The sequence below is a fragment of the Clarias gariepinus genome, chromosome 24 (genome assembly GCF_024256425.1).
Source record: "Clarias gariepinus isolate MV-2021 ecotype Netherlands chromosome 24, CGAR_prim_01v2, whole genome shotgun sequence".
NCBI lineage: Eukaryota > Metazoa > Chordata > Actinopteri > Siluriformes > Clariidae > Clarias > Clarias gariepinus.
Genome location: NC_071123.1, coordinates 23697419 through 23769507, shown reverse-complemented (window position 1 = coordinate 23769507; position 72089 = coordinate 23697419). Strand labels below are relative to the sequence as shown.

General features: G+C 40.2%; 3 protein-coding genes across 5 annotated transcripts in view; all 3 read left to right on the top strand.

The window, feature by feature from the left end:
- Positions 1–6452: 6452 nt before the first annotated feature.
- micu2 (mitochondrial calcium uptake 2) lies at positions 6453–17968 on the top strand. Its single transcript, XM_053485773.1, is given in 13 exon segments — positions 6453–6479; positions 6481–6717; positions 9697–9832; positions 11170–11201; positions 11583–11658; positions 11742–11789; positions 12541–12623; positions 13693–13740; positions 14754–14848; positions 15326–15497; positions 15586–15694; positions 16003–16160; positions 16259–17968. Coding segments are annotated over 13 exon segments (1323 nt in total). The 3' UTR covers positions 16361–17968.
- A 1420-nt stretch (positions 17969–19388) lies between these two features.
- nova1 (NOVA alternative splicing regulator 1) lies at positions 19389–55334 on the top strand. Of its 2 annotated transcripts, none has more exons than XM_053485795.1 (4): positions 19389–19617; positions 40255–40398; positions 53345–53511; positions 54315–55334. In XM_053485795.1, exons 1-4 carry the CDS (start codon positions 19389–19391, stop codon positions 55332–55334), a joined length of 1560 nt encoding a protein of 519 aa, XP_053341770.1. The 2 variants fall into 2 exon arrangements, with proteins under 2 accessions (XP_053341770.1, XP_053341771.1); XM_053485796.1 differs by lacking the exon at positions 19389–19617 and adding an exon at positions 30368–30579.
- A 16375-nt stretch (positions 55335–71709) lies between these two features.
- Positions 71710–72089, top strand: part of alkbh6 (alkB homolog 6) — a 5735-nt gene continuing 5355 nt past the window's right edge. For both annotated transcript variants that reach the window (XR_008356203.1, XM_053484745.1), the window contains exon 1: positions 71710–72089. This exon is cut by the window's right edge and continues 3 nt beyond it. Coding sequence is in view for 1 of the 2 variants with exons in the window: in XM_053484745.1 (XP_053340720.1) it covers positions 72039–72089 (51 nt within the window). In the remaining variant the exon portion in view is untranslated.

The window sequence follows — 72089 nt, the reverse complement described above, 5'->3', positions numbered from 1 at the left end:
CGTGTGACCCGATTCTGAATACAAGGAACTTTCCCGACTCATGAATTCTTACCACTTAATGCGTGAAAACTTTCTTACTTGTTAGCTATGTTAGCCTCATAAAACGTAAAGTGTGACACTAAAGAAGCAAACGTCAATTCTTGCTTACAAGAATTGTCAAAAGGATTAAAAGGCGGAAGTTTGTTTAAACATCAACCAGCATGGCGTAAAAGCCTCAATCGTCACGTCACCTCAACAGAGCATGACGGCAATTCCAGATTTATTCCTCTAAACATGTTCAGCAGGACTAAATTCCCAGCGTTTGTTACAGAAGTATAAACCATAGTGTGATAGACAATGTGATCTGTACACCTTTAGGCTAGGACGTGAAAAACAAATCGATAGGATTCGACTCGAAATGTCGAGGGAACACTAAGAGATAGGTCCTCATGTCATCTCATGTCATCTTCATCCGTTTGATCGTAAAACCGACAGAAAGTAGGGAGTTTATGTGTGACGATGTTATGCTATCTGAGATCTTGTATATATCTATACATATCTATAAATATATTTGTATATACCTATAACAGTAAACACGACGTCTACAAAGCTACGCCGAATTAAGCCAAACTTTCGTCGAGTTTTTATTAATCGGCAGAAATATAATGAGCTAAATACGACGTATTACTCGCCTAAAGTGGTTTCTGACTTTATGACGTGCATTTACGTAGACTCACAGCATAAACAAACACACACACACACACACACACTCACACACACACACCACAGCAGCACTGTTTTATATGCATATATGCTATTGGTCTGAATGTGCGCTTGTCACTCTTTCTGTGTGTTCGGAGGTCAAGCTCGGCCATTTTTTAAAAATATACATATATATTTCCGTCCTCACTTAGCGTTTTTTTCCCCCCGTCTTCCAGGTTTTTAGTAATTGTGGAAAAAATTTTGTACTTTTAAACATAATATTCGTAAAACTCTGATCATGTCAGCGATATTACAAACAACAAAACTCCCAAACCACTTTTACACACTGGTAGACGTCTCGTTGTGGTTCCATTGTTTTTTCTTTTTGTTATCATCATAATTTTTTACAATTATTTAGTGATAGCCTCACATGCCATAACAGTAGCCAATTTTATATTGAACGATTCGCTGTACTACCGAGCGACATGTCAAAGTCCCTGCGTCTGAGACGCGCACAAACATGCACATCGGATTTAATAGTTTTTTTTATGCTTTCCCCACCATACTGTACTGTGTGCCAAGTTTCTTGTCAGATTGTTTTTCCTGTATCAGTAACATCCTCACTGAGAAATCAACTGAATGTGGAATTCCCTGACCCTACATCCATGCTAGCTAGCGGCAAGATGTGGAGATTTTCTACTTAAATTTGAAATTATTCTAAGAAAAGCAACTAATCATGTCGTATACAATGTTAAATATATATTATAAAGAGAAATAAAGCTTGAAACAAAGTAGCAGTAGCTTACTGCCTCTAGTGGGTGCACTTAGCAACTGCGGCTAGCTTGTTTCGCCAATTTACGGACCGTGTTCGATGCGTGTAACGTAAAATCTGACATACAATCTTTACACCAATTTGTGTGATATTGAATATTATTTCAACTGGTTCTCACTGGAGTTTTTATGACGTGTAAAAGTAAGAGCAGTAGAGTTTTCTACACATCAACAGGAAAGAAACTGAACAATTGCTAGCATGGATGTAGGGTTAAACACACTGTTATCTCATTAAGACCTGATCTGGGGTCAGTCTTCCTTCACCACTTCAAGCGAACTTGAAGATGAAATTGTATGTGTGTGTGTGTGTGTGTGTGTGTGAGAGAGAGAGTGTGAGATGTACTTGTATATGAAACTTGCATCAGTATGTTACTGATCCAGGCTCTAGAGAACTTCTCTGTTTCTTCTTCAGAGAAATAGAGCATGTAAGAGAGAAACTGTGGCAGAAACAAAAAAAAGAGAGAGAGAGAGAGAGAGAGAGAGAGAGCACAAGATCTCAAATCCTGGCAGAGATTTCAGTGTGAAATGTAGGACACCTGCTTCTTTACCCATCACCGCACATTCACAAGCTTCCCTCAGTAGTCAGTCCCTCTGAGTGCCCTTGATGGAGGCTGTATCATTAAGTGCACTCTGAGAGCACGGATACACAGAATGCATCAAATCTTCTCGATGCGTTTCGCAGGTTCATCATGAGTTTATTTCCATGTTATTTCACATCATGTCTGTTTCACAGCCAGACCTGGACCATCCTGTTTTCGCTTGATGTTGGGGTGATTGTCTAAATAAAAAAAAAAGGAAAAAGGAAGCACAATATCATGCCACCTACAGCATCTCTGACCCGAAAAAAAAGGAAAGATTTATAGTTCCACCACAAGAGGGCGGCAGTACTCACTGCTCAATACTCCCAGGCTTCAGAACATTCTGGAAGAACCTTATTAGAACGTTCTCTCTGACAACGATAAGAAGGTCTTGGGTTTGCCCCGTATCATCACCGCCGAGCTTGACCTCGCCGCACTTACATGTTTGTATTTTTTTTCCTGTTCGCTGCTGTACAATTAGACATGGCCACCACGGGTTCGTTTTTAACGTGGCCGAGATACGCGCGTGCCCCCCTGGACAACATGGACAGAAACGGAGATTGCGGGCACGCGCGTCTTTATCTAATGATCGAAATAAACCATTTCTCACAAAGGAACGTAGAAGACAACCACTAATACGTTGCATGAATGAGAACATAGTGGAGATTCCTATGCAACAGCTGTGCATGTTTATCCAAAGGGGCTCGACCCCCAGCAAAAAGGACTGATGATGATGATGACGATGAAGATGATAATGAGGAAGGGTAATGCAGATAATGTGTATTAACTGAGATGTGTCATTAAAACATTATGTACCGGTAGTCTCCTGGACTCATTACAGAGTTGTACGTATATATATAAACAGTCTTTATTTGGGTCGTATAATAAGGATAAAACTGTTAGATCATAATTATAACACACACTTATACGGCTTATATTGATGATTCATTCATTGAAAATGTAATAGACAGAGACGATTCGCTCGAGAAAAAAAATAACAACCTAAATTCAACTTTAAGCTGATCTAGAGCCAGATTCTTTCCACCCTTTTTTTTTTTTTAGCTCATGATAGACACAATTGTCTCATGGCATTAGATGTGTGACATGAAACAGAAAAATATGAATTAAAGCACAATAAGTAAGACATAGGTCTATTTGGATGGGATTAGATGCAATTCCATCCCAAAGTCGTGGATTTTTTGTCGTCTGTAAGGAACGTTTCAGAAATATAAAGAACATGATTCCCAGATTGTTTTAACTGACTGCTACAGCTACAGCCGGGTATGTGTTACACTACACTAGCATATGCCACATGATGGTGGTTGTATTCTTCTATAAATAAATCCAATAAATAAACACACAAATATATGCATACGGCGTATGGATAAGTTTGATTATAATAAACATCACACTGAGGTCAGTCGTCCTGTTGGAATGCGTCACCGGGATAAACGTCTCTGATACGACTGGTGAAACAGGTCGGTGCTGATTTTGCCTCGTCGAACTTGTCAGACGCGTGTCTGGCCTTGGTTCAGGTATTGTTCTTTGTTCCACTCGAATAGAGGAAACGCATGGCACCCGGAGTGGAGCAGTGAAGAGGTGAACGCTGTGTGATTGGGAGGGTTTCGTTAGGTGGGCGGGACATGTGCATTTGTCACAATGAAGAAAACAACTACACCTAAAAGTCAGGTACTATATAAGACCTGTAGTAGGAAAGACCTCTACGGTAAAGACTTTCCCTATGGGCTATTTTTAGAGTCACCAGCCTCAGAAATCACCAATTAACAAACAGCACCGAGCCGTTCTGAAGCTTTACAGAGCAGAAGTAGCAGATATACATCTCAATATCAACTGTTCAAAGCAGATTATTGTGTATTTTTGGATGAACGCCTTCAATATTGTTTTATAGTGTAGAAAGAATAAAAATCAGGAACGACCATGGAGTTAGAAAGTGTGTCCAAACTTTTGAGCGATAGTGCATATAACTTACCACACTGCATGTCAAAAGTATTTGAACTTTTCCAGTGACTTTAATTATCTCAAAGCCATGTGAGATGTTGCAGAGCAAAGACCTGCGAGTGTACAATCTACAGGTATGAAACTAAACCCGCCAGCTGCTCTGACAGCTTAAAGTTGGAGCGGTTCTGAAAACCTCATCGGTTTATTAAATTAAATTTATTCCCTAACAATAAAATCAATAAAGAAAAGTAAAGAATAAAAGTCACACTGCAGTGTCCCTAGTGGTTAGTTATATTGTCTGGATGTTCCATTTATTCCACAGTGATGTTACGAGTTATGATTTGTGTGCATTAACAAAAATAAAACGCTCATCTTTTTATCCATTTGTTAGTAACATTTTGTTATAATTACAATAATTATGATTGAATATTATTTGTTCCAATTAAAATGAGTCCTATATTTTAATAACAGTTTGAACAGTTTTTGTAAATAACACAATGACATTGCTTTTATCTCTGTCTTCCAGACAGGTGTCTTCCATTTATTATTATTATTATTATTATTATTATTATTATTATTATTATTATGGGGTTCCAGTAGCTATGACAAGTCAAGTCAGCCTTTATTGTCATTTCTACCATATACAGTTCAGTACACAGTGAAACCTAACAACGTTCCTCCAGGACCAAGGTGCTACACACGTACAACATAAATTATACATAAATTAACAAAACTAGCTAATACAAAACCTAATTAGCTGACTAGCTAAGACACATCCATTTTGTCCATAGATTATGCTTCCTACTGTTACAGCCGGTGAGGAAGGCCTAAGACACGCCTGTAAGGGAACTACCTGCGCAAACACACAATGACACAAAGGCACAAACAGAATTTCTGTTTTATATATATATATATATATGCACTTTTTTGCGGTACCATATCATACAACCTTTTTGTATACAATAAATTAATTTTTAAATATTCTTTAAACATTCAGCTATTAAACATGAGTCTACAATTACTGTGAAACTTCGAGGTGAAATCTATGTAAATAAAAGAAAGGTTTTGTCTGTACATTGGTCAGAACTCATATTGTCTGGATGTCTTTCCGTCCAGACGATTTTGTCTCAGCATCACGCAAAACTGGCTGAACAGAATTGTTGACTGGAGGGACTTTATGAGCAGTTATATGACACATCTAGCACTTTTATTATTTATTTTTCAACTCATTCACTGCTTTTTTTCACGCTTGATTTGGCCGTGGTTATACACGTCACTCAACAGAGCTAATCAATGCAAGAGTTTAGTGTGTCTATACAGAGTATGTGGAAGACACAGTAATGCACCTCCAAGCCGACACAACCTATATAAGTAAAAGTAATGTTTTGTCTGTAGGCAGAAGTCGCTCTTCCAATTATATCTTTATGTTTCATACAGTGGAGGACCAGAAACCGGTCTCAGGAAGACAGACAGGCGTGTGTGTGGGCTTCAACCTGGGACAATAATAATAACGCTGATCACCTTATTTTTAACTTTATCGGTTTTAAAACTATTTCTACAAACACTTTTCCCATTAATGACGGGTCATACTGCACGTAACGCTGGCACTGAATGAGGCATGGCTCAAAAACCATTTTCATGTTAAATGTTTTAATATCATTTGGTAAATTCTACATAGATAAATGTAAATGGTCAGAAGGAATGCAAAAAAATCAGTTATTTAAAAGTTGATTTCAGAATTTATTTTGACACAATACTTTTTAAACCATTACAAGGACATTTAAACCGGTGTCACGCGCTAAAATGCCCCCCCCCACACACACACACATAATCTGTATCAAATATTATATTAGAACATAAATTCATAGGTTTATGATTTACAAATTACACCAAACGAATTTTGTTGTATAGGGGAAATATATATATATATATATATATATATATATATATATATATATATATATATATATATATATTTTTTTTTTTTTTTTTTTTCCTATACAACATGTCTATTTTTATATTGCTTATTTTATAATCAAATTCGTTCGGTGTAATTTGTAAATCATAAACCTATGAATGTATGTTCTAATATAATATTTGATACATTTTAGCACGTGACACTGGAAAGCAATTAAACCTTTGGCTGCATTTAAAGGACTAAACTCCTCCTCTCTATTATAACTATAGAAATATAACCCACGTGTTGTCTCCCTGTAACCTTAATTTGTATTTTATTTTCCCTTCAGATGTGAGTGTAATGTATATAATGCTTCATATATGATTGTTAGACGTTAAGGAGATAAAAAAAAAAAAGAAAATATATTTTTTTTTAAGTACGGATTGAAAATTCTGACCAATCAGAAACAAGACGTTTGGCCGGACCGTTCTCTGAATCTCCGGCAGATGGCGCCAGATCCCCTTATTTCACCTCACCAGCCGCAGCAGCGCTAAACTTCCTGTTAGTGAAATGGCGACGTGGGGCTGGAGGCTCGGGGCGAGTCTGCGGAACTTTCTCCGGACATCGTGGACCCTGGGCGGTAAAGTCCCGCTGAGGCCGGCGGTGGGGGGCGCGGTGGTGGGCTGCCTGTCCGCCGCTGGGATCCTCCGGTATCATCACGAGCTGCGGGGGAAATACTTCCACCCGACCGTGTACGCCAAGGAGACCAGGGTAGGGCTTTAAAAGTTTACACTCGCAACACAAAGTGAGACAAACACTGAAGAGACGCAGAAACTACACACTGGTGTGTCCTACATTAGTGCGGTGTGTGATCTGAAGCTCTACTAATGATCCAGAGTGATGTTTACTGTTACGGTGGAGCGGTTTGGCCACTGATCACACGCATGACGTCACGGTTCAACACTGCCGTTTCGCGGCACTCGGTTACATTGTTGCGTTTTTAAACGGTTAAAATTCCTAAAATAATCTGTTCAGATATAATGACATTAAATTAAAGGTAATTGAGGGGGGGGAAAAAACAAGTTTTTCTTTTCAATAGAAGCAGAAACTATTTCAAACTGATAAAGAATATTTACATTGTTTACTGGAGTCACAAATGTGTTAAATAAAAGCACAAATGGCAAAAAAAAAAGTCACAGTTGTTTTAGTAAGTAGGTGTGAATTTTGCATAATTTTTTTTTTTTTTACAAACCGCTATAAATCCACTACATTTCATTTTGCCGCCGTTTTGCACAGTCAGTCGTTTTGTGTCAGCGATCGCAGCGTCACAGAGAGAAGGGACGGGTTTGGCCTAAACAAACAAACAAACATGTAAACTTCTAAATAAAGGATATGAACTGGTGGCGGTTTTCAAACTAAGCCGTACTACTTTTGTTTCAGGCAAAGATCCAACTAAGTGTCTTGTTAACTAGCGGTTACCCGCGAACATGAGGTTTACCTGCAGCTCCAACCGCATACAGACTTTCAGTAGTTTTGAGCTCAGCATGATGAACCCGCTTTCGCCATGAGGTTTACCCGCGTGCAGATCCTGACGCCTGTGCTACTGGTTCCTGCGTTGCCGCTCATCCTGCTGAGAAAAGCTTGTGACTGAAATACTGGTGCGAACAAACAAACTGAATTTCTGTGTTATATTCAGGTGAAATAGTTGAAACCGGTCCAGACCCTTCCAGGTTGCCAGTACCTCATTCGAACAATAATGATCCTTACATCGAGACTCACTTTCATTTCATCTGACCGTTAAAAAGAAATTTTTAAAAATAATATTCAGATAGATAGATAGATAGATAGATAGAGTGGAACTTCAGTTCACAAACTTTCAATTTGTTTCTAAATTCTGCTCGTAACCCGATTTTGTCGTAGACAGATTACGTTTTTTTAAATAGAATCCGTTCTATGTCACTATGAACTATATTTAACTTTTGATTTATTTTGTTTATATCACAAAGTACAAAGTATAAAGAAGTCCTAATTATACAAAAATAATACAGCAACTGAGCTGCTAAACACTAGACACCGCGTTATCATTCATAATGTGCATCACTCTGTTCGTCACAGTGTTGTTCGGATGATGCTGCTCTGCAAAGGCTTGGACGTCACTCCGCTTTACACAAAACTCTTTTATCATGTGCGCGTTCCACGACCGCGGACCGAGCAAAACTGATGCTACGCGAAACAATCTTGCCTTTGCCAAGCTGCCGCTATCAGCTGAACATAGCGGGTTCTGAGTCGCGTTCCAATGAACAGTTTGTGAACAGAGACAAAGTTTAGGCGGAGTTTTTGGTTGTGGACAGATTTGCCCGTACTCAAGGGCGTTTGTGATCTGTGGTTCCACCTTCATCAACTTCATTGATCCTGAAGGAAATTACAAAAGGTATCAGTTTTAAAATACAGGTGCACTAGAGGCTAAAGTGTTCCTTTTAACATTTTGTTCTATTCCACTTTATACTACAGTTAATGTGTCCTTTTCTTCTCCATGACCCTGCGTGTTCGTAGCAAAGTTCAGTGGTCACGCCTGAACCGTTTCGCAATCTCAGTGTGCTGCATTCCTCTGCAAGGCGTTTTACGTTTTATCTTTGACTTGATTAAATCTCTTTTGATTAAATTTTCTAAAGGATGCTGTCTAGTAATAATTCTGCACACTCGCCAGGGACAGGAATCATCGGTCACCTCCCGATACCATATTATTACGACACCACTTTGCCAATTAAATCAAATTTTGCAATTCTGTAAGTATCACGGTTTTATAAATATCCCAATTTAATATAATTTTCCCCCTGATATTGTTACAATTTTAACACCTTAAACCATTTTTATATATAATTTAATTTAAATTATAAATATAAATAAAAATAAATAAATAAATATAATTTGTTTATTTTATATTTCCATAACTATTATTTCTAAACAAACTTGGCAAGTAATTCACTTCTACCACACGGGATGAAAATGTGTAAATAGTTCAGAGTGCGCCACCTGTAGGATTATAAAGAAACTGCAACGTTTTACCGTCTCAAATGTCTTTAATGTTATTAGTGTTGAACAGTTGTGAGTGTCTAACACAGACGTGTACATAAGGCTTCCAGACTCCGCACGTGTCCAGACTAATTTGCACTCGTGGTGTTTTGAGACCGGTGTAAGTGTAAATGAGCAGGTTTGGAGAGAAATGCTGAGCGGAGATTTTTTTAACGTGCGCAAATTCTGATGGAAACGCATTTCTGTCGCACCATTCAGACGTGTGTGTCCTTGGCTCATGAACCAGCCAATTCTGGTCACCAGCTGATCGATTTCGGTGTCAGTGTGGCGTTACATGAATCAGCACAGAAAGCAGGTGTGATTCATAACTGAATCGATGTTGTCTTCCCCCCCATTCTTAACACTTTTTAAATATATATATTTTAAATAGCTCTAAGCCACACCCTTCCTCGTTTAACGATTAAACTTTCACCTCGCTCGTATCAAATCGCGTTTATATGGTTAACATGCATTATTGCAGAAACCAATACATGCTTTTTGATTCCTGTTTAGTGCAGAACTGTGAATCTGGACCAGGGCTGCATGATATATAAGTGACATTGCAATATCCTTATTTATTTGTCCCCCCCCCCTCCCCCTGCAAAATATGTATATATTGAGATACATGTGGTATAATATAGTGTGTGTGTGTGTGTGTGTGTGTATTTGTAATTAAAGGATGATGACACCCCCGTCCCTGCAGTCTCGATGCGGCGTTTGCGCTTCAACCAGTTTGCGTCTGTGATTTATGACCAGGAGCTGTACATGACTCCCAGAGACTTCCTGTACTCTGTCATGTTGGAGCAAGTGGAACGTAAGACGCACACACACACACGCACACATTCATTACTGTTTTCTCCCAGCTAGTTGGCGAGTCTGATTATTTGAATGCTAATTACCTGCCTAGCCAAAAAAGGTGCAGGTGCTAGTGTATCCAGTGCAAAGGTTATAAAGCATACAAATGTGACCTGTTGTTTTTATTAAAAATTAAGATAAGCAAGTACCTACACACTCAATACAAGTAATAAACATTTACAGTGTGCATCTGTCTGCAGTAATTATCCTACAGGGCTGTAATACTGAATCAGCCTCTGACGGTTGTAAAGGTGAATGAGGCACTCGCTTATCTTACTGTGTTTTTAATGAATAAAAAATGTAAACAATGTTACTGTAAATAAACTTTAAACATTTGAACATCATCTCTCAGGTTCTCCTTACTCTACTGGATCAAGTGCTTTTTTGGGGGGGAGGAGGGGGGGTTAAATCAGCTGATGTGTAATCATGCTGGATGCCGTGTTGTTGTCACCCCCAGCCGCCGCTTCATTTAAGAGTGTGTTGTAATGACACCTAGTGGACACATTTAATGTAGCACTTACATCATGCATACATCCAGAGGAACCTTGGATTGCGAGTAACTTGTGATCTGCGAGTGTTGTTGCAAGACAAGCTAAATTTTTTTCGGAATGTGTTTAATAAGATGTCACTCTGGAGGACGGTGAGCAGGTCGTCGGCTCTATTTTTAAAAATTTACTAAATCGCTAAATTTCACTTTCCCTTCGTTGAAGAAATGTTTTTTCACCTATCTTGTCATTTATTTGCACTACCTCAACTCATCACTGTATATTGCATTGTGTCGTGTTGGTGCTCTTGTTTGTCTCTTAGTTAGCTAGTTAGTTTGTGTTAATTTATGTTGTGTGTATGCACAGCCTGGTCCTGTAGGAGTGTTGTGTTTCAATTGGTACAGGACTGTATGTGGCTGAAGTGACAATAAAAGCAGAACCGACTTGAACTGACTTGAATACTTTCTCTGCCGCTGCCGACTGATGACCCACAGCGAGCGCCTTGCATATGCACAGGGACCAAAAAGTCTCATGAATCCCAATCTGCCCGTTCTCATTCAAGTCACATGATCACGTATCTGATTCAGGTCCGATCTGGGACCGAATACGAAAGTGACTCGGTGCTACACCTGTAAGACATCAGATTTGTGCGTTTGAGTCACTTCAGACTGGTAATGTGAATGTAGTGTTTGTTGGAGAGTGTATGTTAATGTCCAATATCCCTAAAAGCGCGTCACATTCCACCACACACTGTCTCTGAGCTTTTCACCTGCTCGTTTCAGTTCTTCTCGTTGTTCTTGTTTCCCTTCAGATAAACTGCACAAGAGGCCCCTGAGCAAAGCGGTGAGTATGAAGCTGATTCACACCACACCAGACGGTCTGTTTAGAAGGAAAAATAAATGCCTCGCTTTGTTGTACGTCAGCTTAGACAGGTTTTTCACCACGGCCACAGCCATCTCGTCCAGTCTAGTTTAGTTTTTGTCCTGTTAGTCCCTCAGTACGCTACAGAATATCCGTCATGAGCTTGAGATTTACATAACCAGCCGGTGGTTTACTACCGAGCAAGACGGAGCGGTGAAGTGAATGTGTTATAATTAGAATGCTCGAAAATAGACCTTAACTAATCGTTATGTAAGATGTGCTTATTAAACTATGCAGATGTGCTTATTAAACGAACGTTCTGGCGACGCTGAATAACCGTGACTGTCTGTTCCTGTTCCACAGGAAGTAGAGAAGATGCTGACGGTGGCTTCTAAAGCCAAAGCAGGAAGCAACCTGTTCAGAGGAATTGGAGATAATGGTACACACACACGTATATTTTTGTATATATAGATACACACATTCTTTTTTTTCCTGTTTTAACGCCCTCTGGTGTGTGTGCAGGGCTGATCTCCTACACCGAGTACCTTTTCCTCCTCACCATCCTCACCAGTAAGTTATTAAAGTATGTAATGGTAACAAAAACAACTAATAATGGAGTGTTCAAGTCAAACCGGGACTTGTGATAAAACTTCTGATAGAAGAGATTGACGTTTACAGAAGACCTCAATCACAGTATGATGATGAGACTCTTAGCCGCAGTAAAACATCTAAACGGTGCAAGCATGTTAAAGAAGGCGTCCATGAGTGACAATCACGACCGAGGTGGTTCGGAACCCACTGCAGTCGTTCCCAAGAACAAGGAGTGGCCACCATCTGTGTGTGAACTGTACACACAATCATTCACCAACACCACTTGCACATTACAGGAACTCAGCTGGGAATTATTACCACATCCTACTTATAGTCCAGACCTCGGTCCAAGTCATTTCCACATGTTTGGGCTAATAAAGGAGTTCCCAGGAGGCCAGCGTTTCAGATGTACTTTGAAACACTGGGAGAAGTGCATTAGTGTCGCAGGGGATTATATAAAGAAATAAAGGGAGTATTTACTTTCATAACTGTGTTCTGTTATTCTGCACAATCAAAAGTCCCGCTTTGACTCGAACACTTGCATTTTTTGTAAACTTGATCGCCTGAATTTTGAGATACCTTTGCATTGATATTGCACCTCAAGTTTTCTTTGACTGAGATTATTTTTTTTTTTCGTAGCATTTGAGCTTAACCCGAGTCAGTGAACTTGATTTAGTAGCGGCTAGCGATCCGAAGCATGCTAACAGTAGGGAACATGCTGTCATTTCAGAGCCATGTACAGGATTCAACATCGCCTTCAAGATGCTCGACATCGACGGCAACGAGCAGGTGGACAAAAAGGAGTTCGAGAAGGTGAAGCAGTGACGTTAATCTTTTTTAAGCGTGTTTTAAGCTCACCTCGTCATTAATAAAAACAAACTACAGTATTGCCACCTTTTAAGAGGACTAACAAGTTTGCAGTTCTTGTATTTCAAATTTGACAAACTGTTTGTGTTGGGTGTAACCGTTAGTCCCGTGTTGGCTCAGGTGGTCGCAAATGGACATAATCCCCACAGTCTCCATGACGACGGTTAAAGCCAAACCTCCCCTCATCCGCTCTTCCCGTCCCATGCACAGTGTGACTCCTCTAAGCTTCTTGTCCCTTTAAGAGCCTGATTTAGGGATCAAGGTCGGCATACGGGGCCATGTCAGTGCAGTAAGTGAAGCAGTGGTGGCTCAAACGGTTAAGGCTCTGGATTGCTAACCCTAAGGTTGGGGGTTCCAGCCCCTGTCCTGCCGAGCTGCCACTGTTAAATCCTTGATCAACTCCATCTGCTCCAGGGATCGCTGTATCCTGTCCAACCCTGCACTCCAGCCCCAGTTTCCACATTCAGCTTGGAAATATTAAATCAATAACTGAGTTTATAACTAAAGTAAAAATCGGCAAATCTAACATGACCGCTGAAGAACGCTAGCACACACTTTCCTGCGCAGTTCCTTGTCTGTAAAATATGCTAACCATGCTTGGAAATGCAGAACTGTGGGTGCTGTAGATAACTGACTGCCTTGTCTTTGTTAATGCTGTTCGAGGAATGCTTCTGGTGAACGAGAGGTATGTGCTCCGGCATGATTACTGGAATTCGGATCGATCCGAGGAGCGTTGTGTTTATTAGTCTGCAGCAGGAAGTGGGCTGCCTCGGTCCTGGAGAGCCACAACACAGCGAAACCTGATCATTAACTAATGAGCTGATTAATGATAGTGTTCTTGCTCTAACGAGGGCTGATAGAACAGGAAAAACGCAAACAGTGCAGCAGCGTGGCCGCCGGGCTTCCCCTTTCCTGATCTGCAGACGGGAAAATATATATTTATATATATATTTTTTCTTAATTACGGATCGTCTTTGTGAATGTATAAACTAATTGAGGGTTTTTTGTTCCAAAGCTAACGAAAATCATCAGACAAAGGAAGATTGCTAAAGAGGTCCCAGAGGTGAGTTCACCTTATTGTTTGCTTGTTGTTCTTGTTGTATTGGCCTACATTTTCCAAATAAATGTCTGTATGTAAGTCGTAATCAAGTGACGGTAGAATTAATGGTTACGTGATGTTTGTATAATGTCAATAAATTTTGAATATTGAAGCATAAAATAATAATTGTCGCTGTGTATAGCGGTAAAGTATATTGCTTAAATTGGAATATTGGTTAAAGTATCATACTGCTTGGCAATGGGGTGATGGGGGTGTAAAGGAAACACAAACGCCAATATTTAAAAGGACCAAATTAAGCTTTGATTATGGCGCACATTAATCATGTAACGTCCCTACATTTTTTTAAGTGCAGACCTGCATTATTTGGAACAATGGGTCAAAATCCTTGTGTCCTAAAGACTTGTCGAGGTCGGTGTCCAGTTGATTTCTTATGTTCCCAGATCCACTCTTTTATAATCCGAGTCCTGGAATATGGCCTTTTTCATACAGTAGATGTGATAATCTGGTGATTCAGTACAGTCAGGTGGTCAGCTGACTTCATTTTATTGCCCCATAACGTTACTGAGTCTAGACCTGAGTAACTGATTAACCCCAGATCAGCAACTATGCATGATGGAGCATCGCTTTATGTCCTTCCCTTCTTACCTTTACACACTCTGGAATAGACTCAATCTGGACTTATCAGGTCACATGACCTTTGTCCATCGCTCCAAAGTCCAGTCTTTATGATCCCTAACAAACTGAAGCCTATTTTTTCTGATGAGTCTCAATAACAAGTGGTTTTCTTTTGGACACACAGCTGCTTAGTCCTAATCCTGTGAGCTCTCGTCACACTCTGTGTGTGTGTGTGTGTGTGTGTGTGTGTGTAAAATGTTCTTCCTTTCACTGTTAAGAAAGATCATCTCCATGTCTTGACCGTATGTCATATGTCTTTCGACAGAACACACCCAGTTTGTTATCTCTACAACAGAGACTCTGTAAGTTGTTTTTGTTTATCAGATCCATTATGTCTTTAGGCCTTCGAGGAAAGCAATGAGCCGAGCACCACGCTGCAGGCCTTCTTCTTCGGCCGCAAAGGACAAAACAAACTGCAGTACAAAGAGTTTCACAGGTCTGTCTTCAGGAGTGTGCTGCTGTCTTGCATTTTAAATATTCCTTGTCTGATGAACTTATTTTAAATTTCATTGCATTTTCTTAATTATGGATTTTAATTAATAGGCTTTATAGGTAGAAGTAGGTAGGTTTATGCACCTGGGAGCACCTATACTCACACAACATGCAAATGGGTTATCATGTTGTTTTTCATTCACCTCAACTTAATCTTCCGGTCTAACTAGATTCAGTTATGGCTAGCTGTTTTTTCTCTCTTTCTTTCCACTTTGAATTTCCACTATAAATAGTACATGCACATAAATGCATTAAAATGTGATGTGTAAAATAATTTTGTAAATTTTTATGATCATGCATTTGAAGATTAAATTTTTTACCTTTTTTTTTTTTTAAGTATTTACACTTATTTCTCTATAAATACCACTAAAAAAACATGACCTGTACTGTGTGTGTGTGTGTGTGTTTTACTGGTGTGCAGGTTCATGGAGGATCTGCAGGTGGAGGTGCAGGAGATGGAGTTTCTGCAGTTCTCCAAAGGCATGGACACCATGAGGAGGGAGGACTTTGCTGATTGGCTGCTGCACTACACCAACGAAGAAGACAACGACGAATACTTGGAAAACTTGAGGAAGAGAATCCCGACAGGAGAAGTAAGAGGTTTTTTCCACACTGCTATTGGATGTACTGTTTTCGGTTTGAGACCGCCCTTCATCTGTCTCCTTTGTGTCTTCCTGTTAGAGCATCACTTTCGAGGAGTTTAAAGCCTTCTGCCTCTTTACCAACAACCTGGAGGACTTTTCCATCTCGGTGAAGATGATCGCCGACGCCAACAGGCCGATTGGAATGGGTAAGACTGTTCACGGTGTCGGAGCTGCACAGATTTAGGGATGTGACACCATGTGACTCAGAAGTCCGTACGGGTCATCTTTTGGTGCTTCTCAGAAGTCTGGCCTTAGAAACATTGACAACTCAGTACTGTATATAACCGTAATATCCATGGAGTTTCATTCTGTGACTTGCACCACATTGTCAATGCGTAACAAAGTCGTTTTAAATGTCCCAACGTTCACCACTTCGCCCATACTACATCGAGTTCACGCCCAGACGTTCCATTCTGTCGCTGTAACACCCATCATGCTTCCCTTTCGTCTGCAGCACAGTTTAAGAGAGCGGTGAAGATCGCCACAGGACAGGAGCTCTCTGAGAACGTCCTGGACACGGTGTTCCAAATCTTCGACCTAGACGGAGACAATTGTCTCAGCCATAAGGAGTTCATCGCCGTCATGAAGGATCGGATGCTGCGAGGCCTCAGGGTGAGAGATCAAAACGAAATTCAAAATTCAAGCCGTGAATGTAGTCCCAAGTTATTAGTTATATAATGTAATGTGTGTGTGTGTGCGTGCACTGACAGGTTCAGTCCCAGCAGGGCGTGTCAGGTTTCTGGAGGTGTGTGAAGAAAGAAACACTTAAAGGCGCTCAGGAGGCTCTGAGTCACAGCAACAGCCCTTTCTGAATGGAAATGCACCAGTTCCAGGTTCCAGGGGCGGGGCTTGTGACATTAGGGGTGTGGCTATTCCATGTGGTTGCAATAAAGTTATACCAGCACCTGGAGGCTCAGCATGTGGAGACGCGTCACGTCACGCTGGTCCATTACATCCGACTGTCGCGGTTTCATCCACGTTAAATTTTACAATTCATGTATGTTCCTGCAATTCATTATCCGCACTCTGGCTGTAGAATTTACTCAAAATAACCTTTAAACAAGACATACATTTTTTTTTTTTTTTCTACATGATCTCCTGCTTTTCAGTACACTTTGTACATCTGTCAAAAGGCATTTAAAGCATTCCCTCATTAAAAACAAACCGTGCAGCCAACAGTACGCTTAAACTAATCCGGGGTGCGGGTAATTTTTGACTCACCTTCGTATATTAGAACCAATTGTCCCCTCCATGTCCATCATTTTCTTCCAGGATGCTTTATTATTATTATTATTATTATTATTGTTTTATTTGAAATGATCTGACTGAATGTCCAAACAGCAATTGTTAAAGTTTAAAATGTTTACTGGGACCCACAATCCGCTACTAAAGTCCAGTTTACATTTTTTGGTCCAACCAGAATTTCCAAAAAAAGGGAGAAAAAAAATAAATCCATAATTTTGTAGAATCTAAGCTGATAATGAAGTGAGTCTCGTTGTTCTGGGTTCCACAGGGTGAAGCATTAAGTCACTTTTTACTACATCATTAATAAACATATCCAGGTTTGCGGTTTTTATTGTGCAAATGAAATATGAAAGTGTATATGAAAAATGAAATATTTTAAATCTCTGTGCCTTAGATTTTATAAGTCATTTGTGCCAGCTTCTTTGTTTTTGTTTTGTCATTTACTTTTTTTTTTTTTTAATATAATATTTGGTACTCCTGTATATCTAAGGTTGGTATTTGGGTGCTTTCACATCTTGTAGTTTAAATTGGTGAAATTCTGGTACTTTTAGTTCTATTTGGTTTGGTTTCTCTTTAACACTCCATAAAGTGACAAAACACTGGCGTGTGGAGGACAAAAAATTTGTGTAGAGCGATGAGTTTAGAAATCAGAGATTTAGTTGGTGGAGAAAGTAAAGAAAGCGAAACTCACAAAGCCACACACAATTCTTTGTCAGTCCGCACACACCATGTTTTTCGCAGGATTTGACTGTCGTTAGTCTCAGTATTGTTCCTCACATCTACACAAGCGCCCCAAGACGCCCAGCACTGTTTAGTTTAGTTCCTGTATTCAGCCAGATTTAGGATTCAATCGCTCTCTCGCTGTCTGCACTGAGTTTGAATTGTACTGTACCAAGACCAGCACACAGAGATGGTGTCTGATTGGCATCAGTGTGTGTGTGTGTGTGAGAGAGATTTCTGTGCGTAAATAAGCAAACCACACCAAAGAGGATATTGCAGTAGTGTTTGATTCAAATGGACTAAACACTGCATATGTGAAAGCACCTTTGGTTGTGGATCTCTTCTGCTCTCTTTTTTTTTAATCACACTAATCTTTTGGGGCAAATGCAAGCAAAAGCCTGTTTACCAAAAGTCTTGCACACTGGTTTAAAATAAAATAAAATGTGCATGTTTCAGAGTGAGTTCAGACTTCTTATTTCATACTACTACTAATAATAATATTTCTTATAATAGTAGGTGTAATAGCGGTATTATTATTATTAATGTTATTATAGTGGTGGTAATAACGTTAATGTTAATAATTAGTTGTAGTGGTATTATTACTATGAATTTTTACACTTTGTACTACTTAACTTTCAACCTAATATAAAGTAAAATAATGAAGGGAAATAGATACTATATATATATATATATATATATATATAATACACACTTCAGGAAAAGAAAAAGTATTATGATGTATATTATATTGATATGATGATCATACTATAATATATAACGCATAGCAGTAGATTTATTTTAATATTTCTATATAAATAAATATCTATATAGTTAAAAATAAAATAAAATGCTGTATATATATATAGAGAGAGAGAGTCAGCCAAATGTATACACACTTAATGACAAGAAAAACTTTTTAAACTATATATACTTTTTTATCTACATATAGATATCTATTTATATATTTCTTTTTGTTTAATGCATTAAAACTGTTAGAGTTAGTCAGAAAAACGAGCAGCAATAAAACTTCTCTCAACTTTTTGTTTTTCCAAACACAGAAGCGGCCGTTCGTGACGTCACGCGCGCTCTCGCGCTCTCGCTGCTGATTGGACCGAAGGTGATGCGCGAGGCCGGTCGCGCTCGAGCGCTATAAATATCGTTTTAAATTTAAATCGAAATAAACTGAATTTCTGTAACGGCAGAAATAAAGAACATGTCTAACCGCTCCCTAAGCGTGAGTGAAGGCCGTAGAGAGAGCCGTAGTGTGTGTGTGTGTGTGTGTTATTACAGCCGAGCGCTTCTGAGGTAAGTTAGTGAGCTCGCTCTGTGGCGTCAGGTTTCGCCACACACACACACACACACACACACTGAGTAAAATACGTGTACTAGTGCACTAAACAGTGTGATAACACAGTACACAGGACTGTCTAGTGCAGAAGTGTGTGGAATAAAATTATAAAAATAAGGAATTTATTAATTTCGATGCTTAAATTTACCCCAGTGACAAGCAAGACTTGTTTATCGAGTTTATTAGCTTACAAAATAATATGAGAAAAAAAAAAAACACAACGCGTGCTCCCGCACTAGACAGTGTGTGTGTGTGTGTGTGTGTGTGTGAGGAGCACCCCAGCTTACCGAGGCTACTACACAGTGTGGGAGTGTGCTAGTTTGGGACTGACGCGTCTCAAGTGTCGCGCGGAACACGCTAGCTTAGCTTCACCATCATGCGGTTTATATCTATATATTTCCTGTTTAGACCCTGAGAAGGAGAATCAGAGCGTGTTGGGGTTGTTTTGAGAAAATCAGAAACCCCGAAACAAACCGCAAGACGTGACCTTTTCCATTCCCCATCTTCTCTCTGGGCTGCGGCGGGAGATGATGGCCGGCGGTGCGCTCCAGCAGACCGGGGTCCCGGTGCCGGTGCTCTCGGCTCAGGAGCAGCGGCACGAAGAGGAGGAGGAGGAGGAGGAAGAGGAGAAGGAGGAGATCCCGCAGTTGCCGCCGCTGCCGCACTCGCACATGGACTCGGAGGCGGTGGATTCCCGCAAAAGACCGCTGGAGACCCCGACTGAGGCGGGAAGCACCAAGCGCACCAACATCGGGGGTAAGAGGAGCGGCGAGACGCCCGACTCCTCACCACACACACACACACACACACACACAGACAGACACGAGCAAGTGCACGACTTTATTTCACAACAAATAAATGAATAAATTCATTAAATAAACACTCTGTCAACAGGTGAGAGAGGTAAGAGGTCTTTTTATTCTTCTTTATTAATAAGAAAATGAAAATTACCATATTAAAAGAATACAAGTATAACAGGTCTAAAAACTGGAATTATAAAATTAACTTAGTTATCCACAGTTAACAGGATAAAAAAATAAAATAACTAAAAGATATACAGTTTAAGCAAACCTAACAGAGAATATGTAAATAAATTATAACTATAGACAAGCATAAACCAACAAATAAAAAAAAAGAGAAGAAAAATAAAGAAAACTAAATGATGAACAAAATAATCCGTGTTTCATTGATTAAACCTGAATGTGGAGACAATAACAAATCAGATTCGTGATTTTCTATGAAATTTAACAAGTTCAACAGGTTTAAAACTTGAATTATACAATTAACTATACACAGTTAACAGAACAAAAAATAAATAAATAAAATAAAGGTATACAGTATTGTATATCCAAACGTAACAAAGTGTATGTGTAAATAAATTATAAAAAATGGACAGAATAAACCAACAAACCAAAAATAACTAACCATCTAAAACATCTAATTTTCTGTTAATGAGTTGATAAGTTATTTTATTTATTTTTTTTCTTCCCTAATCTTTAAGGAAGTGATTTAGAAAAGTTACATGCATGAATGTAGATTTTGGCCATTTAAATATAAAAGTAGGTATGTATTGAATTTGATAGTAATCAAATGGTTTGTTCCTATAGTGGAGTTAAGAGGCAAGAGGTATATAACAGTAGAAAGAATAAGCCAACAAACCAAAAAAATTTTTTTTTATGATAATACCTAAAAGTGTCAAGACAGAAGATTTGTGGTTTTTAACAAGTTCAAGAGGTTTTCTACTTCACAGAGAAAAGGAAGTGATTTAAAAAAATCTATTCATAATAGTAAAATATAAAAGTTGACAAAGTACTTAAATGATTTGCTACTGTGGTAGAGGTGAGAGGTACGTACATTACGCAACCTGAAATGTGACATGATGTCCTGTGATGTAATACACACTGATTTCTGTTTGATTGCAGAATTTACATATTCTTGCTAGTTTCATGTTAAATGAGGGCCAGAAAAAGTGTAAACTTAATCCATATTTCCATGTAATCTTTCCTGTGCTGGTAAATGGACATGGAAATCTGGATAAATTTATTTCTGTACTTTTTTACTTTTTTAAAATGTAAAGGTACATTTTAAGGGTATTCAGCTTATATTGTTTCCAGTTTTTTATTAATGACTGAATTTTATTTTTAGAGATAATATTTACTAGAGATAGGAATCATCAGTCATCACCTAATATGATATTATCACGATACCCTGGTGTCGATTTGATTAATATTGCGATAAGTATAGTTATTTTTATAAATATCCCTATTTAGTATTAGATTTTTCCTTGATTTTCTTACAATTTTAAGACTTTGGATGTTTGAAATTATTATTATTATTTTTTAAGTTATATTATAACAATTATAATAGTATAATAGTATAATAGAGTCAGCCAAAAATGTATACACACTTGGGAAAAAGAACAACTTGTAGAAATATTTTAATATAAAATTTATTGTTATACGTTATAATATTATGCTAATAATGTAATAAGATTATTAATATTATATAAATATAATGTACATTATACAATTTTTGCTTTCCTGAAGTGTGTATAAATGTTTTATAATAGATACCTTTAAAAAAAAAAAGTTTTATATCTTAGCTCTATTCAACAACTGACCTGAACACGAGTAATTAAATGTAATGTGTTCCTTATAACATTAGTTTTCTGACTTAAAAAGCAAGTGCAGCATTTAAACACTACACAGAACTTCAAATATGGTATGCGGCAAAATATACAGGACTGAAATTTGCGCATATCGGTCACCCATGTGCGTTTGTCGACGAGTAGCAAAAAAGGAAGTAGTGTTGTGCAGGTGTAGTTGGAAATGTGTCTCTCGACAGAGGAGAAAATAATCATAGTTGAGTATTATTTCCGCTCATGTGGAAGCGGACGTGAACGAGGACAGAGTTTAAAAAAAATGGCAGAACATTTAACGTCCCCTTACCCATCCAATTCTCCTCATCTTACACCACCTGATGTCTTCTTGTGGGGAATGTTAAAGGAGAGTGTGTTCAACTGTGAGAATCTGCCAAGAACTGTGCCTGCATTACGCAAGCAAATCATCTCCTTTTGCAGGAGTCTGCGGTGCTTCAAACACTTACTGTATTCCACATACCGTGGTAAATCAACACGCTAATAGTGTGTGTGTTAGTTTCCCTTAAGGAGAAATAAACTCACAGATGACCACAAGGGGATATTGTTCACCTTTTCATTTAAGTACTGTATATTTTGGCTCAAAAACAATAACATTTAACTTAAAATAAATGTAAACAAAAAGCTACATGCAGCGCGTACTGTATCTCTGTCATCTGCCATTATTATCATTTCTAAACTAACTTGCCAAGTAATTTACTTCTATACACATGATGTCAGTGAGGGAATAGTTTAGAGTGAAACACCTGTAGGATTATTAAGAAACAGCAATGTTTTACACACACACAAACACAGTAGCAGTTTCTGTAAAAAAAAAAAAAAAAAAAGAGACTTAAAGTGGCTCATAAAGTTATGGCCATCACCTGATTAACCATCTGCAACACAAGGCGCGTGCACATTCTAACTGTAAACTGTTATATGACTGCATAATATTTATTCTGTATGCGTTTATGTCTTTTAATTCATTTATTCATGAAAATCTTAAAGCATTCAAAAACTTGATACCGTAAGCTGGATCCTAAGTTACAAAATAAAAGATTTGACCACAGGAGTACCTCCTATGACATGGACAGGTCCTGTCTAAACCCCGTCTAGTTTTCAGTGATATAAACGTTATATCACAGCGATGCAGTATAACAGCACACAACAAGCTTGTTGCAAAAAAAGAAAAAACAGACCTTGAATATGTTTTTGCATATAACTGTTATTATGTTTAGTGCTTTCCTTTTTGTTTCTTTTCCAGTATTTTTTTTTTTTGTCTTCTGTGCACATTATGTTCTTCGTCTAGAGACAAAAGAAGCAACAACAAAACAAAAAAAATCACAAGTAGCAGCCAGTTTGGAAGTTTTTTACCAACACTTCTGTCAGGGAAAAAAACGGTTCAGAATTGTACCTTTCATGAGCACAGATTTACGTATATTTGGTATACAGCTTTAACTTAGGAAGGTGCCTGTACTATGCTTTTAACATGTAAAAGTTTTTTTGTTTTTTTTTATAAACGAAGGAAGAAAAACAACGTGTGTTTAAAGTATCATAAAGTGGAAGTTACTAAACATCATAGCTTATCTTAGCATAGCTTAAACACTTATATTCTGTATACCTTCAAAAAGATCTAACACCACATTTAATTAATATTGGGAAAAAAACAAACACTTGCAACACAAGTACATTGAAAAATATCACATATTTACCTTAAGGATTGTGCGGCGCTGACTGGGACCTGTGGCTCGCTTGCCTCGTCCAGCATTACATAAGAGTACTGCACGGAATACCAGTTAAATTTTAAACAGGGTTTATTAGGGATGGAACTCACCAGTTACCACCAATTACGATGTTTTCCAGATACGTTGATTCTATTTATATTGTGATAAATTTTATAAATATTATAATTCAATATTCCATATTGTTTTATTTTGTTTCAATTGTAACACCTTAAACATATAACTTAAAAGTTTAATACTTTAGCTTTATTCAACAGCATTACAACTAAATTGAACATGAATAATTATACTCATGATTATAAAGAAACAGCAACGTTTTACTGCCTGAACTGCCTCCTTTTCACACAGTCTTGAGGGGCTGCTAATGCGCGTGTTTCGAGACTAATTAGCGCTCACAGTGTTTCAAGACTGGTGTAAGCATGTGTGTAATGAGTGGGTTTGAGACTAATTCGCTCACAGTGTTTAGAGAAAATAGGCAGGTAAGAGCTTTTTAAACACACGCGACTTTTGATAATTTAACGGCAAAAAAGTGCATTTTGGTTGCAGCACTCGGAAGCTCGTGCACTCGGCACAGAACGGGTTATGTCTAATCAAGATAAAAACCGGACAATGCCTCTGTTATAAATTTAATAAATTTTCAATTCACAAAAATCGATTTTGGAGTCGATGTGGCGATACATGAATCAGCACACAAAAGGAAACGTGATTCATAAATGAATTTTTTTTTTTCTACTGAAGCGTATCACTTTTGCATCACTGTAAGTTGAACTGTCATATTTGTTATCATATACTGCACAGAACAATCAAATTTTATGGTTTGTAGGAATCACAGTGTTGTCCTGTTATTTTATTCTATTAAAACATCACTTACATAGAAGAGCACTAGAGCTGCACCAGATATATTTAGAAGCATTACCATGTCAGACATCACTCACGCCAGACATTAATAACATCATAAAACGTCAAGTTTCATTTGAATATCAGCCCGGTATGGATACTCAGTGCCCGATCAGTGTGTGTGTGTGTGTGTGTGTGTATGTGTGTGTGTGTAAAAGTATGGAAGGAGTGAGCGAGAAAGGCATCTCTGACAGGTAAAGTCCAAGTTGCAGTCAAAGAAAGATTCATGTATTATTTTGAAATAGGACAAAATTGCAAATCAGATTATCTATCAACTAACTCTTCCTCTGTCTCTCTCTCTCTCTCTCTCTCTCTCTGTTTCTCTCCCTCTGTCTTTCTCTCTCTCTCTCTCTCTCTCTCTCACGCGCTCTCGCTTGCTCATCACATGCTGGCTTTCTTTATAGGGGATCTGGCTAAATTGAGCGGAAAATGAATGAAGCGCTTAAAGCTCAAAGCAGCAGCTGAAGGCGAACCCCATTCACACATGGTAACAAACGCCAGTAACACAAAAGCCTTCCTCCTCCCCCTCCTCCTCCTCGGCCTTTATTAGGAGCTCATTAGGATCCCATAGGCTGCGTACAAGTTCTGCTGAGGGAAAAACCAGAAGCTGTCGAAGTATTTGTACACCATTTAACAACGGATACCCCATTGAGTCAAAGTGTGTCTTTTTTTTTTTTAATTGTAGCGTTTATTTAAAACGCATATAAAATCACTCAGCGTTCCTTAAGAAGGTTCACTCTGAGGAGTACTGACGCAAAATGGACCATTAGAGCTCATCCTGGTGGAAGGTGTGTGTCCACAACATGTGTAATTAAGACTAAAGATTTGAAGTAATGACGTATTGTTGTTATATTTAAACCTGATGATTCTGCCTGCCATATCTTTTCCTCCAGGTCTTCTGTTGTTTAAGTAAACGTTTACAGGTATGGATCTGAGGAGGAGAAATGAGTCAGAGCAGTTAAACATCGAGCTGCTAATTAAAAGGTTATGAGTTTAGATCCTACCAAGATGGCGAGTTTGGTTTGTGAGCAAAAAAAACAAAAAAACAAGGCAGTCTATTTAATTAACTTACCCATAAACTGGAATTGAAATCTGAAAGCTTCATGATTTTTACAACACATAATATTTTATTCGCTTTACCTTGTGTTGAAGTATCAGATAAAACTCTGCAGCCTATGTGTGTGTGCGTGTCTAAATATTTCTCTGTTGACCGATAGCCACAGAACGGCAGCCTGCTGTGGAGACTTTGAGTGTGTGTGTGTGTGTGTGTGTGTGTGGAGAAGTGCAGCTGTCCTGTGAACCCAGAGCCACGCTTTTGTGTGATTGTAGCAACATCTCCGCAGAATGTCTAAAAAGAATGTGGCTAATGCAAACACACACACACACACACACACACATACATACACAGGGCTCTGACTGTGTGTTCAAGTGGCTATTAGTCAGATAGTACAGGGAAGGTGTAGCATTTAAGATCAAGTGTCTCTCCACTCTCGTGTGCACTAGTCACTTCTAATGAATCAAGAAGAAGAAAAAACAACTGTATAGAGGATTTGTCTGGAACGCAGCAGGAATAAGCAGAGCATGTTGTTTAACTGCTGCAAGACATTAGGCAGTGATTTTATCTGCAGTATCTGACTGTAGTTTGACACCAGGCGACAAATCAATTAGTTTAATCATTTGTTTGTTTTGTTTCTTTGTTTTTGCAAAGTTTTGACATCCTCGACCACGTGTGTGTGTGTCTGTGTGGGTTATTGGGATCTGCTATGTAGTGCCCCTTAAAGCTCAGAGCATTTTAGCTATTATTTGTTTAGCTGTTTTTTCTTAATAAATATTTACAGGGTTCAGGATTGTGCAGTACAGAGTGACGTATACCTTATTTCAGAATAGGTAAAATGATAAACTGAATTTTTGTTCATATTAACCAACTATACAAACATGATAGATCTAAAAATTAGAGACCGCGTAACACAGGCAAAGACATAGCACAGATACACAGATAGCACAGATATGTTTTTATGGTTGTTTTCGCTTGTTTCTATGACCAATTCATAGAAAACCGAGTTCTACATTTTTGTAGTGATGATATTTACACATTATAAAAGTAATGATTTAAAAACTTTTGTCCTACCTGGCATATCCAATACTCAAATATCCAGTTTGAAGTCTGGAGCCTCTTCGTTAACACACACTGGCAAGATTTATATATATATATATATATATATATATATATATATATATATATATTAGCATTCTATTCTATTATATAAGCATTCTATTATTTGTGCTTTATTTATTTATTACTATTTTACACAGCAGTGCACAAATTCAGTTAAGATCTAAGAAAGTAGCATAAACATAAGATTTTTATTTATTCGGAGGCGACATTTGCAACATCATTTGTCATTTCATGTAGATGATAAAAAACCATTAGAACAACCACCGCTCAAATAAAGAGTAAAAACATTCCATTACTAAACTTGCATTAAGCAACTGTCTCTTTCACACATACACACACACACACACACACAGAGCAAAATGCTTGTATAAAATACGACTGTCCTGCCCTACTCACTCGCTATAACCTGCAGCACATGGAGCAAGGCTATGAACAACAAACCGAAACCCTGTATTTTACTCTTTATCATTATTTTGTAATAACGGTTTCAGTATGCTTTTACTCTCTGCACAGTCAAGGTCGAGCTTTTTGGACGCTTCTGCCGTAGTTGGATACACTGCGTTGTTCTTAACCGGCTAACAAAACTTTTTGCTAGATGTTCCCTCACATGGTTTTGCTTTAGAAAGAACTTTGCATGTTTTAATGTTTCCAGCCTGCAGACGGCATGTTGGCAAACTCTGAATGGGACGCCAAACCATCACAGGGCACACATACAGTACACTACCACTCAAAAGTTTGGGATCATGGCAAATTTCTTTGTTTTTGTTTAGTGATTTATTTTATACATTCTAAAACAGTACTGGAGATTTTAAAACTATGAAATAACACATACTGTATGGCGTTTGGTAATTAAGCAACAACAACCACAGTCAGTTGTTATTCAAGGACATAAAGGTCAGCTGTTCTGGGACAGTTCTTGCAAGAACAGTATTGTGTCGAGTGCGTTTGTAAAACCCATCAAGCTCCATGATGGAACTCTCTCTCTCATTAAGCCCTTTTCAGGAAAACAAGACCAAAACTGACTTCTGCTGCAGAGGAGAAGTTCATTTAGAGTCACCAGCCTCAGAAATCACCAATTAACAACCAGCACCTCAGATTAGAGCCGTTATGAAGCTTTACAGAGCAGAAGTAGCAGATATACATCTCAATATCAACTGTTCAGAGGAGATTATTGTGTATTTTGGATGAACGCCTTCAGTGTTGTTTTACAGTGTAGAAAGAAATAAACATCAAGAACAGCCATGGAGTTAGAAAGTGTGTCCAAACTTTTGAGTGGTATTACACAGGCAATTTGGGAACACCAGTCAGACTAATCTACATGTCTTTGGACTGTGGGAGGAAACTGAGCAAGTACGGGGAGGGAACATGCAAACTTAAAGAACCGAACCCACGCGACAATGCTAACAACTACCACGTCATGACGTACCTGGTCAAACTTGGCCCTGTGAATTCACTACTTTCAGTCTTGATGTGGTCAATACCAAGTAACACTACTGTACCTTGTAGGGATGTTTACCAAAAAAAAACAGTTATTATAAATTAATCAGGAAAGATACACTGTTTTCTTACAGTTAGACGTCTTAATTTCTGCCTTTTTTGCCGTTCTGTTCCTCTCTTTATTATTAAAACACTCCTCAGCTACGTACAGATCTGTACAATCTGTGGCTCGGTTCTTTGAGATCGATCCAGAGGGCAGGTATTTCCTTTATTTCTGCTCTCAGTTCAACCACGTTTCATTATTCACTGTGATAAATGATTACTCGTGCTTTCAGACCGTTACTAGATAGATAAACATGTAGACGTGTACATCAAACCTATAAAGCATAACATCAATTCCGGTGGGGGGAGGGGAGGGTGAGAGGTGCTGTAGTCCCGAGAGCGTTGACGAGCTTCTTTTCTCTACTTCATTGCTGCCATAGCAACTAGCAATGCTAACAGAGACGTTATTAATGTCACATCCGTCGCTGTGGAATTGTCTCACCGCTGTACAGGAGAAATCTTTCATACAGGTGGAACGAAAGAAACCAATCTGGTGCAGGAGAGACCGTAGTAATAATAGTAATAATAATAATAATAATAATCAGCTCCTGTCTTGATGCATGAGGAGGGCCTTTAACGGCATTTAATTTTTAGCGGCTAAGTCCACAAGGGAGCAGAACCGATGTTGTTATCGGAAAATCGTAGTCCGCTCATGGACCGGAGGAAAGGGACGCGGCCTCAGGATTGACTATTTAACAAGGACCATTTTGAAGTCCTGACTCAGCAGGAAATCCTCTAATAGTGGGAACCTGGGAACGTCAAGAATTTAACCGATTCTGTGTTCATAACCGACACTAAAGATAAAATATACGAAAGCGCTACAAGGATTGGCACTCATCGGAAGGTGAGACACAGGTCAAGACCACGTCTCTGAACGTAGCTACGTTGGTTGTTGATTGGATGTCAGGATAAAGCTTTCGCCGAATAGACGTCACCGTGCAATCAGGCAGAAGAGAGAAATAAAAACGAAGAGAAGTAATCAAAAAAGACGTGGGTTTAAGCGTCATCTCTTTTCATCGCTGTTTGGTCAAGTCTATCTGTCTACGTACAATTGTACATCATTCCAGATGATATTCTGTATGATTTAAGAAATGCACAGATTCCTGATATATATATATATATTTGTCATGTGACCTTTGATCCTTAACGCTGAGAAAGAGAGCACAATCCGTCCGTTTATTTATTTCTTTTGTTTCATGCAAATCCTTTTCATCGACTATTGAGGCGTATAATTCTCTCGTCATTCCATTAGTAGGCTTACTGAGGCAGATGTGTGTGTGGGTATACATACATACATACAGATGTGTGCACGCGCACACGCTTCATACCAGATGCAGCCGAAGCGGTACATTAATATTTCTAATGGCACGACTGGCCAGGTTGTTTGAGCCGGCGGGTATCTGTACCTTGGTTTGTTAGATCGCAGATGCTCAAAGCATGTGAGAGCATTAGCACGCATGTGTTTGTGTGTGTGTGTGTGTGTGTGTGTGTGAGAGAGAGAGAGAGAAAGAGAGAGAGAGAGAAGGACACAGGTGCCCTTGCAGTGTATGGTGACGTGAGTAGACTGTGAATGGGGCAGGTGGTGGAGAGGGGAGGGGCTCAAGTGAGAGTCCAGTCAAAACGTGATTGGTTTCCTTGAACAGAATTCTAGCACATCCTGCCCTGCTCGCGCACACTGCGCAACACACACACACACACACACACACACACGCCTGAACACAGTGACACATGCACCGTATAGACAGTTAGTCAGTGTGCGATGAAAAATGGTTCGATGCAAATTGGGAGTGACCGTGTGGGGGTTAAAGAAGGATGCCCCTCCCCCTCAAGGAGCCACACACACACACACACACAGCTGTGTAGAATTTATAGGCAGTAATTGGGATGGCTGGTCCGTCCACACTCTGCAGCAGATTCTCTTTCTCAGTTTCACATCTCCTTTAGTGTTTTATTTTTTTCATTGTCTATCTTTCCTATTTCCGCCGTCTTTCCTTCCACTTCCTATTCCAATCTATCGTCCATTCTTTCCCTTTTCCCCCCTCTTTCTTTCTTTTACCGTCCGCGGTTTTCAACATGGCCGCCCTAGGTGCACGCCGCCCCCTTCGTTCTCGCTTGCCGCCTCACACAAGGTCACTCCCTCACTCGTTCTCCACCTCCACAACCTTCCCTCCATCCCACCTTTCCACGGTTTCGCCCAAACGAGCGTGGGGCGCTATGTCTTTTGCTTTGCTGCGCCAAATAGGGGGCTGAAGAAGAAGAAAGCCTGTGCATGTGTGTGTGCGTGTGTGTGTGTGTATGTGTGTGTGTGTGTGTGTATGTGTGTGTGTTTGACGTCGGGGAGGGGTGCAGGGTGATTGGACACGCTAGGTGCCTCTCTGTACAATGCTGCAGAGCGCCGGAGTTCTCCATGAATATGGATGAGAGAGAGCGGCGAGGGTGATGCAGTGGGAAGATTCCCTCCTTCAGTCCGCCGCCACTTGAACAATACACAGCCCCTCTGCCTCCAACTCACACATACACACACTCACATACACACACGGACACACACAAACGTACAGCAGCTCCGTAAAGATCTCACACAATCAAAAAGAGAGAGAGTGTGCAGTGGAGAGGTATGGAGAAGAGGACTCTCTGACGCTCTTCCTCGGCGTCTCGGAGACGAACTCGGCCACGTTCTCATGCTCATCGTCGGCGCTGCTGCAGAGCCGCACCACAGCTCGCCACAATGGGTGAGACACGCACATCCAGCCCGCTTTTGTTGACTTGTTGAATGCGGTTGTTGTCTGGACGGGTTTTTTTTTTTTAGTCTCTTTTGTCTGTGTGTGTGTGTGTGTGTCCGTGTGTGTGTGCTTTATCTTTTCTTTCTTGTCCTCTCACGCTTTTTTCATTCCATGAGTCAAAGTGGCTTGTTTGTCCTTGCCAAGTGTCCAGGACATGGGGGCCCCCCCTTTTTGACATATCGGGGAACTGTGTGTGTGTGTGTGTGTGTGTGTGTGTGTGTGTGTGTGTGTGTGTACGTGTGTGTACGTGTGTGTTGGGGTGCTTACAATGCAATCCCGCTCGACCCACCCCCTTCATGTGCTTGAACAAAACTCCCTTGACACTTTGAGTGTGTATGACAATTTGTGTTTGAGAGACAGTGTGTGTCTATGAGATTTGCAACTCTCTGAACGCATTGACGGCCGTGTTACGTCTCCGACGATTCGCAGCAACAGATTGCCGTAGTTACACTGGAGCAGGATGCAGAAAAACCTGTTACTCATGCGGTGCATCTCCTCACACCTCCCCTCTCATTATCGACACATACACACACAGGAGGGGGGGCAGGGGGTGTTGGGGGGTGGGGGTGAGATGCGTGAAGGAAGATGGCTTCCCCTGCCCGTCTCTGGTTCAGGTTGCTTTCTGATCCCAGGTAGCACACGTCCACGTCGAGACCCTGGAACATCAACGAGGTGCGGCATTAGAAACCATTTGTTACGCTGGGGCAGAGCACGGAGTCGAGCAGGAGGACAGAGGCAGATGAAGTTGTCCACCGTTCCCATGTACATGCCAAGGTCAAACACTCGGCGAGGCGACTCAGAATCGGTCGCAATGATGCACAAAAGAACGCAGGGGCGGCGTAAACCCGGAGGAGGACGGCGTAAGACCACGGCGAATTCCGTCACGATACGGCATTTACGTTCAGCTTGAGAGAATCTGCTTGGTACTCAAGAGAAAAAATGGCGGCGAATATTTGACGTTGCACATTTGATTAACACGTGCGGTGCAGGGTCATGCCAGTTTTGCTGGTCAAGTGACGGGCAACGTCATGGCGCAGTTACCCGTAACATAAAAACACAGTGTAACTGGTCAAGGGTTGCAAAACCAACACGGTCCTGTTTCGCCTAGTTTCACTTGTATTAGTGCTCCCCTTCCTCCTACTGTTGTCCTTTTTTCCTCATATCGAAATCCAGTCCACAAACCTCTTAAACCGTGTCAAACCAACCTGTCCAACCAGTGGAACCCAATAGAATTGTGTCAAAGATTCCATCTGACAAAGCCTTAGGACCTTTCCCTCCCCTTCCCTTCGCTTCTCATCATGATCAACTGCTCAGAGTCCGCATCGATAAAGCAAACCTTTGTGTTGTCTACTTTAACAGCCTTCTTATTGAGAAGATTGAAATATTGTATTTGTGTGTGTGTGTGTCTGCTACCACAGCTCAGCCTGTGAATCCGAGTCGTATCCTTAGATGTCAGTTAGGCGGCAGTGTGAGGCAGAGAGCGCTGAGAGGGACGGAGTGATGTCGGAGCAATGATGTAATGCATATCCCAATGTGCACCTGGGCCGCTGCAGAGGACAGGTACACTGCTCCGTCCCCATCTTAGGGCTACCTGCTTCCACAGGCCACCCTCAGGGGGGTTAATGGTCAAGGTGTCCCCACTGGTTTCTTTTGGTGCAAACTATATTCTCATTACTACAAGCTCCTCATTGTTCGATGACTGTCACTGTTTTTTTTTTTCCCCCAAGCAAAATAGAAAGGTAAAGCAAAGAATGTCAGGGCTGCAGATAGCAGAGACAGAGAAAAAAGGAAAGTCTCCTTTATGTGCTTATAGATGAAGGAATTCATTTGAATCTTGTTGTAGGAATCTTTTTTGAACATACGCTTTCTGGAATTTTCTTTTACCATTAAAATTCTGGTCGGATAACATCAGCAGTGCCTGCTGCCTGCACAGCTGTAAAGCAATGCTCGTCTTCCTTTCTTTCTTTCTTTCTTTCTTTCTTTCTTTCTCCCTTTCTTTCTCCCTTTCTTTCCAACCTAAAACATACCGTCTACCTATTAACGCAATGACTCTTATTTTCCAAACAGGCTTGATCTTGATCTCAGACTCGATCTCTGAAGTCGATTATATATACCCGGGGTGGTCGCATCCATTCTTGGGTGGTGTCAATTAAGTTTGTCTAGATTGCTCTTGTGTTGATTAGATTTGTCTGGATAGAGCCAGTTACTCCAGTATCGATTAGCGGTGGCTTCTACAGACAGAGAAGGACTCTCTGAAATAAACCCCTTTGTGGATAAAGGCTGTGTTCTCAGCAGGGCAGAGGGTGCAGCAAGCTACGTAGAGCACATGGGTGTGATGTAAAGAGGTTTGCTGTTTAGGGAGGTTTTGATGGGATTTGGATTGTGTCCAGCGTGTACCATGAAAAGAGGTAATCAGAGATTCGAGACTGTAACGACTCTGTCTCGTCAGGACTATCATCACCATTAACGCGCTGCCTTTCCAGTGGATTAACTGCCCCTCGCTTGTACAGGCTCTCCATAGCCTGAAGGGAGTCATGCGTTTCATCTCGTTCTATTTTATAGCGTATGTATATATTTGCATGACTAAACCCCATTGGAAGACTTGCATCAGTGATTTCATGGAACAACAGAGGACTGAAGTTACAGCGCAAATGATAAAAGTAAGAGTCATGTAAAAAAAAAATAAAGTTGATAATTAGAAAGAGTCAATTGCATCATGAACCGCTCATTCTCTATGAGACAGTTGGATCATTTAGTGCAGTTTACGGGGGACTTCCTGAAGGACATGTGTCCCCATAGGACAGGGCATTTGCATTCAGGACACCTGTGGTTAATTTGTTTTCTCCATGCCAGCATTATTTACACAACGAACGAAGAGCAGCTAGTCTGGGCTCGAGGAAAATTCGCTGTTCTCAGAGACTCCCAGCCCCCTCAGATGAATGAAGTATTTTTAAAAGGCCACTGCTTGGCTGGCTTCTTCGCTTAAACCTCTTACATCTTTCTCTCTACTTCCATACCTTTTCAGTTTTATTAAACAGCTTTTTATTTACTCTTCCCCCCCTCTCTCTCTCTCTCTCTCTCTCTCACTCTCTCCTTTTTTTCCGTTTGCTCCCTCCTGCCTGTTCCTCCTTGTTCTTTTGGTGGCTCTGCTATGCTCTGCCTGTGTTTCTGTCCTTCTTTCTCGCTCTTTCTGCAGTAGTGCTGAGGTCAGATGCAGCAGATTGAGGGCATGAGAGTGTGTGGAACTCATCTTGTCTGTCGGAATTATAACGGGCACTTTAACCAGCCTACACACTCCGTGCACGTCCCTCACCCTGCCAGACGCTCACCTGTAGCCAACATGCAGTTCTAAGAAATAGACCTCACACATATGTGTTGATTGCTAATGCTCAGAACCGGTTAATAAGAGCGTGGCATAATCATCAGGAGCGCGCAAAGATGCGTTTGTTACTGAAGTCAAGGCAGACTCGTAACGAGTCTAATGTTAACTGGAAGTTAATTTCAAGTTCTATGTTCGGCTCAAATTGCACTTTAAACCTACAATCACGATACAACCCTCGCTGCACAATTCAGCGTCTTTGCTCAAATTGGATCTTTAAAGGTTGTAATTATGATAATAAATTTTCCATATTTGTTTTATCTCATTGTCTATACCACTTTTCCTGTCATGGGGGGGCCTGGAGCCTATCCCAGGAGACTTAGGGCACAAGAACAGGGTGCCAATCCATTACAGGGCACACACACACACATTCACGGGCTATTAGTGAAACCCGAGTACCTGGAGGAAACCGACCAAGCACAGGGAGGACATGCAAACTCTATGCGCACAGAGGTGGGTGATGCAAGGCTGGTGATGCAAGGCAACAGTGCTATCCACCACACCACCGTGTCGCCATTTCTAATATTCGTCGTTAATTTAATTGGACATGTCCTTCAAAATACCACAGTAGTTTTACTGCACTTTATTAACTGAATTTGAGGCAAATAAACAACTGTTGATTTAGATGATGATGATGTCTAGATGCAGACTGATTATCTACTGTTTTTAATCTGACCAGGTATGAATCCATTCATTAAAAAAAAATCTTTGTGTCCACAGAGTTTCTAGAACAAGTAACCATTTATCTATATATCTATTTATCATCAGGAGCCACTTCGACTAATATGATATTTTCACAGTACCTATAGTAGGTGCCAATTCGATTTGTATCACGATTCTATAAGTATCATGATTTTAATATATCGATGCAGCATAATTTTGTTTTAGGTTTTGTTACAATTTGAAACAAACTCAGCAAATAATTTGCCTGTACTACACAGAATGTTGCCTTCCAATGTACAGTATGAACAGTACGGTGGCCGAGAAGTGCAAACCAAAATAAGAAAAAACTAAAACAAAATAACAAATTCAAAATAAAAAAAACTAAACCGAAAACAAAATAACAAAACCAAATACAATATAACAAATCAGAAAACACAACGACATTTCCAGAATCAAAATACCAAATGAGAAAACAACAATTCACTCAAACCGGAAAAGGTAGGTATAGTTCGCAAATTAAATTCTTATTGCTGATTGGATGAGACATCTGTCACTCAAAACATACACGAAGTACTATCAGTGAAATCAGAATCATTTTTAAAGCACAATTAACAAAACTTAGTTGAGTAATATAGACGTACTATATTTTGAGTGACAGATGTCTCGTCCAATCAGTGGTACACAGAAAGTACTGCTGCCACACAGACATTTAGATGTATTTTCATTTAAGGATTAATTTCAGTATTTTAGGACTATATATTACTTTGGGCAACTGAGTTGTGTCAAAAGGGCTTTAAAAATTATTCTGATTTCACTTGATAGTACTGCTTGTATGTCTTGAGTGACAGATGTCTCATCCAACCAGCGATAAGAATTTTATTCACAAACTATACCTACCTTTTCCGGTTTGACTAAATTGTCGTTGTCTTTTCTCATTTGGTATTTTCTAGATATGTCGTTGAGTTTTCTGATTTGTTATATTGTTTTTGGTTTTGTTATTTATTTATTTTTTTTGTGTTGTTATTTTGTTTGCTGCGCTGTTATATTTTCGGTTTTGTTATTTTGTTTTGCACTTCTCGACCACCATAAAACAGTTTAGAGCACCTGTAGGATTATGCAACATTTGGAGGAAATGCAACATTTTACCACAACAAGGCAAACCTATATAAATTAAAAATGTATTTAAATAAAAAAGAGGTTTTTGGGGTAAGTCTGGTGATACATAAATTGTCACACGAAAAAATCACTATACAATCTATATAATTATTATAAATATATACTATTATAAACTGGTAGAATGTTTCCCTCATAATAAGTTCAGGACTAAGGATGGAATGCAAGTTCAGTAACAAAGTGATAAAAGTGATAGAATTAGATATTAAATGTCAAGCGCACAATGTGCAGGTACACTTTTACTTTTCCAAGAAAAGACGAGATAAAAAAACGGTTAAAGTCACATTTTATGATGCGTGTGTTGAATTTCTAATCGAATAGGAGAAAATTTATACAGTGTAATGTGTAATATGTGTAAATTTTGTAGTAAAATATAGAAGATCAAAAATAAACATAAAAAATTCAACAACGTTGTTAAAGCAGTGTCATGCTGCTTTAAACAAAGAGGATAGTGCAAGTTTTTAAATCAAAGAAAGTGTTGAGCCTTAATTATTGACTTATCGGAAATGTTTGACATTTTACATAATATTTTTTTCCATATTACATATTAGACACCTGAGAATTTTCTCACACTTTCTCCTGCTCTGAGTCAGCTCAGTGCAGAGGTTAAACACTTTACTGGAAAAACATTACATTACATCACCTCCTGTCCTTTCCTTTCAGCGCTCTACAGCAGTCGCACTCTGAGAGTGTGTAGCAGTGTGTGTGTGTGAGAGAGAGAGAAAGCGAGAGAGAGCATCTGTGCATATCAACCTCCTCTCTGTGCTTGCGTGTCTAAGACTATGCCTCGTTTTTGCGAGTGTGCATGTGAGAGTGTGTGTGTGTGTGCGAAAGAGTTTTGTCTCTGTGTGTAACAGAGTCAGCGCTGGCTCTATCCACCAGGACAAATCTGAGGATTTAGCTTCCATACGCTGCAGCTCTTTCTGCCGCCCAGTCTCGCACACAGCATGAATTGTGTGTGTGTGCTGATAATTATTATTTTTTGCACACGTTCAATGATTACACATGATCCATAAATGAAGTTTGTACTTAATACATTCCTTTAAAAAAAAAATGATGATGTTGAACGCTACAAACGGACAGTAAATGAGAGAAAACAAGCCCGAAGTGTCATACAAATTAAATAAACCAAAACCAGAAATTAAATGCTAATTGTGTTTTTATGACGCTCACGGGCATGTTTTCTCCCACAGCGATTCCTTTCTTCCAGTGAACAGAATTATGCAAATTTCATTAAAAACGAATATCTGCGACAAGCGCCTTCAGAGTCTGATCCAAAACGCTGCCCCGAATGAAACACTGCCCCGAATGTACCTACCCCCTGAGGTAGCTGTTCGGCAAGGGGGAGGGACTATAAGTTATGATCGTAATACCAACCGCATGCATTCAATTATCTCAAAGTTATCTCGTTAGTGTGTATAAAATTCTTAATACAATAACAGGACGGTGGTCCAGGATGATGCCCCGGTTACAGGGTACTACTGGAGGGTTACCTTAAACTTTTTTTACCTGATCAAGTTCCTAGCCCCAGTTGTTCTTATCCCTTTTGTGGTTCTGCTAAACCAAACATGCTGAACAGCTCACTTGTTCAAACACGGCTAATAGCTGGAGAATTTTATTCTAACGACATTACTGAATTATGCAGCGCTTACAAACTGCTAGCTTTCAAAACTGTGTTTAGCTTTAACTGCAAATCAATCAAATGTATCCGAATACATCAAACCTCATGAGCACGGCTGTAGTGCGATACACTCGTACAGTACCAGCTCCTCACCCACCACCGGGTCAGTGCAGCGCTGAGAATCACACATCACCCTGTTTATGTCTGATCAGTCCTGGTATATCTACTATATACAAAAACACGGCTCGGTGTTGATCAGAACCTGACCGGTTCTGGCCCCGTTTGTGACTCCGGTGCAGTTCTAGTGCCTGAGGGTGCTTGCTGTGAATGTGTGGATAAATTTAGCTTTGTGTCAGCCCAAAGCGGGTCACTCTCCTCTGCAAGAGAAGATTAAAGTGGGACAGCGGAAGAACCGGCAGGAACTCGGCAGGAACTCAAAAGGAACGAGTAAGCATAATAAATAATAAGGAGAAAGTTATCTACACTCAGGCTAAACTACATCATCGTTGACAAGTCTCTGCTCAGCTTCAGTTCCACTGAGGGAAGCGTGTCCTCAACATCTCACTGAAGGAGGTGTGGCCTCAGGTTCTGTCAGTCTCACTGAAGGAGGTGTGGCCTCAGGTTCTGTCAGTCTCACTAAGGGAAGTGGGGCCTCAGGTTCTGTCAGTCTCACTGAAGGAGGTGTGGCCTCAGGTTCTGTCAGTCTCACTGAAGGAGGTGTGGCCTCAGGTTCTGTCAGTCTCACTGAAGGAAGTGGGGCCTCAGGTTCTGTCAGTCTCACTGAAGGAGGTGTGGCCTCAGGTTCTGTCAGTCTCACTGAAGGAGGTGTGGCCTCAGGTTCTGTCAGTCTCACTGAAGGAAGTGGGGCCTCAGGTTCTGTCAGTCTCACTGAAGGAGGTGGGGCCTCAGGTTCTGTCAGTCTCACTGAAGGAAGTGGGGCTTCAGGTTCTGTCAGTCTCACTGAAGGAGCTGTGACTTCAGTTTCTATCAGTCTCACTGAAGGAGGTGTGGCCTTAGGTTCTGTCAGTCTCCCTTAAGGAAGTGGGGTTTAGGTTCTGTCAGTCTCACTGAAGGAGGTGGGGCCTCAGATTCTGTCAGATTTACTAAAAGAGGTGTGGCCTCAGATTCTGTCAGTCTTACTAAAGGAGGTGTGACTTCAGTTTCTATCAGTCTCACTGAAGGAGGTGTGGCCTCAGATTCTGTCAGTCTTACTAAAGGGGGTGTGACTTCAGTTTCTGTCATTCTCACTGAAGGGGGTGGGGCCTCAGATTCTGTCAGTCTCACTAAAGGAGGTGTGGCATCAAATACTGTCAGTCTTACTAAAGGGGGTGTGACTTCAGTTTCTGTCAATCTCACTGAAGGAGGTGTGGCCTCAGATTCTGTCAGTCTCACTAAAGGAGGTGTGGCCTCAGATTCAGTCAATCTCACTGATGAAGGTGTGGCTTCAGTTTATTTTATTCTCACTGAAGGGGTGTGTGGCCTCAGACTCTGTCTGTATCGCTTAAGCAGGTGTGGCCTGACTGTCAGCATCACTGGAGGGTCTTTCAGCCTCTTTGAGAGAGGTGTGGCCTGCCATTAAAGGAGGTGTGGCCTCAGTTTATTTTAGCCTTTCTGAAGGAAGGCTAAAAGTACCAATCTCAGTCAAGGAGGTGGGACCTCACTGTCAGTATGATTGAAGTAGGTGTGGCCTGAGTGTCTTTCAGCCCTTCTCAAGGATGTGTGGAGTCAGTGTTAGTTAGGCATACCTTCCCATTGAAAAAGGTGTGGCCTCTTTGTGGGTCTAATTTGCATTCTCAAACTGACACTTTTTATGTTTCACTTTTTATGTCATTTTCCAGCTGTCAATACAAAACATGTTTTATGTTTTTACATATAATACCAGTCAAAATTTTAAATACACCTTCTAATGCAATGTTTTTTGTTTTTTGTTTAGCGATTTATTTTTTCTACATTCTAGAACAGTACTGGAGATTTTAAAACTATGAAATAACACTTATGGCATTTGATAATTAAGCAACAACAGTCATTTGTTATTTATGGACATGAAGGTCGGCTGTTCTGGTACAGTTCTCGCAAGAACAGTATTGTGTCGAGTGTGTTTGCAAAACCCATCAAACTCCATGATGAAACTGTGTCTCATGAAGACCTTCCCACTAAAGCAAGACCAAAACTGAGCTCTGCTGCAGAGGAGAAGTTCATTTAGAGTCACCAGCCTCAGAAATCACCAATTAACAACCAGCACCTCAGATTAGAGCCGTTATGAAGCCTTACAGAGCAGAAGTAGCAGATATACATCTCATTATCAACTGTTCGAAAGGAGATTATTGTGTATTTTGGACAAACGCTTTCAGTATTGTTTAACAGTGTAGAGAAGAAATAAAAATCAGGAACGAACATGGAGTTAGAAAGTGCGTCCAGACGTTTGACTGGTACATTTAGTATGTTTACTGTAGTGATATATTTGTCAGCTGTTAGATGATTATGTGCCGTTTTTTAGTCATTTGGGATTTTTGGTTTGATCTGTGAATGTCGGTGCTTTTCCTTAGGCCTCCAAAGACTTGATTTATAAACTCTGTATAATTTGTGGAAAACAAGTAAATGTATCACGATGATTTACAGAGGTCTTTAATCTCATCTACAAGCAGTGTTTGTCAGAGCGAAGGCTGCGCTTCAAGGTCTGCATTCCGTCAGAATTATTAAGGAATAGTTTGAGTCAATATGAAACTTGCTTATCTGCTTTAATACATTGTGTTTGTATGTGTGTGTGTGTGTGTGTGTGGGTGTGTAGAAGAGGGTGAGTACTTCTTGAAAGTGCTGATCCCCAGCTATGCGGCCGGTTCAATTATCGGTAAAGGAGGACAGACCATCGTTCAGCTGCAGAAAGAGACCGGTGCCACCATCAAACTGTCCAAATCTAAAGACTTCTACCCAGGTAACACACACACACACACACGCGCACACATACATACACTCACATACACACACTGCTTTTATTTTTAAAGTTCAGAGCACAAAACACACGGTTATGTTTTCTATCCAAAAAAATCTAACTTTTCTCAGGAAACATGAACTAATCGATTCTTTCAGATAATTGAATAAGATGTCAGGCGTGAATTATTTCTGCTACAGGATATTGTATTTTCTGAAGTGGTTTTAGGATTCAATGTGCACCCTCTCAAATTCTCTCAGCTCTCTCAGTTTGTGGCAGTTTGGTCTACAGCGCAGTTCATGAACTGTTTTTTTTTTGTGCTGCGCAATTAATTATATAAAATCAGAAATCACGAAATCCAATGTATTACAGATTGTATAGATATAGTCAGGAATTAATTTAAGCACTTTTGCGGTGGTAAATAAACATCAGCAAACATCCGTTTAATGAGATTATTTGCGGGGTCATTTGCCGTTACTCAGTGAAATATAAAAAAAAAGTAAACTTTAAAGTTAAATATCTTTTAACTATTATAATTGCAATCATGAAATGTGTCAAAATAATCTCAATGTGATTTTTTTTTCTTTAATAAAATCATTCAGCCCTAGTTTTGTCCTTTATGTATGAATTTTGGTAAATATTACTGACACATGATGATATTATAAAAGGATAAAAATATGTCAACATATTAATCTGACCAATAAAGGAAGAGGTGTTTGACAAATGAGGAGGACAAATGAAGCCATCTTGGTGATGAGGTTCATTTTGTTTTGTTTAATTCATAATGCAATTCACCAAATACATACATGACAACATGTAACAGTATTTTCCTTACCGCATAATTCTCCATCGGACAAAAGTTTCCTCCCCCATCTCTGCGCACTTGATTTAACAAGGATAGAGACAGGAAAGTTAATGAAGACGTGTTGTTGTGTACGCTTGGATGCACAAAGGGTTTGTCTTTCCTATATATATACTATATACTGTATACATGCTGATGCTTCAAACTCATGAGGTGTTTCATCAGCAGTGATAAGATTATTTTGTGTTTTATTTAAAAAATAAAAAATAAAAGAAAAAACGTTTTTGGTACTATCTAACTTCATAGGTTAATATAATCCTAGCTAGCTTGACCTAGCATACCTGATACAGTTTTTTTTATAAGCATAATAAAAATGTGTTTATTAGAGTTATGCCTGAACACTTTTCTTGTTTACTTTTTATTTCTACATATTTCTGCCACATGTCAATCTGGAGTTTCATTTGAAATTAGGTAAAAGATTGCATTTCTAAAATAAATAGGTTCTTAATTAAAATCTAGTTTTTATTAAACAAAACTATTCATGACCAAAACTGCTGAGTTAAATTTTAATTATAGATTACAACAGTAACAAAACTAATAATAAAAAACAACGACTGTGCCTTAAAACTAAACTCAATTTAGCTGAATGAACACAGCCTGTGAAATGTTAACCTTAAGATGGAATGAGTCTCGTTATCTAATATAACGTATACTCGTTTGTTTCCTTCAAATAACATCAAAGCACCCACAATAAGACAGATATTTTCACCTCCACATATTCTCTTAAAATCGTTTCAAGCGAAATAAATGTAAATAAGTAAAAAGTCATATAAACCATTAAAACACACCTTGTACAGATAGTACTCACTCCATCTCCTCGCCTCATTTCCACCCTGAATAAAGCTCGAGGGGATAAAGCACCTTTAAATTCCCTGAAGATGAGGAGCTTTTTTTCCCCTTTTTCTACTTCTTCTTCTTCTTCTTCTTTTTCTTACACTGTATGCTATGCGAATGAAAATGCGGCTTAAAGTAAAGCAAGTATAATTTGTTATATTGAGTAATAAATTGGTTGGTGTAGTGGTTCCAAAAAAAAAATGTTATTAAAAACCGAGAGAGCTAGAGAAGCGCCTACATGTTTTGTCTTATCAGGAAAACCAGATGCCATTAAAATGTAAATTAGAGCGCTTTCACACAAGCGGAGTTTAGACCGTCTGAATCGAACCGTGATGTGTTTAGTCCCTTAGCGTGGTTCATGTTGGCGTGTGTGAGAAAGAGAATCGACCCGGATGCAGGAAAGTGAACCAAACAAGTGGTGTAGAGATGGACTGGACTCAGTGTTCTGGGGCCGATATTGATTCCTGATTGCCACTCCTCACTCATATCCTCTATACTCGGGTACACTTGCATATTTTCACCCTCCGATACAGCAGGTGGCAGTAGGCACCAAACCTAGTTGGTTTGGCCAGCCTCCATTAAACACAGAGACAAAGAGAACGATGAAATAAATCTTTGCACTATGCCTAAACTTATTGATATTTCAGAAAAGAGTCACACTTTTGCATGTCTTCCTACTTTATCAGCTGTGGCTGTGTAGATCAGAGGATGAGATTTCAACATGCTATGCCCACACTGAGATTTCGGTGGCACTGATGATGTCACATTCCAAACAGCGGTCCACTTCCATGTTCTGGTACGATTGGCTTCCATGCCTGATTCGATCCATGCTCGTAAGCAAGCCTACCATGTTTGAGACTGCCTTTTCCAGCGTACTCGTGTGCAGTTCCTGAGCTTGGAACACTTGTGTGACTTGAGGATCAGTTTTTGTTTTAGATCAGCATTAGTATTAATGCAGCTCTCATTGCAGCAATTTTTTAACTGCTGCTATTTTAGTCTGAAAGTGACATGTAGCTTTTGATTACATGAGTTACTTTTAGTTCCAACTGTTTTAACCAGCAATAAACCAATTTAGACCAAGTTTACTGTTTTGGTCTGTGTGAAAGAACCCAGCCCAGGCAATAAGAATTAGCCAATCAGGAATCAATATCAGCCTCAGAACACTGATCAGTCCATCTTTATACCACTCCTTTGGTTCACTTTCCTGCACTTGAGTCGATTCACTTTCTTACACCTGCCCAAATAAACCATGCAGATGGACTAAACATGTCACAGTTCGATTCAGGCATTCCTGGGCACGGTGCAAATCAGTAGTGTGAAAGCACCCATTTTGGACCCCATACTTCATCTGCAGTAGTGTCTAGTCCAAATCGGTGGACCAGTTTGGTAGTCTGTGGTGCATTTTCCCTATTGGCTTGGTTTCATACAAAGAAACATCCAATCGAACCAACAGTCATGTGAGAATGTTCCATTGGTTTAAATGAATATGGCCAGGAATGAGAACCTGAGCACAAGAAGAAGATTAGTGTTTGCTCCTGGAAAATATACCTATGAAAGAAAATTGCTTTGCAGAACTACCTTCAACAAAATGCAGAATTAACTTTGCGAAAGCGACTTACAATCAAAATACAATTCTGCTTTAGAAGAAGATCTGCAGTATACAGTCCACTGAGCAGAACAAGGAGTAAAATCATTTAAAAGTTAAGCAATGCCACCTGGACATCTTTTTGTTGGTTCAAAACGTTTCATTACTTCTTCAGTCTGGGAAGGGTAGGTTACAGACTCAAAGTGGATCTGTCCTCCAGGACTGTTTCTCACCTCACCTGAATAGGGTAGACAATAAAGAAGGTGAAAGTATGGGAGAGTCTTTAAAATGTGATGAACACACTCCCTTATGAGTGTGACAGAGTCGTAGGAAGCTGTTAGGTTTGGCCTCCTTGGTAGATGCATGAAGAGTTCTCCATCTTCCTGGGCATGGATGAAAAGCATGGGAGAAAGTGAGAGAAAGATTGTGTCTAAGACCTTCACCCCAGTTAAGGTAAGGGGTTTTCTACCTTGGCATAAATGGCTTCTTTTACCTCTTTCTCTCAAACTATCCATCCCAAATGTGTGTGCTTTGACTTTGAAGTCACACTGCTGATTCGGGTCCTGAAGTTTCTCCTGTGCTGAGCCATCAGCTTGTGTTGAGTCTGTTTGGTTTCTCCAGTATACTGTAGAGCTATATTGCTATATTGCTTTACAGATGTTCTGGTGTCCAGCGTGTGTTGAACATGTACAACAACATGCCGCAACTGGAGAGAGCTGATTGGCCGAGCTCTCTCAGAGGGCAGGGATGGGAACCACTAAGCCAATTACGGATTTAAAAAGAAAAACATTTCTTGCTTTTTTGTCATTATTTCATTCTTGCATTGGCCAGTTAGATTTTTACCTCCTAATGTGACCTCATATAAGAAGATACCCGCCACCCGCTCCCCAACCCCCAGCTGTCCTGTTTCTGGATGGTCGTGGCTCTGCAGCAGTTTATTTAAACAGACACTGAAACAGGGCGTTTAAAAGAGGAGTGAAACAGAGGGAGTTTGAGGTCAGGACAAAAAGCATTACCTGAGGGGTGTTTTAACTAGAGCATCTTAAAACAAATGAACTTCCATAAGATCCCAGACTCAGGTCTGCTTTAAGAGAAATTATGTGAGACATAACACAAACCAAACTGACCAGAAAACACATTTTGAAAGACATCACATGGCATTTCCCTTGACAATTTTAATCCTAATAACCTAAAATAGTTATTTTATTAATTTGTTTTATATCAACCATATTCATTTAGGAAATGCACTCAGAACAGGTTAAATATAATTATATTTGTTATTAATTCTTATATATTGTTATTATATTTGTTATTTAGCATTATAAATGTTAAATGTGATGAAATGTACTTTCAGTAACAAAAAACAAACAAGATTTTAAACATTTTGTCACATGTGCCACCCAGACACACCACCATTTTGGAAATAATGTCATGGGTACCCAGATTTATAGATCGTCACATGACCGCAACATAAACTGAGCTAAATAAAATAACGATCAATTATTCATTTTATAAAAAAAAAATCAATTAATATTGACTGATTAATTCCTAATACCTATAATCCCTATAAAGAAATATTATGAATTAGGTTTGCTTTAAAGACATATTGTGAAGTTTAGTGCAGCGTGAGTTCACTTATAGATTTTGTGTTCATTGTGATACAATTAAAATGGTCAGCAGTATACTGGAGTAGTGACCACATGAGTCCCTGCATTGTGGGTATTGTGAAATGACAGCTGTTTGGTCTAAACACACACACACACACACACACACTCAGAGCTTTATAAAAAGCACTTTACTAGTTGAGGGCATTAAAATGTCAGAACTGTCCTGTCAGGGATTAAACACACATGCGCAACCACACACACACACACGTACACTCAGAGAAAGATTTTGCATTTATTATCATGGTAATATCTTCCTCTCGATTAAAATATTGCACTACTTTTGTAAACTGAGTCTTTAACTCAAACCAAATTTCATTTAATCCCTTCTCCCGCAAAAAAGAATGTTTGTGTTTAACATTTTAAAACGAACAGAGCGATAAAAGTTTATAAAGCCGTAACATTTTACGCACCGGACTCAGAGCTAAGTTGATGGCAGTGTTGATTAGGTGGCGTTCCTGTTTAAAGCTGAACGCCAGGGAACAATGAACAGAAGATCTATAAAAAGAAACGAACATCTTGAACAAAATATTTATAATGTAGACTCACATGTAAATGCAGCAGGAGTAACTGTGTACAAGCGTTATGTGGCGTGGAAATGCACAGTTTTATTACTCTCAGTCCCTCTGTGTGCAATTCAGTATAAAGCAGGAAGGTTTCCTATATTTGTGTGTGTGTGTGTGTGTGTGTGTGTGCTGTATATACAGTGGGGCAAAAAAGTATTTATTTAGCCACCAATTGTGCAAGTTCTCCCACTTAAAAAGATGAGAGAGGCCTGTAATTTTCACCATAGGTATACCTCAACTATGAGAGACAAAATCTTTTGCAAATTTTGGTGGAAAATAAATATTTGTTCACCTACAAACAAGCGAAATGTCTCGCTCTCACAGACCTGTAACTTTGTCTTTAAGAGGCTTCTCTGTCCTCCACTCGTTACCTGTATTAATGGCATCTGTTATCATTATAAAAGACACCTGTCCACAACCTCAAACATTCACACTCCAAACTCCACTATGGCCAAGACCAAAGACCTGTCAAAGGACACCAGAAACTAAATGGTAGACCTGCAACAGGCTGGGAAGACTGAATCTGCAGTAGGTAAGCAGCTTGGTGTGAAGAAATCAACTGTGGGAGCAACTATTAGAAAATGGAAGACATACAAGACCACTGATAATCTACCCTTGATCTGGGGCTCCGCGCAAGATCTCACCCCGTGGGGTCAAAAGGATCACAAGAACTGTGAGATCCCAAAACCACACAGGGGGACATAGTCATTGACTTGCAGAGAGTTTGGACCAAAGTAACAAAGGCTACCATCAGTAACACACTGCAATGCCAGGGACTCAAATACTGCAGTGCCAGACGTGTCCCCCTGCTTAAGCCAGAACATGTATAGGCCTGTCTGAAGTTTGCTAGAGAGCATTTGGATGATCCAGAAGAGGATTGGGAGAATGTCATATGGTCAGATGAAACCAAAATAGAACTTCGTGTTTGAAGGAGAAAAAATGCTGAGTTGCATCCAAAAAACACTATACCTACTGTAAAGCATGGGGGTGGAAACATCATGCTTTTGGGCTGTTTTTCTGGAACCAAGACGACTGACTTGTGTAAAGAAAAGAATGAATGGGGCCATGTATCGTGAGATTTTGAGTAAAAACCTCCTTTCATCAGCAAGGGCATAGAAGATGAAATGTGGCTGGGTTTTTCAGCATGACAATGATCCCAAACCCAGCGCCCGGGCAACAAAGGAGTGGCTTCGTAAGAAGCATTTTAAGGTCCTGGAGTGGCCAAGCCAGTCTCCAGATCTCAACCCCATAGAAAATCTTTGGAGGGAGTTGAAAATCCATGTTGCCCAGCGAGAGCCCCAAAACATCACTGCTCTAGAGGAGATCTGCATGGAGGAACGGATATACTTTTGCCCCACTGTATGGTCTATTGGCAAAAGTATTTACCTGCCTGCCTTTACATGCATATAAACTTGAGAAACATCCAATTCTTAATCCATAGGCTTTATTATGATTTTGGCCCCGCCCCCTTTGGAGCTATAACAGCTATAGAGCAGTCTCGGCTCTAATTCATCCAAAAGGTGTTCTGATGGGTTGAGGTCAGGACTCTGTGCAGGCCAGTCAAGTTCTTTCACACCCAAAACACACTCCTAAACCTTGTGGTAAGCCGTCTCAGAAGAGAGAGAAGCTGTTATGACTGCAAAGTGGGCGGGGCCAACATCATATTAAACCCTATGGGTTAAGAATTAGATGTTAAACAAGTTCAAATGCATGTCAAGGCAGCCAAACCCATACTTTTGGCAATATAGTACATATATATTAGAACTGGGAAGAAAATCAATCTTAATAATCTTTTTAAAGGAACGAGCTACATTTAATTACTCATTAAACTTTTTTAGGGTATAAAATTGTAACAAAATTTGCGCACAATGTAATACTGAATAAGAGTTATTTATAAAATATAAAACTTTCACAGAATCTCGTTTTAATTGAATCATCACAGATGGATTGTAATAATATTGTATCGAGAGGTGATTTAACATTTTTCTACAACTGGTTTCCTGTTTGTTCATTCCTATCATTCTTCCTTGTCATACCAATGTGCACTGTTAAAAGTCCTCCAACATTAAGTTGGATTTTTAGGTCTACAACTAATCCCTTTATTTGTCCTTATATAGAATCTTTCGTCCTCTCCTTTCCTGTGAGCCAGTGACCTGTAGCTCTGTTTATGACAAGCTCTCGCTGCTATGTTTTTTTTTTTCTTTTTCTTTTTCCTAGTGTGAGATAATACTTCACCAACAATTAGAGAAGCAGCTTTTGGTCCTGCATTAAAAAGAGCCGTTCATGTCTGTCAGTGTGGCGTTTAGATTAAAAGCGGACAAAAATAAAGAGAGCTTTAACAGGCGTCCTTTGTTTTACGAGCTGCTGAGAGCAGAGTATTCGAAGCCCCTGTGGTTCACAGGGCACCTATAAAAAGAAGCCCCTCTAAGCCAAAGATTTACTCGTGCTCAAGAACCCTGTGAAACACACACAAACACACGTATACACGCGCGTATACACGCGCTTACATAAACCTAAACTTACGATATTGTCCATCTCTCTTATACACATGCACACGTTCACAAACACACATGACTGAACCCACAGTTTCACTCCGATCGTTATGTTTGGAGTGGAACAGTGTCATGTTTTTGTCGTATCTGTGTGTGTGTGTGTGTGTGTGTGTGTGTGTGGTTAACTTCTTTGATTGATTTGACCTTAATGTGTTCTCACACGATGTACCTACTCAGCACCCGCTGACACAAGTGGATTTGAATGAGTGTGTGAGTTTCAGCCATTTTCATACACACACACACATGCACAGAAACCTGAGACTTTTTCCATTTACTTTAACCATCAGACTGTTTGTATCTACTTTATCCTCCCAACAACAAAACACACACACACACACACACTGCATCCTGCTGTTTGGTGTTCGTTGACCTGCAATTTAAGGATAAGCATCGAAATGATTTCAGAGTGTGTCGCTTTATCACACTCCCACATGCTCAGCAGTGCGGCACCGAGTGAGTGGCGTGGTTTGAATAAGAACAGGTGTTTATAGAGCAGATGCTTGATACCCAATCTGGTGCACAAAGATGACATCACAACCGAGGACCTCATACATAGACGGCCAAGTTTCAGCACTGCTCCCCACAAACATTCACACCAGACTTTTTTTTTTCGTCCCCTTTTCACACTTTTTGGAGAATTGTACTTGTATAACTTTTTACGACCCTCCACTTTATGGCTTTTCTGAGTTCCAAAATAATGACACTGAGAGGCCTTTCCCACAATCTTAAAATTGATCCCGAACTGTCATGGTCCAGAGACCATGGGAATTCAAAGTGAGATTTGTCATAAGGTCAGTTGGAGTTTGAAGCTTTACACCATGATAGAAAATGTTGGAAAATATATTGAATCCAGGGCTAAATCCAACCCCGCGCATGATACAACAAAATAGTACGCTCTAATATCCACGAGGGCAAAATGGACGCCCCACTTGTAATTTGCACAAACAAAAAAAGAGCAGCGTGGAGTGATTTATTCATTTTATGTTCTGAGGGTGTACCTGGTGCCATTATTTCTCAAAACAGTATGGAGAAAGTGTTTTGTTTTAAGAAGGGTCGCTCAAGCCATCAGGAAGAAGCCGGACACTCATCCACGTCCATGGCTGCTGACGATGCACATCCCTGCTATTTTGCCCACAATGTCGACGCGCTGCAAAAACTTTCACCTGTTGGGTTCCCTGAAAGCAGCCCTACGAGGACGATGATTCACTTCTGATGAAGAAGTAAGGACAGCAGTGCATTCGTGACTCACAGCTCAGCCTAAAGCAATTTTTAATGAGGGAATACGAAAGCTTGTCGACAGAAAAGCAAGGAGGTTATGTCGAAAAATTATGTATTTGTCATTTCTAAAATTTATTCTACAGCCAGAGTGTGGATAATTTTTGACTTACCCTCATGTATACTAAATCCAATCTTCTGCACTTAACTGCTTATAGATTCTACACTAGGTAGGTTGATGTTTATTATAGAAGTTTGCATCAGGCTTGAGACAGTTCTAAGACAGTTCAGAAGCTGCTTGAGCACGAGTTTGACATGTTACAGTTTTCTAGGTGATTTATTAATACTGAACATCTAAGTATTTCATAGCTAAGGTGTAGAGTTGGTTTAAGGTGTGTGATGTCATAGGGTCTAGTCGAGGGTTGAAAATTTTGGGAATGTGGGAAATACCTTGAAATATTTGTGCAAAGAAAATTGTGCAATTACACAAATTATGGTCACAAAATAATGCCAAAAATTATAACAACTATGCCAAAGATTAATCCTGAGTGGATTTTAGCTTTTACAGAGTGAAACAAGTGCAAGCCTTTTTATGGCAATGGGGTTCTTTTAATAATAGTTTGAAAATAAACTGTGCATTCTGTTTATTAGGGCATTTTTTTTTTCGTTGTTATTGAAGGTTGTTAAATAAAATGCATTACAAATATCCATTATAAAAGACCATATTTTCTGCAGTACTAGTGTCATGGTTACAAATATATAAATCTCAATATTGGGACATACCAATGAGATTCTTAGAGCAAAATTTATTACCTGAAAGTCAGTTCTATTACTTTGTGCACATTGTTGACATTACGGAATTGAATTTCCACTTCAGTAAATCGCATTGCAGGTGCTAAATGAATCTGTTTTTGTAAATAGTTTAAAATTATATCTAGCATGAATAATTTATACCGCCTTACAATGACCAGATATTCATGTTTGTGCTGCATAAAACATAAAATTCTATGCAGTTTCCACATTGGGCATTCAAGTCATCAGGTTTCATTTAATAGATATAATGTTAAGGATTTTTAGCAGTTTGTTAGCAGCTAGACTAGCAAATTGTAAATATGGTGGGAAGGAGGTAATACAATATGTACTGTAAGTAAAAAAAGTGCTTAATTTAAATATGCCTAGTGGTCTACTTTTTTTTTGGACTCATTTTTTCTGTTTGGAAAGATAGGAAAGTTCTGAGGGTCGGATTTCTTGTGACAGTTCAAGATGCGTCGTATTTGCAGCCAAAAGGGTTTGAGCTTACATGTGGGATTTAACATTGGCTCAAACAGCTCAGAAGCCGTTCATTCCCTGAAGAGGTGCAGCTGTACACGATGAACCATTAAAAACACATCAAAATGCCGAGACACAAGTAACACCTCAGGTATCTGCCTGTGGGAAAGAGAAAATAATTTGGGTGTCATCTTTATAACTGTGGTAAAAGTCATATGAATAGCTTTCCAAGGGAACAGGACAGAGCACCGAGCCTTGTGGGTGAGAAAGTGAAGAAATGACATCTAGCCCATATTGATTTTCATGTCGCCTAATACAAGCACCCCTTTGGTGAGTAAACATGGTTCAGGTTCCTAAACATGCATATACAAAGGTCAAGAACAAATTTGTGTGAAACCTTTACAGGGTTTAAAGCGTCAACGGGTCATATGCTGCATTTTTTTCTGTGTGCATGGTGGTTTTGCAAGAAGTTAACTATAACAAACAGAAGCAGCATGAGGGTTAAATTATATCCAAGGAATATGTGGGAAGGAGTCATTGGTCTGGAGCTGAAAAAAAAGAACAGAAATAAAAGGCTGGTTTCTGTGAGTGAGAAAAGAATGAGTCAGCTCTGGTAGTTAAAAAGTAATGACCATGGAAGTAGGGAGTTTTTTTTTTTGTGATATATACTGTAGTGATGGCGTTTGTTTAGGATCCAGAGCGAGTCACATTTTGCGGTGGCAGATTTGTAAAGAACTGTAAAGATGACTGTAAAAGTAGCACTATTGTCTTGTTAGCTAACTGCCCGTATCACATGACAAACACCTACCAGGCAGGGTAAAAAGGGTAACTTGAAGCCAACCTTTCTGTTGTTGTTGTTTTTTTTTGTTTGTTTGTGTATTTGTTTGATTTTTTTAACTATTTTTTCTGCTGCTTTGGGGAAAAAGAGGTGTTTGTCCTCTTCCACATTCACAAGCTTATAGAAGCCTGTAATTGATTGCTGTTGATTTACAGAGGTGTGAAAGCATGCCATCCCTCCCACCCAGAAAGCACAGCCAGTTTTAGCTCTTGGACTTGGCTGTGGCATGCTCAAGTATCAAACTCAACTTTTCTAATAGGAAGTCACCATGGAGATTCAGACATCCATGAGTAAATCCCTGGTGGATGGAAAGAGACGCAGGAGGTTGTGTAACTTATTTCAGAAGCATATTAAATTCTGTTGTAGCCTGGGGCAACTTAAAGTGAAAAATAAATTGCTGGGATTCCCTCAGTACAAAGTTATATCATGATCATTATATAAATGTGTTCAGGAATATTTTTCCTATTTACTAAAATGAAAGAAATTCCTGTTTCTAAAATGTTAACTAAAAAACTGTGTTAGGTCCAAGGTGACATTATGTATTGTCCTTTTTTGAGTGACAATTAAAACAGGTTAATAGCTATAATAGTTTAATAAAAAGTGTTATTATTTAGATTAGATGGTTTGTGATTTCTCAATTTTAAATTAGGTTACCATGGTTATGCTTCATGAGAACTTTGGGAATCCCTGCCCTAGAGGACCAGGAGAAAATACTACAAAGGTTAGACATAAAGGTTATGATAACAGCATGGCATTCATGTGATGAGATATTAGGATGTAAGAGACATGAAGGACAAGAAGCTCCACTCCACTTCTGGGCTATAAGCAGACCCCCTGCCGATTCATCACCGAGAGTAAGAGAATTCAGAGACAGAGGACGACAGAGCAGCTGGCGTTGCCGAGTTCTCCGCGGTGATCCATTTCCCTGTCAGAGCCAGGAAGTGGAGTGCATGGATCGAAGCCAAGGCTGAGATGAAGTCAGCTTTGTGGACAGATTGATAGTTCCAGAGCCCACCTACAACTCCTGCCTGAGATTGCTGCGAGATTATTGGCATTGCTATTTCTGAGATGTGAGAAAGAAAAGGTGGCTGAAGAGGTCTGTGAGATTTAAAATAGAGTACCTGAGAACAAAGATGATGATGAAGTAGTGGTCCTATTATGGTGCCTGCCTGAAGATGTTGGTCCAGAAACTGAAAGGTTGAAAGGTACAGGGTGGTTATGTTTATTTATTCCTTTAGAAACATATTTACAGTGGATCTATTTTCTCGTGCAATACGAACAACTTGCATTCCAGTAGGGCTATCACTCACACTTCTGCAATGTGTTATGATTTCTGGAACCAAACAAGACCGTCTCCATCAAAGCAACTGTTGAGACTGTCGAGGGTTCTTTATCCTTAGCAACAGGATTCCAGGCGGGTCATCATCTTCGACTGCCAAAGAAGGATCAACTGTGTGTGTGGTGTGTGTTTGCAGCAGCTGTGGAAATAGTAAACACTAGACAATTAACATTTAACGTTATACTCTGTACCTGTGTTTGTGTTCGTGTGTGTGGACGTGTTTAGGTACGACAGAGCGTGTATGTTTAATCCAGGGTACAGTGGAGGCGCTGAATGGAGTTCATAACTTCATCGCCGAGAAAGTGCGTGAGATGCCGCAAAGCAGCCAGAAAAGCGAACCAGTCAGTATCCTGCAGCCTCAAACCACCGTTAACCCCGACCGGGTCAAACAGGTCAGTCAAGCACATACACACGGTCTGTGTGAATGGGCAAAAAATTTAAAATTGATCACAGATTAAGCTGCTCTTACATGCTGAGGGCAGTGAGGCAGCAAGTTATATTGAAGCATTGAGTGTGGTAGGAATATCATGCTAGGGGTGTTCCCCAGGGAGAAAGAGCCAGACTGGGCCCAAAAAGAGCTAGAGCACTGGGTTATTTTTACCTGTGTGTTCCACGGAAAGAGAGGGGGGCAGCTGCACAGTAAGCCCCGGGATCAACGAATGGCTGAGATAAGCAATGACTGGTCAGTGAGACTTTATAGACCCAAACTCGACTCTCACTCTCTCTTCTGCTCCCAGACAAGACACACAAACACTAACACTAAGTAAGCTGCATACAGTACTGTAGATGTGGGTGGAAGTCTTTGAGTCTGCTCATCAGACTGCAGTCCAATTGTCTGAAACTGGCTCTGGAGTGTTTTAGAGCTTGCAACAGTGAACCAATCACCTCAAACTTTACCATCTGTGTCTAAATGAGTGACAGGTATTGTCCGTAATGTTGCTTGCCAGTGACATCTTATCTCACCCTGCCATCGTGCCTGTAAGGGACAAAATAACTAGCACATAACACCATTTGAATGAGATTTGTAGGGTGACAAATGTCATAAATCCGCTGCAGGTAATATGACTCTATTCTCAGAATTTTGTTTAGGTTTGGATATAAACTCCATAAATTTTTCAGGAAAATATAGGTTTCTCTGTTCTGTTTGCAGAGTGCTTCAACACTCACTTAAAGCTTCTAACCTTCTCTGATGCAGGCTAAACTGATCGTGCCAAACAGCACAGCGGGGCTGATCATTGGTAAGGGCGGAGCAACGGTGAAGTCGGTGATGGAGCAATCGGGCGCCTGGGTGCAGCTCTCACAGAAGCCCGAGGGCATCAACCTGCAAGAGAGAGTGGTGACAGTGAGCGGCGAGCCTGAGCAGAACCGCAAGGCTGTAGAGATTATTGTGCAGAAGATCCAGGAGGACCCTCAGAGCAGTAGCTGTCTCAACATTAGTTATTCTAATGTCACAGGACCTGTGGCCAACTCTAACCCCACAGGCTCACCATATGCCAACAGTGCTGAGGTTCTACCTAGTGCCGCTGCTGCTGCCGCTGCCACTGCATCCACACTGCTGGGCCAGGCGGGCCTTGCCAGTTTCCCCTCTGCAATGTCTGGCTTCTCGGGCAATGACCTGCTGGCCATCACCTCTGCCCTGAACACACTTGCCAGTTACGGCTACAACACCAACACATTGGGGCTTGGCCTGAACCCAGCAGCCGCCTCTGGGGTGTTAGCCGCCGTCGCTGCTAGTGCTAACCCTGCAGCTGCTGCCGCAGCTAACCTCTTAGCATCGTACGCCAGCGAGGCATCTGGGGGAGCAGCTCACCCGGCTGCACCCGGGCTTGCTGGCTTCTCACTTGGTTCTCTCGCAGCAGCCACTGGGGCTTCCAACGGCTACCTGAACCCGGCCACTTCCCCATTGGTGGCCTCGTCACTGCTGGGGACCGAGAAACTTGCTGAGGGTGGCAAGGAGGTGCTGGAGATCGCCGTGCCTGAGAACCTGGTGGGTGCCATTTTAGGGAAAGGGGGGAAGACACTGGTAGAGTACCAGGAGCTGACAGGGGCGCGCATCCAGATATCAAAGAAGGGCGAGTTCATCCCAGGCACACGCAACCGCAAGGTGACCATCACAGGGTCGCCGGCAGCAACACAGGCCGCACAGTATCTCATCAGCCAGCGGATCACGTATGAGCAAGGCGTCCGTGCCACAAACCCTCAGAAAGTGGGCTAGAGATGGAACTCAAGTGATGGGGGGAGGGAGGGAGGGCAGCGAGGAAAGGGATTCGAAAGAGGAATGAGCAAGAGAGCAACCAAAGGACGAGACGAACAAACAAAAGACAAAAAAGGTCAGTAAGGGGAACAGAGGAAAAAGAGTACGTCTCCATGTGCTTGTTTCAGAGGAAAGAAACAAAACAAAAAAAAAGTGAGAAAGGAAAGATATTCACCTGGGGGCAGAGGTGTGTAAGAATTTGGGACTGAAATTATGCTGTTTATTTAGTTTTTTTTTTTTAACTTGATCTAAGGGGTGTAGACTGTGAGGGGCTCAGTAATGAACCTTGTATCACTCTGGGAGGTCGGAGACTCAGGCCTCACCTCGTCGGTTTCTCACACAGTCAGGGACCAGATAGGTTCCATTTTATTTTTCTGTCATTGGTGGAGCCTGTACAAATGAATCCAAATTTACCTGAAGTAGTCTTGTACGGTTTTCCAAATTAACACAAGTGAGGCAGGTTTTTTTTTTTTTTCTTTTTTTTTCTGACTACTTGCGCTAGCCGTTTTAGATCCACATTACCGGATTTCTCCCATTAATTGGACAGCAGATTTCTCTCAATCACAATAGATTTAGATTTTTACTTAAACCTGTCAAATCAGGTTGATCTGAATGTATAAAGACTTCCTGGTCTTGCTTTTTTTTTGTGTCAGGAAGTTCAAACTGAGTGTTTGTTTGGCATCAGCAGCCGAACCTGACTCAGTCACAGAAAGGCAGGCAGACAACAAATGTTAAAAGGTTAAAAGGTCCCTTTGAGAGGACAGGAATGTAAACACATACACCCACACACACACACACACACACACACACAAACTGCAAGCGCGGTTTAGTCACTCCCTGTTTGGTGCTATAAAGAAATCACTAATGAGACAACATCAGATATTTGAGAAATTTCTTACAGTACTTAGCTAGGCTTTAGCACTATGGGGTTGAAATAACCTTCGCCTAATTATTAATTGAAAGCAATTTTGTGATGTGGTCATAACATCATTAACAAAAACACATTAGGGAAAACAAAAACACGCTTTTAAGCAGGTAAAACATTTACTAATGTTTGGCATTACTGCCTTCAACCGAAACAATTGATGCAAGAACTTCAGACATGTAAAACATCTCAAAAACAATCTCCTGATGTACTGATTATAGGACTCGGGACAGATAGTCACACTAACATTACCATTAAGATATAAGCACTTCGAGTGTTACACCAGACTCAAAATGTCCATTATATTTCTCCAGTAAACACTGGTGATTTTTAAAACGTGTGGGTTTTGTTTTAGTTTTTGGGTTGTTGTTTTTTTTTTTTTTTTTGTACAAATAGAGCTCAAGCTGATATACCTCATGTTTGGACAGACTGGGAAAAGAAATGAAAGAATTTCCAGTTTGTATGCAGTGCAATGAAGTCCTCGTTTGAGTTCCAGTTGGCAACCAGTTCACTACTGCGCATTCTAGCCTCGATGTCGGCCTGCCGGGGGTCTGGCAGCGTAAGGAAGGGAGCGCAGACAACGCAACGCAGCCTTTGTCAAAATATTAATAGCAAGTCGTTTTCCACTTCGATGCTGGCATTAGTTATCTGGCGTGAACGGATCCCGTGTCTTAGCGAGCCGCAAACGTGCTGAGAGTGCTCGTCTCGGAGAAACCGCACATCTTCTAGCATTATGGCTGAGGCTCAATGCCTTTCCTGTGCAGTTCTCTGTTGTTGTTTTTTTTTGCCTGAGCGTAACAGCTCTGTATCCATTGTGTTGTGGGATGCCTTCTTTGGAAAACAGCATGGCAGAGTAATAAATAGCATGTTTTTTTTTTAATGCCACACACTTAGCATCGTTGTCTCTGCTGCTAACTGCATTTTGAAATCTAGCAAAAGGAGATATGAGGTACAGAACTTGTACAGATAAACCAGAAGGTGATCTCTTTTAAACCACACTGTGAATCAAGCAGCCGACACCATCCTAAACTCTGGAATGTACTGTACGCGTTGCAGCGTCCACTAACGCACAGCACAGCGGGGCTGGATGCTGCGGACCCATCGGTTCTGCCAGTTGAGAGATACTCTGGGTCAGCTCTAACGGCTCGGAATTCACACCAGCCATTAATTACCAGATCTTTGTCTGAACCGTGGGCCGTCTATACATATATATATGTATATTTAAAAAAAAAAGTAACACATGGCGATGCCTGATCTTCTACTGACCTAAATACACGCTCACAAAGACATTCATCAACTGCCTCCAATTCCCAGACTGTAATCTGCTTTGGAAACCAGGGGGAACAGAAACCAGGAGTTAAGAGGGGAAGGGGGAGGGCAAGAACGAGAGGGAGAGACACGGCGATACATTTGTATGCATCGAATTATCGCGACAAAGATTGCCTTAAGAAACCTGTCACGTGCGTTGCTTTTGGCAGGGAGTTTATCAACAGACCATTTTACGAAATTTATCCGTCTCAAGAATTGTCGCTGCTGAGGAGCAATTACCACACGCTGTCGGTTTCGGGCTAAATAATTTATTTTTTTTGAGATTCGAGATGAAAGCGCATATGCAATTTCAGAAGCACAAGCCCGGCACAACCGCATGCAATGTCTCGGTGAATTTTTGTTGTGGAAATTTAATACGGTGAAAATGAAAAGACTTCAAATGAAATTGCTACTTCATTAGCCATGTATTCTCTTTCTCCGCTTTCGCTCTGATGCTGCATATCTCCCCAGTCTCTAGTCTCATTTTGCTTCTCTTTTCATACTTGTGTGTGATTTTTTTTTTATTATTATTATTATTATTATTATTATTTATTTTTCCTAATGTCCTTTCTGTTTCTTTTTTTTCAGCCATAAATTTTATGGTAGCTTTTTTTTTGTGGTTCTCCAGTCGAGTCCCTCCATCCTGCTCTCTGTCTCGAGAAGCATTTCCAAGGGTGTAGATTTTGTTCACCTTTCTGGCTGCAGCGTTCCAAAGGTTGGCATCTGATTGGCAAATCAAGGATTTTTTAAGCAGTGTAAAATTCGTCAGATTGCTCCTTAGGTACATTTATTGAAAAGCACCAGACCCTTTACCGGCGCTAGCATTGCGTTCTGACGTCCCTGGTGCCGTTCCATTGACAAAAAATGCCCATCTGTTTTTTTTGTTTTTGTTTTTTTTACGAAGGTCATCAAGGTTTATACTTGTGCTCATGTGCCAGATTGAAAAAATCACTTAAAAAATTTGGAAACTACCTCAACACTCTAACTTGAACAGGGTCCTCGAGGGACCTTTCGCGAGGATGTTGTAAGAACAGACGAGCTCTACCGGGGGATCACCTTAGGCGTTCCTGCGTTCTTGCTCTCCTCTCTGATTAATGGTGGCAGTTGATGAGTGTGTCAGAGTACATTCCTTGGCTTGAAATACGTTCAGGCATTCCTGCCCCCTCTCCACTTTCCTCTTTGGGGCAGTACACCGCGAGCACCATGCCGTTAGATTGCGCCGCTGCTCAGAAAGTTTGTCTCTCTCTCTGTGAACTCTGACCTGGAAACAGTTCTGTACCTCGACTCGATTCCATTTTCACAACTGACCTAAGATCGGTACGCCCTAACTGTTACGAAAGTGTAAATAGACTCGCTCCAACACCCTCAAACATGGGGGGAACTGGTGCTTAAAAGGAGGGCTGGATGCCTGAAAGGTCCAGAGCAATGAACTCTGGGAAAGGAGAACGAGACCCACCTCACGCTCGAACGATGACCGTCGTTCGTATCCTGTGCTCTCTCTATCCTCTCTCTCTCGGAGAACGGTCTGAGGTCATTCTTTCCCTCTTTCCCTTTTCCCCCACTTTTTTAAAATGAAACTGTGGATTCCGTCCTGTCCCATGGTCTTCGTGGAACTTTTAGTGTCGTTCTCTAGTTCGTAGTCTAAATGCAGTTGTCTTGCGCCCGTGGGTTTCAGTGTGTGAACTCCGTTATACTCGTGTGTATGACGACAGTGCCAATCGAGCCAGATTAAGATTAGCTTTGCCATTTGTCCGTGCATTAGAATTCGCTCTAACTGGAGCGCCGGTGTCCATATCGACATCCCTGATGTTTTTGTTTTTTGTCCGGTTTGGTTTTATTAAATTTTTTTTTTCCTTTCAAACTACATAAATAAAAATGTAAAGAAATATTGGAAGCAATATTGTAGCATGTCGTCCAGTTTTTGTGTTTTTGTTATGTCTGTTGTATGAACCTTTGGATTTAATACACTTTTGAATGAATAGGTTTACATGTACTTTTTTGTAATACTGTAAAGAAAGTAAAGAAAAAAAAAACGAAAAAATGCTGCTATTTGATAAATATACGAGAAATATTTTAGTTGAAAAGATGTCTGATCCGTTTATTAGAGTTACGCTCGTTTTTGGCAGGAGCACAAACGAGGTGTGTCAATACGAAATAACATAGCCGTGAAATAAAACCTGTGACCCACGCAGCTTCTTAACACGTAGACGTGCGATCAAGCATTTTAGATATCGCTAACTATTTAGACGCATCGATCAAGTGCCAATCAGTCGATACCTTTTAGTTTGAATGAAAAGATAATCAAAAGAGTAAAACTTCGTGATGAAGAAAAAAAAAACATGAACAAAGAGCAATGTCAGTGTTGTTTTTAACTCCATAGTCGCATTAGAGAATAATAACGATAGTTCTTTTATGCATAAACATGTCTTTTTATGCACTCGGTCGAGAAAGCATCCTGTGCGTTCGTTTGACTTGTGGCTTCCACGCAGCTCTTCCTTCATATTCTCTCTGTAGGTCGGCATGGAGTAGACATAAACACGTTATAATCATGTCGTAAACGCGTTATTAAGCACCCATAACATGGCCCATTTATGAAAGTGTGTTTCGTGGAGTTAGGTGTTTATCTTTTTTGCACGTCTCTATTGCATGATATCCAAGTGAATTATCAGGGGGGCGGGGAATCAAAACTTAACATAAAAAAAAGAAATAATAATATAAAAAAAAAACACACAAACGTTTCGTTGAGTGTCTAGAGTCATTCCGAGGCACAGTTTTTGCATGTGGCGCAGATCGAACACGTTTTCAGTTAACGGCTTCTTCAATTTTTATTCCGTTTGCTTTTTTTTTTCCTCTCTTTTTTTATTCATTTTTTTTCTCTGACAGATATCGGAAGAGCTCTTATGGTTTATAGACCGATACGGTAACCATGGGAACTGGCCCTGCACTGTAAAAAAAAATTATTATATATATATATATATAATGAAATGTTGGAGCAACAACAAGATCTCGCACCTTTAAATAAGTTTAAAGCAGTTCAATAAAGATTAATGAAGCTGAATTTGGTAAGAAACAAAAGTAACTCAGGAGTCGCTATGAGAAGACTCATCCTGTCTGCGCTTTCAGGGGGCGTAAAGCGTGGCACCGCTCGTACACGTAGCGGGATAAAGTACAGTGAGTCAGGAAGGAATACCGAAACATCATCTTTACAAAAAATAAATAAAAATAAGGATGTGATAAAATCGTAAACAGGTTTTACCGCATCTAATCAAATTTATCAGCTCTTTTTTTTCTTTCTGGATTCAGCCTCATTGGTCTTCTTAATCTTTATTCTATGTTCACACTGGCAAGCAACAAAGCGATATAGGGTTGTTTGATTTTTAAAAAAAAATTTATCAAAAACAAATTCAACCGACTGACCCCGTAGTTATAACATCCGTTTCCTGTTTGATCAGCAGAAGTGCAGTTAAAAATACACATTAAATTTTGGACACAAGTTTCCATTTATTTTCTACATTCTTAAACAATATTGGATTTCTTTTTTTTTTTTTTTTTCAAAAATATAAAATAACACTTATGGCATTAGGTAATTAATTAACAACTACAGAAACAGACATGAAGGTCGAGTGTTCTGGAACAGTTCTTCCAAGAACAGTATCGTGTCGAGTGCGTTTGTAAAACCCATCAAGCTCCATGATGTCAAACTGTCTCTCATGAAGACCTTCCCAGGAAAACAAGACCAAAACTGACCTCTGCTGCAGAGGAGAAGTTCATTTAGAGTCACCAGCCTCAGAAATCACCAATTAACTAAAGAAGTGGTGTACAAACTTTTGACCTGGAAGGAAGTAGCATATATATACAGGCCACGCCCCTAAATGACCACTGATGTAGTGTGAACATAGAGCTGCTTTAATGGAAGGTGATTGGTTGTACAGTGTGGGGACAGTGACTCTGTCTGCGTCTGTCGTTTATAGGATGAAACGCCCATGCATGCGATGAAACGTCGTGCGACGTCACGTTAGGTTACATCACGTTACCTTGTAAGTCATAATCACGTGAATCAGTTGGATGTCGTGACTTGATTCTCCAAACCCCGGCTGTAATTTTTCTGAATGTATTTGCATTTTTACATAAAAATGATAACAGAATGTTATTTCCGTGTTCCGTGTCTATAGGTGGAGGCTGTTAAAACTCATGTGCGTGCGTGTATGTGCGTGCGTGCATGTATGTGCGTGTGTGTGTGTGTGCGTGTGTGCGCGTGTAAGTGTGCGAACGCCGCATTAGCGCCTGTGTTTTTATCTTCTGATGCCATTTCTCTTTCCTCTCTCGTCATCAAATGCACTTTACTGAGCATTAGGTCCCCATATCAACACACACACATACACACACACACACACACACACATTCACACAGTGGAAACCTCCTGGATGCAAACCGAAACCAAGCAACCTGTTCTTAACCTTCACACAGTGCGTTTTTTTTTTCCTCTTGCTCTGGTTTTTGTTTTGTTATTTGTTATGATTATGATTTGAGCTGTAATTTTTTTGTTTGTTTAGTTTTTGTTTTTTTAATCTTTGATTTTCAAGCGAGATATGAAGGAGTGTGTACGGGGTTCCAGCATTCCTTCCGTCTCCTTTACTGCATTCCCTTTTGTGTGTGTGTGTGTGTGTGTGTATGTGTGAGAGAGAGCGAGTGTGAGCGTGTGTGTGTGTGACTTTTGTGTCTGTAATTTACCGAGACACAAGCGCTTGTTACTGTTTTATTTTTTCAGTGCTTTGAATGTGAAAAGTGTTTTTTGATTTTAAATCTGTAAGTTATGTTCGTTGAAGAGGAATGGTAAATAAAACACAGAAACCTCGAAAAAAAAAATGTCTCAGTGCTCTCTGCTAAAAATGAAAGAAGGAGAAAATGAACATGTTTCTTTGGTGTGATATAAACTGTGTGGTTTAAAAAACAAAAAAAAAGACTCACTATTTCGGAAGGTTGAATTACTGGTGCTGCATAAAGCAAAGAAAACAACTAAGGAGATTTGAAAAAAAACAGTTATATAGTTATAAGCTAAGAAAGTGTTTATTAGTGAAAATAAGATTATTTACACACACACACACACACACACTCATAGGAAATCACAGGATTGGGACTAAACAGCTGTGTGTCCATAAGAAAACCACTTGTTAGTGAAACTTATTAGAAAAAAGGCTTCAGTTTAAGAGCATAAAGACCAGACTTTGGAGCGATGGAAAAAGGTCATGTGACCTAATGAGGCCAGATTGAGTCTATTCCAGAACGAGGGGCGTGTCAGGATAAGAGGGGAACCGCATGAAGCAACACACTAAATAAAAATCTTAGATTCAATCCAAAAGTCTCACCCATACATACATAAACACGGTACAGGCAGGTGTGTGGTGTAGGTCATCTTCCAAAGCAGAACAATACACATAGATCTATCTTTATGTCTATCAGAGTTGTGAATCAGAATAAGGTGATAAGTCGACTCCAATTCAATCTATTGGTGATTTTTGATTCGATCTAGTAGAGTTAACATTTATTGTCTGATTTCTCTCAAGCAATTTACAAGTTTTAAAGTATTCAAGTCTACTAAAACTATCTAATAATCACAGAAACGCCGTGTCGCATGTGCTGTTTATTGGTTAAACATCACGTCACATCACGTATAATCCTTAAATCGTCTCCTCCACACTCCAGTCCTGTAGGTGGCGATATTGCAACAACTGCGCATAAACTCAAAAGCAAAAGATGCAATATTCTTATTTATTATTTAATCTATTTTACATCATCCATTAAACATTTGCAAGTTTCTCTACAAGTGTCAATCGATTTCGTCGAAACACTAGTTTAATGGTTTAGTTCTTTCGCCTGGGATCCCAAATCCTAGTGGTTCAAATCTCACGTCTCTCACGTCTGTGTTTATGTGTTTGGCGGGTACCTGGTACATAATAAGTGCAGTCTAAAAGGATCATGATGTATGACTGGTGTTTCCAAACTGCCCTGCACCCGTCCAAGTTGGACCCCATGCCCCTTGCAGGAAGACGTAGGGTAGATAATGGACGGAGCAAATAGAAAACAGACCCGTAGATTCAGTAAGGGTTGGACAGGATGAGAACAGCCTCCAGGAGGCAGGTGTGTCGTATCTGTGTCACCGTATCTGTGTCAAAGCCAGCAATCAAGAGAAGACTTCACCAGAGTCGAGACCGGCATACACCAGAGTGGTAAGTCTGAAAAACAGGATGACATCACGGGCGCGGAGGCCAACCTTCCTTCACTCGACAGACACTCAGGCCACGCCTCCTTCATAGGGACTGACTGACAGGCCCATAGGCCACGCCTCCTTCACTGTAACCAGCAGAAACACTGACTCTGGTGCGAATCTTGAAATCCTTACACATTTCGAGGTGAAAAATTCAACGTGTGAGAAAATACGGATGATGTCAGCGTCGCTCTGATAGGAAACCCGCTAGACCGTCTCTCTCTCTCTCTCTCTCTCACACACACACACACACACAGAGGTGACACTGCCGCACTGCAGTGTGACTGTGCGCTTACGATTTAATTATGATGAATGAGGAGACGTGTGATAGTCAGAGTGTGTGTGTGTGTGTGTGTGCCGTGAATTGCGGACGCTGTGTGTACTAGCGGATGAGACAAAAGCGTGTGAGACTGTGAGACGTCTAAACACGGAAACACAAACAACGGTGACTATTAATAGTGTAGTAGTGATACTAGCAGTACATGATGATATCATTCAGTGCGTATGCGAATTTTCAGACGTTAAAGATGAGACTTAGCGTAAAAAAAAAAAATTGGTCCAAAACAGAATGCGTGGAATACACGTGGAATCTGATGTATCCTCCTCCACAGTCTGATCTACTGTCCTATTTCCTGCTCCACTCACAGGCCTAAAGTAGAGCACGGCTATTTCTAGAGCTCTCTTCTCCCGTCGTATGAACCATAAAGCCATCGTCCATGATTAGGAGGAAAAAAAACACCACACACAGGCTACTGTAGTTTAGTTACAGATTCTGAAGATACTGTCTGTTAAAATAAACTGTCCAAATGGACGAACGTGATCCAGTAATGCAGACAGCGGCAGCGGCTCACACTAATAACGTCTCCACATCTTGTCTTACACGCCACTGATACGGACCATCACGTGTCCCGACATGACCTTCAGCACCTCATGAGCCTTGTGTGATGCGCTGGATAGCGGAATGTTTCCTTTCAGGGTCTACGAGCGGACGTCGCTCTGTGCGGAGGTGAAGAGAAAAGCCGAGTGATGTCATTTGGTGTCACCAGTTCTGTACAGTCTCCTGGTGTTAGTTTAGATTCCATCAAAAATAAAAGTATATGATTTTATTATTATATATATTGTGTATTTATACCCTGATATTGAGTAGATCTCCACTTTCGTCAAACCTTTCATCAATTTAATCCTCGGATCACTTTCGATACGTCCTGACCCCTGCAGATCGGGAAAACCCCCCCAAGACCTGCAGTTCTGGACTTGTCAAAGTCACTCCAATCCTTATTGTACACGTCAACTTCAGAGAAAAAAAAAGTTTGCTTTCTGCATTATATATCCCACCCACTTCCAGTGCCATTGTAACAACTGTTATTGTAGCTACTCTACTAAAGAATGTGTGATGTTCCTGGTCTGCAGTGGTCAGGAACAGACGTGGAAAGTAATTAATTACATCGTTAATGTAATTGAGTAGTTTTTTTGTATACTTTTACTTTGTAAAGTTGTTTTTAAAATCTGTAATTTTACTTTTACTTAAGTATGTTTTGTTTGAAGTATTGTACTAACGAGGAAGAAAAAATTTGCACAAGGAAGGAATCCAATTGCACCTAAGAAACCACTTCACTGATTAATTGATTGATTGATTGATTGATTGATTGATTGATTAATGGAGAACAAATGCCCTAAACTCACATGAATGATGGAGACGGACAAAAACAGATGCCAGTGATGCAGATCTTCTTTTAAAGTAAACCCCAGCCATATTGATTTAAATTTTATTTACAAGCGCAAGAAATGCAACAGCTTTATATTATTATATAAAAGTGTTCCTTCAATAAAATCAACTAGTTTGAGATTTATATCCGCTTGTCTTTTTTAAACTTCACTAGAATCCCCTACCCCACCCCCGCTGTTAAAAAAAAAAGTAATTCTGTAATGGTCAGACTTACTCAATATTCAGGATTGAAAGAACTTCGTCTCCATCAGGCAGGTTTTTTTTCCTTCAAATTAAGGTAAAGGTTAATGCTGGCTGTGATAGATAGATAGACGTTTGTTTTTAGTCTGTCACTAAATGTAAGATCATCGCATGTTGCTGTAATGTGTGTTAAAAATAAAATGTATATTATACAGTATGGTTATGTTTTTTGATTATTTGTCTTTCTCTGTCTTGTCTTTAAAAAGTCTAGAAATAGTTTGTTTTAAATGTTTAAATATTGTAAAAAAAAAAAAAAAAAGAAAGAAAGAAATCACCAGCGTGTTGGTGCAAAAAAAAAAGAAATAAATTAAATTGCCTTCAGCGTGATCCGCTTTTGAACATTTTTGAATTAGAATTTTATATTAATTCATCTCTTCTGTTACTACACTCTCTATTCATCCTCCTCTCTTTATCTTTCTTTCCTTTCTCTTACTTTTTTGCCTCTTCTGTTTGTCTCTTGCCCTTTTATAGAAGAAATATAGTTTTTGCTCAGACATCATATGGACGTCCTTCTATCTGTTTCTTCTTCTTTCTAAATGTTCTCTGAAGCAACCCCCCACCCCCCCCCCACCCCAACAGAGAGAGAGAGATCTTTAAGCTTGAGCTCAAGACTACTCATCTAATATTGCAACAACCTTGAATTCTCTCTCTCTCTCACACACACACACACACAGCAGAGGACAGCCATATTTCTAATGATATTAATTAAGCCCCCCCCCCCCCCGAACGCGCACACACACACACACACACACACACAAACACACACAACTCAGCCTTCTCCCAGCAGTGACATCACAAAGATGACACTCAAACACTCTTCAGCAATCAGTAACCGTCTCAGATCTGCTTCCACGGTCCAATCAGTCAGATCAGAGTCTCGGGCGAGTCCCACGGTCCGACATGACGTGACGTCCTCTCGCTCTGCCTCTGCCACACTTACGCCGTTCCTCAATAACACTCTAAGGTCACATGTCTCGGAACGCAGCGCCTATTCCAGTCACTTCTCTCAGCATTATAGTGATTTCCTGTTAGAGATGCAGCGCTGAATAACACACTCGGATATTTATTTAGTGTATTCGTGTGGAACGTGTCTGTGTGTGTCTGTGTGTGTGTGTGTGTGTGTGTGTATGTGTGTGTCACCTTTTGCTTTTAAGATAGTAATCGGAGAGGATTTGATGGTAAAATCATGTTGTCAAGGCGACAGGTTCGTAGAGGATGGGGGTGGGGGTGGTGTGTGTATGTATGTTGGGGCGGGGGTGTTGGGGGTTTGGGGTGGGGGGTGCATCTCTGGCAGAATGCTGGGATATTCCGGTCACGGATGCATCGCTATGCCACCGTAACCGTGGCAACCTGGTGCTCCTGATCCCGATTCCAAGAGGACCAGGTAAAGTATGGGGCGAAACATCAGGAGGAGATTTGCAGTGTGTGTGTGTGTGTGTGTGTGTGTGTGTATGAGAGATTAGAGGTATAGTGTTATCTTACCATCTCATCATTGCATGTCTTTTTTTTTTTTCCTTTTTAATCTTGCTGTCCAATCAGGGCTCGAGACGCTCTCAGAGACGCTTAAAGGGAATGTTAGCGGTAAAGCCGCGCATACAAACGAAAAAAAAAGAGGAAAATGATGAAACTGAAACTACTAAAATTGGGTTGAGAACTGATTAACATAACATTATTGAAACCTGGAAGGATTGTGGTAAGGCATCACCTTGGAGTAGGAAGTGTGGTCAGAAAAACATCCTGAATGTTTACTTAAACACAAAATCAGTTTCATAGTGAAACTTGAAGGGAACTCAAGGGATTGGGACTAAACAGCTGCGTAGCCTTTAAAAAACCACTTATCAGTGAGACTCGTGTGAAATAAAAGTCTTCAGTTTGTTAGGGAGCATAAAGACTGGACTTTGGAGCGATGGACAAAGGTCATGTGACCTGATGAGTCCAGACTGAGCCTATTCCAGAATGATGGGCGTGTCAGGGTAAGAAGGGAACCTCATGAAACGGACATGCATAGTGTCCACTGTACAGTACAAGTCTCTGGAGGGAGTGGTATGATCTGGTGTTGCTTCAGTCACTTATGTCATATCACCCTATGGGACAATAAAATGAAGTCAGCTGACCATCTTAATGTACTGAATCACCAGGTTATCACATCTATGGAGCTTTTCTTCTTCCCTGATGGCCTGCGCCATGTTCCAAGTTGTGAAAGAGTGGTTCAGGGGGCATGAAACATCATTTTCACACATGGACTGTCCACCATCTTACCACATTGTCCAGACCTTAACCTCATTGAGAATATTTGGGATGTGCTGGAGAAGACTTTACGCAGTGGTAACACACTTTCTTATTGTCTTGGTGTAATCCCTGTGAAATGTTGATTAATAAACGAATAAAGCACCTGGAGGTGATAAATAATCGATGACAGAGCGAGGTGGTGAAACCGCCTCAAATCTCTTCCTCTTATTGATTACTAGCGGTGTCCACAACTTCAACCGCGATTTAATCGCACACTCATAAGAGCGCTTTAAAATAATATACAGCTCCATCAAATTAGCATATCTTCTCATCCCGTGGACCGACCTCGATGAAACAAAGCGTGTTACCTCGGCTCGGCCAAATACCGTGAAAAACCCATAAAAATTTGTTTGGTAGTTTTACATGATGCTGCACAAACAAACAAACGAACAAAAATTCCAAAAACATCTCGATGTGCTCTTACGTCCTAACCAAATTATTTTTTCACAAATATCTTCAATGTACAGACACGCCCACTTGTTTTATTATAACTACAGTTTTATTATGTGTGTAGAAGATACACTTCAATTTAACAAGGAATACAATTTGAAAATGACTGGAGCGTGACGTGTTCTGTTTTTTATGTCCATTATCAGTTCAACAGAATGTCCATGTTGTTTCCTGCAGCAGTGTTAATGCAGAGCGTTCCCCTTCCATGCTGACCTGACTGGACCTGTGGCATCCTCTAAAAGCGCTGGAGACACTGGAGACTCCTTCCAAAATAAAGTAATAATAAATAAATACAAATAAATTTGGTCACAGAAAGGTTATTAGAGCTGCGTTATTATGTATATACACTTTTGATTCAGAAAAAAAACTAATCAACCAATCAGAATACAGCACTGGAGAGGTTTTTTTTATATCACAGCACAGTTTGATCCGTAGCTGAAAAAAAAACAAATCAAGTTCGGTTTTGTCCTTCGTGATCCACTTATGGTTTTCTACGGAAGTGTCACAGAATGACAGTGTCAGTGTCCCAGAATGCACTGCGGCAGAACGTTGTGACATCACCGCTACCCCCTTAATGTGTCGTGGCCTTCGACCACGTTCCCGGCAAACAAAGGCGGCTGATTAACGCGGCCCGTGACAACGTGTTAGCGAACACAAAGGAGTGAAGGAAGCTCGCGCCTCAGCGACGCGATCCTTGTCTTAAAGGTTTATCTCTTGTTTTTTTTTCTTCTTCTCCTTCTTCTTCTTACCCTTTGTTCTTTTTACAGAGCTGCGCGTCGGACGGCGCTGCAGCTGCAATCAGAGCTGATCGATAACCATTTGCGACGGCACACCAGCACTGATTCAGGATGCAGCTCTCGCCCTGCCGTTGCCGTGGAAACCACCGCCGCAGTGCTGCGGGCTGAAATTGGGAGATGGAGGGGAAAAAAATGAGAGAGGTGGTAGTGGTGTGTGTGTGTGTGTGTGTCTATGTGTGTGTGTGTGTGTGTGTGGTGGGGGGGGTGTTTGAGAAGCGAGGGGCAGGCAATTCAGGTGGGATAGGTGGAGGAGACGAGAGGAAGGAAGAAACGCAGCGAGAACGGTTTAGCATATCTCTCTCTCTCTCTCTCTCTCTCTCTCTCTCTGGTCTGTGTTTCATTGCGAAACAGCCATGGACGCGTTCAGCACAAAGGAAGGACGAGTCGCGTCCACGGTGTGTACTGTGAGAGTGAGGGAGTTTTACAAGGCCACGCCTAATTTAAGTCATTAGCTCATTAGTCCAGGTGCGCCATAGAGACCTGAGCTGGATCTCGACAGTCGCCCGGGTTTATCCGTTATTTCAACTACTAGAAAGCTCCATTCTTCCTGACGTATCGGCTCATGAGAGACCCAGATACGGTCAAGACTAGGATCTAGACCAGGAAGTGTCTTATGGACTGAACCTGTCCACACTATACACTGTTGCATTTAATATATTGGCATCTTGTCCAAACTTCGAGCCTTGTGAGGGTCATGGCTGATTTTGCCAAACAAACAATGTGTTAAAAAAAAAAAACACAGCCAAGCCGAGTTGTGTTCTTGTTTGACGGTACAACATGGTGAACACGTCAGGGTCAGCTCTCCAGTGTCCCGGGTGTGAACCTGAGCTCCGTGTTGCTGTCTGTACAGTTTAACATGTTCTCCCATGGGGTTTTTGGGGTTCTCCGGTTTCCTTAAACCTCCCAGTAGGTATATTGGCAATGCTAAACTAAAACGTAGGTTTGAATGTGTGTGTGTGTGTGCATAGTGCACATATACTCACCTCACAGTCCTGTAGACCCAGCTTAGACTCTGAAGCCAATGAAGTCCTAATGAATTATCCTATTACAAAAGTGATTATTACCAGATTGCTATATCCAAAGATTCAAATTATTGGGCAGCATCAAGCAAAGAAGACAACTAAGGAGATTTTAAATGACTGGAACTGGGTTAGGAACACTTGTACACATTATAATAATAATGTGTTTAAAATATAATAATAAAAGAAATGGGGGTATAACTCGTCCTGGGGTATTATCAAATAAATATCAGTGGCATTGCGCAATATTGCACATATAACCATATGAGAAAACCACTTGTTATTGAGACTCATCTGAAATTAAAAAAGGCTTCAGTTTGTTAGGCCGAATAAAGACTGGACTTTGGCGTGATGGAAAAAGGTCATGTGACCTGATGAGTCCAGACTGAGCCTATTTCAGAGTGATGGGCGTGTCAGGGTAAGAAGGGAAGCTCATGAAACGATCATGCATAGTGTCCACTGTACAAGTCTCTGGAGGGAGTGGTATGATCTGGTGTTGCTTTAGTCGCTTATGTCATTTCACGTTATGTGGCAATAAAATACAGTCAGCTGACGATCTGAATTACCAGGTTATCACATCTATGGAGGGTTTGGCTTTCCTAATGGCATGGGGCGTATTTCAGGACTCAGAGTGTGCACTAGTGGTTCTGGGAGCACAAGGAATCATTTTCACACATGAACTGGACATCACAGTGTGAGTATTCAGAGCTAAAAGTAAATGATTTTTTAAAACTCTTTTGATTTGAGATTTTGTGCAATGCAAAAAGTAATGTATTATAATCTTGGTTTAAGTTCTTTGAACGAGACGCTTGGTCTAAATAACAAATTAATATCTTGCACTCATCATGGATAAGACAATAATGTTACATTTAAGTAGATGAATTATTAGCTCTTATTCTTTATTTATTTTATAACTATTTTTAAAGTATCTACATTTTTGAAAAAATCAACTGACAACATGCAGTATTCAAGAATTAAAGATGTTGTAATGACATCGAATTGCCATAGAGAGGCGCTGTGCTTAAGCACTAATAAGCGCTTTACCGTATAAAACACACCTCCTCCAAACCTACAGGTGGCGCTGGAGAAGATTTATGTTTTACGTGTGATAAATAAATAAAAACTGTGTTCGCTATGTTCTTATTGCTTCTTTGTTTCTGTAGAAAGTGCAACTAACATAAAAGTTACTTAACTATGTTTTAGTTAAAGTCCCATGATACATCGACGAGATTTCATACTTATTATTTTTTTTTTTATCTGGTAGGTGGCGAATTGTACGGCTCGCCTCGGTTCATAGAAGCAGAGAAGAAGAGTTAAAACAGGAAGTAATATCACAAGTCATTTTATCTAAATAAATTTAATACACAACGAATTGTGTGCTCTTAAATAAATATTCAATAGTCGAAATTGCCATCCATTGTATATCGCATACATTTAGATTTGGGATTTTACATTTGTTTCACGCTTTTTACAAGTCGAAAATACTAAGGCGATATATGGTTACGTCTTAAATCTCTCGTTACGCCCTACTTAGGCAGCTTATGTAGTCAACATATAAAGTAACTCGTACACACTTAGTAGTGCACTAAACGAGGATAGCTTTGCTGTTTGTTATTCGGCCACCGGTCTTGTAGAGTGACGTTAGCATGGCAAAGCCTGAATTCATTTCAGAAGAGATTCAGAGGTACATTGTGAAA

Excerpts from the sequence above, each read along its gene's own strand:
- nova1 (XM_053485795.1), top strand. The coding sequence starts at position 19,389 with ATGATGGCCGGCGGTGCGCTCCAGCAGACCGGGGTCCCGGTGCCGGTG. Across the intron at positions 40,399-53,344 it reads ATCTAAAGACTTCTACCCAG|GTACGACAGAGCGTGTATGT; the intron begins GTAACACACACA and ends GGACGTGTTTAG. Across the intron at positions 53,512-54,314 it reads ACCCCGACCGGGTCAAACAG|GCTAAACTGATCGTGCCAAA; the intron begins GTCAGTCAAGCA and ends TCTCTGATGCAG.